Source organism: Seriola aureovittata, chromosome 22 (assembly GCF_021018895.1).
Source record: "Seriola aureovittata isolate HTS-2021-v1 ecotype China chromosome 22, ASM2101889v1, whole genome shotgun sequence".
Classification (NCBI taxonomy): Eukaryota; Metazoa; Chordata; class Actinopteri; order Carangiformes; family Carangidae; genus Seriola; species Seriola aureovittata.
The window spans coordinates 2,411,464-2,483,552 of NC_079385.1; the positions used below are offsets into that span (position 1 = coordinate 2,411,464).

At 42.9% G+C, this 72,089-nt stretch overlaps 1 protein-coding gene across 3 annotated transcripts; it reads left to right on the top strand.

Moving 5' to 3' along the window:
- The first annotated feature begins 4,586 nt into the window (after window positions 1-4,586).
- Window positions 4,587-55,194, top strand: lmo3 (LIM domain only 3). 3 transcript variants are annotated; one of them, XM_056367020.1, is made up of 4 exons: window positions 4,587-5,214; window positions 11,412-11,625; window positions 44,800-44,925; window positions 54,699-55,194. In XM_056367020.1, the coding sequence occupies exons 2-4, from the start codon at window positions 11,420-11,422 to the stop codon at window positions 54,802-54,804; spliced, it is 438 nt and encodes a 145-aa protein (XP_056222995.1). In that variant the 5' UTR covers window positions 4,587-5,214; window positions 11,412-11,419; the 3' UTR covers window positions 54,805-55,194. The 3 variants fall into 3 exon arrangements, with proteins under 3 accessions (XP_056222995.1, XP_056222993.1, XP_056222992.1); XM_056367018.1 differs by lacking the exon at window positions 4,587-5,214 and adding an exon at window positions 7,071-7,441; XM_056367017.1 differs by lacking the exon at window positions 4,587-5,214 and adding an exon at window positions 7,837-8,281.
- The last annotated feature ends 16,895 nt before the right edge of the window (window positions 55,195-72,089 follow it).

A 72,089-nucleotide genomic window follows, 5' to 3' on the forward strand; every position in this document is an offset into this window, starting at 1 on the left:
CTTCTTTCTCAACTGTCTCTGATTATATAACCACCCCACTGTATTTTCAGATGGAAATATTGGGGTTTTTTTTCTCCTCCACATTCATCAGACTGCTGTCGTTACCGTTTAGTTTTATTACAGGGAGCTTTGAGTGTTATATTGCCTAGCGTCCAGACATCTGAATATGATTTTCTGTTTTTTCTGGTTTCAGTTTTAAGGATTTTACACCTTTCAAGAGTGCAAGGCACACTAACAGGATATAGGGTGTCAAATGGAAGTAAAGCAATTTATGCTTCATTAACAGAATAACAGATCAATTGGCAGGTGATGGGAGAGTCCAGATATCCGTAGCCTGTCTCCTCCTTCTTTATGCAGTTATATGTGTGGACAAATTTAACCAAAGACTCTTTCCGGGCTTATTTCTTGTTGTCTTTCGGGGGGTGTGCATCATGGACAACAAGGTGCAGTTAAATCTACCTGCCTGATTCTCTGTGGGAACATGTCATGTTCATACCTGTCAATGTTCCTTCAGCCTAGCCTTCAGTTTGTTCTCTAACTCTTTGCCCACATGATGATGCAATTTACCTGGGAAGCTGAACTTGAGTGCAGTCTTTGCAGATTTTTTCCTCGTGGTGTAGGCCTGTGCAAATCTTGTGGAATGATCCATGACCACCAAGATTTGCTCATATCAATGCTTATTCAAAGGAATTTAGTATTTCAAGACTAAGTCAAAAGGATAAGGGGGCTAGATGTGTGTGTTTAAGGGTCTTCCTGCTTGGTTTCTTCTTTAGACATTCCTGTCCCGGTGCAGTACCTTGAAGACCAATGACAGCCAAGTGTTGGGAATCACCATCTGTTCTCATCAGGAAGTTCTGTGCCACAGGACACCATCTTCATCAACAGTGTGTGACCACTGCAGGGTGCATTGTTTTAATCGCAGTTTTACTTGGCCTACTGTTCTGGTTTGACTCTAGACAGGATTTCATTCTCCCCCCTGAACCCTGCAAACTCAGAGACAGAGATCTCGGCAGTACAACTGATCATGTAATCCTCAATGTCCACAGACCGTCAACGTCAGACTACTGACTGCCCCGCATCAGTTGTCTTTGCCTGTTTCCCGACCAAGCTCTCTGTGCTCTGCATCCACGAGAGAAGTGGCTATCTTGCCTAAATTTGAAAGAGATCATGACCTGCTGAGTGTTTAGTCTCTTTCTCTTTTACTGTTTTGACTGCAACCGTTGTGTGGGCGTCCTCTGATTTAAAGGGGACCCTGTGCTGTTGTGGAATCTGTCTGGAGTTTCTGATTGGAGCTGCTCTCTGGGCATTTAGAAAACAGTGGACAGTTCTGCAGCTCTGTGGCATGGGGGTAAGTATTTCTCATCCTTTCTCAGTCATTTCTTGTGAGTTCTTGTTTGGTTGAAGGCATCCTTCATTTTGTCTTTTGATAAATGCAAGTAGATTAGTCTTGATTTTCCTCAGTCTCATCCAATACACTCTACGGCCTCATGCATACACAGACGGCTGCAGACACCATAGACGCCTAATTGTTTTCATTTGTATTCTGCACAAAGAATTTCTTCGTCCGCTGTACTTATTCTTTTAAAGATGAATTGTAGAGGGTGTGAGGGTAGCGGCAGACCTCCTGATACGGCTTCTCTTCAAACTCAGGCTAGCTTCCATATCACTGTAGGCTGATGAAGGTTCATCTCTATATGAAAGAGGGGGTTGTGGGTGATAATTCCTCTTCTACCTCCTCCTGGCTTGCTCTTCAGAATATGTTACAGGTGTAGACCGGTGTAACAAATTTAATGACACGGGGTTCCTGTACAAAACATATTAATGACATAGGTAACAACACCATTGCGCATTGTCTGGCATTCACTCAACATGCATCAGCTCTGTTAACCCCCTGGACTTTGAAGTGGGCTATAACAACCTTAACTTATTGTTCCGATATAAACTCACTCTTAACTCACGGCATGTCTTTTTGCAATATTCCTAAAGTTTACACAATTTCAAAAACATTATTTACAAGCCACAGCAAAGCTTCAAAATAACACCAAACAGACCACTGGCGTTGGTCTACATAAACTAAACATCTTAGCAAACCTTAACTGAATTTTATTTAGCTTACCAATGACAGCCACTTCAATAACCTGTGAATTACTCATGGCAATTGCTCATGCTAATCTCTTATGCTAACTGTTACCCCTAATGCTAATTGTTAGCACTAAGAGTTCACAAACCACAGTCAATAGCCAGAGAATTCCAAAGAGACTGCCTGGGACCTTTTGGACTCATCATATTCATGTCCACCAGTGGACTCAGTGCTAATTAGCCTGTTAGCTTGTTAGCCTGTAGACATTACTCCTGATTCATGTAACCTGCAGACGTTGGAGAGGTTGCTGTTGCAGTTTAGTTAAGTTGCACAACTTTTAACTCCTGGTAAAGTTAACAATTGTTTTGCATTTTGATTTAAATAATTTATTTATCCTTCTGTCATGATACATACATATTGCTATAATTTCGTTTATCTAATAATGCATCAATGCAATTACAGCAAGTTAAATAAAAAACACATCTAAATTTCATAAATCATCAGCGATATGTAGCCTGCAGTTTTATTTTGTGTCTATTTTTGCCCAGGTGAAAATAGTCACAGGGCAGCTATTCAGCTATATTCACCTATATGGAATGCCAAATGGCTCCTTAAATCAAAATCAAAAGTTGACACATGGAGGAGGTTGTGGCGGATGAAAGGGTCGAGCATGTGACTTTTCCCCCAGGAGACTACGGTTGAACTTCTGGTGTATGAAAACTTGGTATATATTTACTTTTAGACTGAGTTGACTGATATTGTTTTTCAGTATTTTCAGGTGCAGTTTGGTTAGTTTTATGCAACAAAACTGGTTGGTTAGGTTTAGGATAAGATCATTGGTTAAAATAGAGCTTTTCACAACATTAACTTCTCCCTTGAGACTCATTGAAGTGGCCCTGGGTGTAAATCGCGTAAATAACCACATTGGCCATCATCCCGGGTGCACATAGCATTGTTGGCTACATAAACCTTGATGCAAATAGCATTGTTGACTACATATACCTTGGTGCAAGTAGCATTGTTGGCTACACATACCTGGGTGCAAATAGCATTGTTGGCTACATATACCTGGGTGCAAGCAGCATTGTTGGCTACACATACCTGGGTGCAAAAAGCATTGTTGGCTACACATACCTGGGTGCAAATAGCATTGTTGGCTACATATACTTGGTTGCGAAGGGCATTGTTGGCTATAGACAATTGAGTGCTTGTCTCTGCCATGCTATATACACCCAGGTGTAAATAGCCACATTGGCTAGCCACACTGGGTGTAAATAGCATCTGCCTTCACATTTTGGGAAGATAATGAGGTATATTGTTTTGCTTCCACTTGATACTGCATAAGATGTTAGTGTGCGCTTCACTCCCGTGACCTGAAAGGTGTGAACTATTCAAGTCATATTAAATGACAGTGTGTTTATGCTAATTATAGAACAGTGCAACCGTGTAGCTAATTGATGTAATGTTAATAGTTTTTGGACAACAATGGAACGTGTTTTGCATACAGACACAATAGGCTACTTGTTAGTAGGAGACATTCATTGCTTGTTGTTAATACAAATATATATAGAATATAATTAGACTTAACCCGTTTTAAAGTGGACCTCAAAGACTGAAGAAACCACCTCAAATAACAACCGAAATACCTGTGCTTGCTAATAGAATGGTGCATGCTGATGTACTGTCTCCATCACACACGAACAGGACTCATATTAAGTGCTACAGTTTCACATGCCAATGTGTATATTGCTGTGGAAACACGCATGTAAGGAAACATTTCAATCTGGGTCATGCATCCAGACATCCATCCAGAGAAATGATGTGCAGTGCAAATGTGACAACATAAATATGTGTGAACATCTTATCCAACACTGCTTGCTCAGGAAACACTTGATGACACCCCGCCACGAACACGTTTTTATACATCAAGTGCTTTCTGTTTTAGCAGTCTGGCTAATTAGACGGGTGATAGGAGTGGCACTGATTGGCATTATAAAAGCTGCACTATCACTCTTCACTGGTTCCAGGCACCCCCCACCCCCCCAAAACACCCCACCCCTCCCTTGCCCCTACCCGTTCAAAGTTGCCATCACAGGAATTATTTAAGATAAAAGACACTATGGAAAAAAGATTTTCCCCTGACAGATATTATCATTACAACCATTATGGAAAGTGCTAACTTATTTTTTTCCTCCCATCCCTTCCTTTCTCTTCCTCTCTCCATCTGTGCCACTCACTCTGTCTCTCTTTCTATGTCTCTGTCTCCCAAAGGGTAGGAAAAAAGGCACGGAGAGAGAAAGGAGGAATAGAGGAGTGAGTGAGCTCTGTCAGTTGGAGTCAGTGCACTGCTAAGTCTGGCTACACTACAAAGGTTAGCAGATCTGACTGTCAATAGTGTCTTGTGGGTGGGAGGGGGAGGAGACACGGAGGTGAGGTGGTGGGGGGGAGGTGTGGAGGGGGGGGCGGTCGCTTTGAGAGAAAGATACTTTGATATTTCGGAATGTTAGAAGGGTGAGTGTGGAGAGCTGGAGGTTGGGGATCTAATTACCGGGCCATAATTGGGGGCTGGGGAATAGGTTGCCGTCCTCTCAACTCGCTGCAGATCAATTATGTTAAGAGAACATCTGTAAGTAGAGCTTAATGAGGTCCATTAGAGCAACATGCGCTGCCTTCCCTAACGGTGCTTGTCAGCTTCTTGGATGAGCTGGAGTGTGCTGCTGACTGGGGACCTGGTGGAGGGGCTTAAATAGGAGAGGAGGCTCGACTCTCCGCCGCTTTTCCCCGCCAGAGAACCAGAGAGACACACGCAGACAGGCAGGGGGAGGGAGAAGGTGAGGAAGCAACAAGGGGGAGACGGAGACGCCGGGTCTGGGACGCGCAGCACCGCAGGGGGCGAACGGGAAGCCGAGTTTAATAGTTTGATCAAGACATCCCAACAACTTGAGCAGAGAAAGCTGAAACTGTTCCCAAACTCGCCAAGTTTTTTTTTTTTTCTGTAGACAATCTGGAGTTGAAGGAGCCGTGAGAAAGTTGCCGTGTGGACACTTTGATCCAAAGTCAAGAGAAGACAAACAGAAGACGCAAACCAGCTGCAGCGTTTTGTATTTTTTGGGCATCCCTGGCTGTACTTCAAGGTACGTGTCCTCTTTGTGTTTGTGGGTTGTGAGTTCAGAGCGTGTCGGGCGAGACGTAAACACCACAGACCGCATATGGCTGGTGAGGACGCAGCATCAGACCGTAGTTGGCTTCTCCTCGAACAGGCTCCATCCTCTGTTCAGCATCAGAGATGCCGGTGCTGAGGATGAACGGAGTCGGGGTGTCGGTGCAAGCTCCGCGCTGTCATTATATTTCTTCATTTTAAACAGAAGCAGGGAAGGGGGGAGGGGGGTTTGGGGTCAGGCACAGACATATCCAGCCTCTCCTCTCTCCGTTTGCTCAGATACGAGGGGCGCATGGATGTGCGCGTTTCCGCTGGATGAAGAGACCTGATCCGCGCCATGTGACGGCCGGTCTCGCTCCAATCCTCCACTTTCACCGCTGCCCTCCGTCTCCATCTTCCATCCACACGGAGGGTGAATAATCCGCGGAACGCAGCGAGTGAAAGGAGAGCGGAAGGGCACCGGGGGGGGGGGGGGGGAGAGAGAGAGAGAGAGAGAGAGAGAGAGAGAGAGAGAAGTGGCAGCCTCACACACTATACACACACTCTGCAGCAAATTGCATGATTACCAAGATAGGCCGCCTTGAAATAATTCAATCCATGACAAAACCTAATTACTGGCAGGTAATACCCTGTCAACTTTAATGCATCTCATCACTCATAATGGCGCGGAGAGCATTTTATGACCCATCTCATTATCGCTGCATTTTAGGCTGGAGCCGCATGCCAACTATTAACTTGTCAGGCTGTGGACTGGAACACTGCGAGGTGTGTGTGTGTGTGTGTGTGTGTGTGTTTGTGTGCGCGCGCGCGCGCGCGCCCGTATGCAAGTCGTGAGGTAGTGGTGGAAAAAGGGTGGTGGGGAGGTGTCGGGGGGGGGGTGGGGGTACCGTACCCTAACATGTGGGCCTCATCACGGCCTCATCCACTCAGACCTGTGCGGATAAACTGGTGCGGATTGGCGCAATAACAGGGCGAAGAATAATTCCGTCCCTTTAATTACGGGAATGATTTAAATAAAGACTCGTGGAGGGGAGATAATCAGTCCGGGCAGCCACACTGGAGCCCGGGACCTCACATGACGCGTGCGTGTGTGTGTGTGTGTGTGTGTGTGCGCGCGCGCGCCTCTTTGGTGGGGGAGAAAAGAATGCCAGAGGAACAGGAATCAATGTCCTCAGCAAAGATTGATTTAGTTGTCCACATTAGATCTGCTTCCTGTTTGCACTCTGAACTTTTTTATTTTCTCAGATTAATCTCTCATCGATCTTAATGGGAGAAAAAAAAAAAACACCATGGAAACCAAAACACACGTGAAATGAGGTGACACTCTTAAGGTGCAGAAGAAGAAGAAGGGCTCCTAATAAAGAGTGAGCGAGCGGCCTGGTTAAATCTAACTCTTACACCATCAGTCTGACTGCATGACTGGGAGAAATCAATGGTTGAAGTCATGCCATGATGTGGGTGCTTGCTTCTCATGTAGCTTTTGGAGAACATGGAATCACCTCTCCGTATTCACGGACCTGACTGCGCCTCATGCTGAACACTCCCCAAATAATCTCTGGTGTCATTTGTGAGGGAGAGGTGTCAGAAGGGAAAGCTGCTTTTTCCGAGCCCCTGAAAGCACCACCTTTAAATGTAAAGTCATTCCGATAACAACTTGTTCTGACGCTCTCCACAAACCTACCTGCGTCTCTGCCTCTATATCATGTAATGAACGGCGCGCCTCAAAGATTGAAGGACGTTGGAAAAAAAAAAAAAAAAAAGTGGGCGTTCCGGGGGCGCGCACGCCATGCATGCTCTCAGTTATAGTGGAGCGCGTCTTGTAATAAATGAATGACCTTATCGTGGCGGTGTAATGGCTCACCGGTGAGGGATTGTGGGTTTTTTTTTGGAGATAATAAAGCTTGACTTTCCCGCGGTATCTCGCCACTCAGTCGCTGATGCGTGCACGGGGACGCCGGCCTGAGCCTGAGCCTCCTTGCACACTCCCTGCGTGCTCCACGGCGGGCGGATGAACACCTGTGGCTGGGTAGTATCCTACAAACTGCTCGCTCCTGATCCATGTGGAGCTCATTATTTCCCATCCTGAAGATCGTTGCGGTGCAACGCGCCGCGTCAGTCTGCTAAACTTTTTCTCCTCGTAGGGGATCAGTAGCTGGAACCCGCGGCTTGAGTTGAGGCTTCTGCTTAACTTGTTGAGAAAGGTGAGCGAGTCGGAGACAAGCGGTGTTATTATTATTATTATTATTATTATTATTATTATTATTATTATTATTATTATTATTGCATATTTGCATTATGAAACAACAGTCTGCTGTAGTGCTGGCGCTACTTAATTAGGCCTAATGTCCCTAATTATTCAAACAAGGGTGGAATTGATTCACATTTCATTAATACAAGGCTGTAAATGTAAATATGTGTGAGTGAGAACTGGGAGTTTTGAAGGAGCGGGTTCGGTGTTCCGGTGCTGATGCTGGGAGAACAGATTGAGGGAACCGTCCCTCCTGTCGCTCTGTGGCGCACGGTGGCCGGTGGCACGTCAAAGCGCTAATTAGGGAAGCAGCATGCAGCAGGAGCCTGCGTGATTAAGGTGGGCCAGTAGGATTAGATGGTGGCTGCGCCGCGGAGGAGAATCATCTCTTTGTCGTCCTGTCATTCGCTGCCTGAGTCTCCCCCGGCTCCGGACGGTGATAAACGCTCCCCTCAAACGCCGTGTGACGCCCGACGGCGAGGAAGCAGCTCGCTCTAGCTCCCCCTCCGCCTGCGTTTTGTTGGCCGGTGCTTCCCCCCTTCTTTTCATTCCTCTCTGGTCGCCGTGCTGGATTGTTCCCTCTCTCTCTCTCTCTCTCTGTCTCTCTCTCTCTCTGTCTCTCTCTCTCTCTCTCTCTCCTCTCTCTCTCGCTCGCTCTTAACAAAGCCTGATCCCAGTCTGCCTGCGCATATATATATAAGCTGCTCTCCGGACCTAGGCGGCTTCGGGTTGCATGGTGGTGCTTCGGCTGCTTCAGCGGCTCAACAAATGCAGAAAAGGGAGAAAAGTTTCGGTAAGACGCCTTCTTTGCGCTTCGGCTTGTGTGAACGTGCACGTTTCGTGTGTGTTTCGTGTGCTCTGCGACGACAAGTTGAGGCTACAACATCTCTCTGTGTCCACATCTGACCCGCTGCTGATCCCGGCCGTTATCTCTGTTATTGTTACTGATAACCTGCCATTAAAACACGAAGCAGATACGCTCCGGTGTTGTGTTAGTGATCATACAGCTGATATGTGCCCGCGCTTCACAGCGGCTCCGGTCTCTTGTTATGTGCTCGTGGAAGCTGCATGGCAAATTGAATCTCTGTGTTAAATCCGTTACTGGCCTTTACCAGCACTCCGCTGCCATGGCAACAGTAATTAAACTGATAGGGTGAAATGTCAGCATCTCGGCAGCCGAACAGCTGGGGCTGAAATAGCAGGCTTGTTCTCCCGCTCCATCCCTCCGTCACCCTTCCATCCATCCCTCCATCCGCTCAGATGATGATACATGTGGCTGAGAGGACGCGCAGCGGCGGCGGCGGCAGCAGCAGCAGCAGCAGCAGCAGCAGCCTGGAAGCCCACAATGAGAGAGCGGAGAGGAGGGAAGGGAGGGTACGAGCACATAAAACAGAAATCATTAGGGCTCCGAGCAGCTGTGATTTCCCTTTCTTTATGGAAAATGAAGCTTTTGTTCCGCGCTGCTCCCACCTCCCCCTCACCCCCGGCAATCGGAAGAGTGCAAGCGGCCGAATTCCTGCCATGCTTGTCTCCTGCTCCCCCGAGTTGATTGCATTAGTAAAAAAAAAAAAAAGAAAAAAGAAAAAGGGGAGTCGAAACTCTTCCTTTCCCTTTGGTTTGGTAATGAGTATAGCGGGGGGACTTTGTGGTGGTAACGAGGCTTGGACGGATCAGTGCCGCTGAACAGGCGCGGCGGAGAGCAGCCGGCCGGAGCAGTCGTGCGCGCCGCTCTCTAAATCCAGCCAATTAACAGATCAACAGCCCCCAACGCACTGGAACAAATGAGCCGAGCTGCTCGCCGCGCTGCAACCTGTTTGATATTGTCTTTGTAAATGATTTCTCTGTAAAAAAAAAAAAATATATATATATATATTTAGTTTTAATCGAGTGTGTATGAGGTGAGGAAAAACTATTTATATGTACAGTGGCAGAATTTTCCTTTAAAGGACCAGATCCTCCATTTAATAGATAGTTTCCATCAGTAGTTTAAAAAGTCTTTTTTTTTTATCTATGTGTTTAATTTCTACTAGTTTATTTGACAACATGAAGTTACAATGAGCAGAAACTTGAAACCTGATAGTTGTTTCCAGGTTTCATTAGTGTCCTGTGGTCAGTACCCTACAACTACAGTCACACACGCGAGGCTACAATATAAAATAATAACAGACTTTCACTCAAGTTCCTGTGAGTTCACTGTAGTGAAATCACTGTAAACAACCGGTGTCAAGGAAACATCCAGGAAGTAAAAAACCCCCACAGCTTCAGCTCAGCAGGAAGGATTTTATTTTTTTTTCTTGGAGATCTGTCACTAAATGAATTGGTCTGCTGACACGTTCAAACTGAACTGATAAATAGAAAGTTTCAGTAGATAATTAAAGGTGAAACTCAACTTCAGATGAAACTAAATATTGAGCATGTGTGTGTCGCGAAAGGAGGACAAAGGGGAGTGGGGGGTGTGCCTGTCCTCGGGGGAATAGTAGGAGAATACTAATTCCAGCCTGGTGTGAAGCCACATTGCCCCCCCTGCTCCTCCTCCTCCTCCTCCTCCTCCTCCTCCTCCTCCTCACCCCCAGTGGGCCTACAAAGGCTCTCCACAGTCAGCTCAGGCCAAACAATACAGGCCTGCTGCAAAAGCTCCTCGCCTGTAGCCACGCCCCTTTAAATACAGAGAAGGTCAACATAAGAAAAAAAAAAAAAAAGTGTCCAGGAGAAAATGTGAAACTGTGGCTTTGTGTCTGTGTGGGCTGCTTGTTGGTCTCATAACACTTCAGCAGTGCTACTGTGTCGTGAGCGTAAAACCAGTCAGAGACCAGTCTGACCACTGGCCAGCCTGTTTCCACTTCGTCTTCTTTGTCAGTCCACTGCTGTGATTTTTTTTTTTTTTGCAGAGACCAGTCACGGGCCATTTACACACAGCTGTTAGAACAGGTCTTTGTTCAGTTCACTTCACTATTGTTTAACACTTACTGTTAAGTTTATTATTTATTTGGTTGTGTTTTACTCTGAATGTCTGTTTTCTTCCTCAGACCTGTTTTAAAAGCTGAAGGTAAAATAACTTCAATACTATAAAACATAGGTCAGAAATTTTAATTAAGGCCAGATCGATACAGAGTCTGCTCAGACTGTTCTCCTCGCTAAGCGGCGTGCAATGAAACGCGTCTTCCTCCTTCACTTCCTCCTCTCTGAGCTATGTGCTAATGAGTCACATCACCTGCTTCAGTCTTTGCGTTTTCCGTGAGCGTTAAAACACACGACACGGTTTATCTCCAGCACAACGTTACTTCACCGGAGGAGACATTTTTTAATTCTGACGCTAACGTTGGTGTTAGTTCTCAAAGTTGTGGTGAACAGGCCCGGACACAGTCATGGCCGACAAGAAGTCAACACCAGATGATACATGAAGTGGAGCGTTTGCAACCTATTTACATCTTACATCTCTTCTATTTCCTTAATGCAATGCATTGTGGGACAATATTTTGCTTCAGCAGCACTAGTGATTTTTATTATGCAGTATGACTTTTTTTTTTCTTACCGTGCAAACTTACTGTAAGTTTCACGCTGTGTTATCGCGCAGTATTCGAAAACATTTTTCACTTTTAACATGTTGAAAATGTCAGTCGCCTACATACAGTTTCTGATATGTAATTTCCTGCCAGGTTCGTTTTTCTTTTTATTTAGAAAAATATAGGGATGTTACAGCGCGTGAAGGCTCATTTTCACTTTAATTGTAATTTAAATTGTGGTTAAATGCATGGATGTCGCACAACTGCTGCTTAAAGATCAAGAGACTGTATTTTGCCTTCAATGTCAGACACGATAAATGTCGGAGTTAGAACTTTTTTGGAGCGTGCAGGTGTTGGATGAGTGTTTGAATTCTCTCCCTGTGCTTTTTTTTTTTTTTTTTTTTTTTTTCTTTCTCCCAGGTATACAAATGCTCTCCGTCCAGCCGGACACCAAGCCAAAAGGCTGTGCCGGCTGCAACCGGAAGATCAAGGACCGCTACCTGCTGAAGGCCCTCGACAAGTACTGGCACGAGGACTGCCTCAAGTGCGCCTGCTGTGACTGCAGGCTGGGCGAGGTGGGCTCCACGCTCTACACCAAAGCCAACCTCATCCTGTGCCGGAGAGACTACCTACGGTAAGAGAGACAGCTGACTTTTTTTTTTTATTTATTTTTTTAACAGTGCCTGTGTGATGTTCAACAAACACCGCGTCTGGTCACAGTGTGTGCAGCGGTGTTAACTCACTGAAATCCACTTTACACACATTTAAAACTCCAGTTCAGCTTCTTTTTTTTTTTTTATTTTGTGATGTGGAACACAGCCTGATTTTTATTTCAGAAAAAGGCATTGTATGGGTTTGAGCCTGTGACCTTGTTTTAAGGCCTCAGAATTTGCCAGAACTCAGCAATTATGTGCTAGATTATCGAATGGAATTTGTTTCCTACTTCCAAATTTTTTAATTAGTTAATTTTGCGTGTGTTTTCTTATTATCTTTTAAATGTGTTATTTTCATTATTAGCAAATATCAAAGGACTCTTATGTGACCTCATTTCCATAAATTGCATTTTTGTACTATCTCCATTTATCTGCCTGGCAAAGTCTAATTAGCTTCAAATATGGTCGTTTTTTTTTTTTTTTTTCCCCAGGATAAACCAAGGTTGTTTTCAAATTAAGAAATGGTTGTGAATAGTCACGATAGAATTTAAGTGTATTTTTAAAATATGACAGCTCATTACAGAAGAGTAATCCAACTAATCAGGGAGATCTGGGAGGTTTTTAGCGGAAGTGACAGCGACTTAACACAAGTCTGAACGTTTCATTGTCATTTTCATATATATTGTTGTTATAGTTTTTCTTTTTTCATTCATTATTGGCATTCAGTGACCCCGTGTACTCATGAAGCAACACGACACGTATGTTCTGACCCGAACGTGACCTTTCTGTCTGTTTCTTGGGAGTGCGGTTGGTTTTTATTTGCCTCTTCGCTTTGCTTTATCTGCACTGAAACTCTTACTTGGTATACATTCGGTTTATACGGTGAAAAATATTACCAATTGAGTCTTTTTTAGAAACAATCTGAGGACTCATCTCTCCCCAGTCAGTATTTCTTCTTATCGTGACTCATAAAATGGACGTTTATTTCGGTTTAACTATAAGATCTTTCTGCGTTGAGGTGGTGGTTTGAGGCCTGCTGAGGGGAGGAATTTGTAGTTCAGAGAGGCCTGATACATGTAAAGCTAATTTGATTATAATAGACAAGATAGTAGGTGAAGTTGTCTTCCTCGTTGGTTTTCAGCATCACATACAGCATATTGCACTTTCTAAATTTACATTTAAGTACATGGTCTTAAAACTTAAAGGGATGGATCGGATCATTTTAGATATTTCCTGCAGACGTATTAATATACCAAAAAAACACAGGATCAAACTGAACTGATCAGAATGAAATCTACAGGCCTCTCACTGGTGTAGAAGTATTGTATCAGAAAAAGTGAAAATAATCACATTTACAATTTCATGTTGCATCTTTGTTTTGTTTAGTTTTTGTTTAATCGACGCCAGCTGCTGCACGTCGCTGACTTCCCTCTGACTCGGTGCAACACATCACTCTGGGAGCACGTACAGTACACTGTAGATAATGTATGTCAGTCTGTGTGTGTGTGTGTGTGTGTGTGTGTGTGTGTGTGTGTGTGTACCTGATGGCCCAGAGAGTCACTGTTAGGTGCTGGAGACTAACAGGCTTTGAGGAGAAACTGCTGTGTCACACCAGCTCAGTTTTACCATTTCACACACTTTTTTATTATTATGGGAAAGTTTGTTTCCATCTACCTGTTTTTTTTTTTTTTTTTTTTTACATTTTCACATAGAAAAAGATGAGTGCTACAATCAGTGAGCATGATGTGGCGAAGGTTGATGGTCCCCCTCCCCCTGTCCACACGCTGACGTGTCCTTGGGCAACCCCCAAATTCGCTCGATGTGTGTGTGTGTGTGTGTGTATGAGGGTTTAAAAGTAAGCTGCTTCCCAAAAAAACCATGTAAGGTGGAGAAGAGAAAAGAAAAGCCATGATGTGGCGCTCACTTTATGATGCATGTTTAGACCAATCAGAGAGAGGTGGGGGCTCAAGAGGTCAAAGGTGACCCTCTGTTTGAAGTGACAAGATCTATACAGTGGAATAATCAGTCAAAAGTACAGATGATCCAATCACAACAATCTGAGTGGTTTAACGCTCACTATCTGCCCAGTCATCTAATATCTATATATGCAGTATATTACATTTCAGACAGCTGCTCTGTGCATACTTTAGACTTTAGACTGTAATGTAATGTTTGTGTATAATATAATTTTGTGAATCTGCCGGGGCAGGAAGTTCTGGAAAGCAGTCAGACCACCTCTCTCTCTTTCAACCAGCAGCAGCAGCTTTACAGGGTTATGAGATGAAAAGCGAATGTTTAATGTGTTCAGTTTAACTGCTTTTTAAAGGCTCTGAAATCTTACTGACACGAAACATCCAAGTTAACAGTGAAGGAGGGAAGCACAGTACTGCATGTTTCTGCTCTAATCCTAATCCAAAGTATTCATATAGAAAGTCCCTCTCTATTTCTCTCTCTCTTTCTTGCTCTGTTTTTGTTCTTCACACACTTACACAGACCCGAAAGTTAACTTCCTCCCAGTGACAGAGCTCACCCTAAAACAGGCACTGAGTGACGTGCTCCTCCGCTGCATGAAGACACACACTGTAGTTTATTTTGACTCGATCCCACATACACAATAGACCACCAGAATACGTATTAATCTGCCGCTGAAAATAGTCCCAAACACTCTCTCTCTCTTTCCTCTTGTTTGAGTAAAGTTTAAATTTAGGAATTCATTGAGTCTCTACAGAATGGTGTCGTACATGATTGTGTGTTAGTGTGTCAGTGTGATGTAAATATATCAACACCTGATGAGCAGCAGGCCCACAGGTCTTTCTTACTGTCACGGTCGTCAGTGAATCAGCTGATGTGGACACTCTTTTCCCAGAATGCAATACATACAGTAGCAGTGAGGCCAGGGCTGCAGGAGAGACCAATCCCAACGTCGTTATTCTATCATCTTCAAAGTTCAAGGTGATTGAACTGAATTGAATTGATGCCCCGCGATCACACGTGCGGCCCCCGCAACGTGAATGCGCCCTGACACCTCCTCACTGCCGGCTAATGAACGGCAAACGTAGCAAACCGCAGCAATCCACATCTGATCTGCAGAGCGACAAAGAAAGCCTGGCTCCATCACTCCGGCAATCGATTGCTGCAACATCACAAAGCGATGCAGTTTTACACACGCACGCACACACACACACACACATACACACATTCATACACACTCCCTTACTAGAAAGGCGACCTGGAATATATTATTTCTACTCATGTTTATCTCAGTCTGTCAGCCCAGGTTAGTGACAGAAGGAGAAGGAAATGATGACTTTACATTTAGTCCGTTTTTTTTTTTTTTTACATTGCATTGGCTTAAAAGTGAATTATTCGGCGCTTCATTATACACCCCCACATCCTTCTCCAAGTCAATCCTGCTCTGCTTAGCAGGGTGGCATGTTATTAGGCCTGGCATAATCAGGGCTAACAGAATTCTTCAGGGGTCTACAGCCATGAGCGATGTGATCCCACCAGCAGAAAAATAATAATCCTCACAACACATGGAAGGGAAAAAAAAAACAAAAACAAATACAGGGAGAAAAAAACTTAAAGCTTCAGCAGTCCCTCTGTGATCAAATATGATGTACAGAGAGAGTTTGTGTGTGTGTGTGTGTGTGTGTGTGTGTAACCAAGCCATCCCCTCGTAAACCTGCGACCACAAACATAATTACAGGTATTATCTACTAGAGCTTGATTTGTGCTTTGCTCTCTCTCTCTCTCTCTCTCTCTATCTCTCTCTCCCCCTCTCTCTCTCTCTGAATGTGGAGAAATTCGGCGAGAACATTTTATCAACAAATGATCCCTTTGAAACCAAAGCTCTCCCGTTGATGATACTGGTAATGGCGCGACGACACTGTTTATGCTGATGTGTGATTTTCACAGTACAGAGCGATAAATGTTTGAAAGCCCAGAGGAGGGAGGGGAGCAGACAGACTGACACATTTAAGTTAAAAAACGCTGAGAAAATGAAGACTGCGGCACAGTGGCCTGCTGAGTGCCGCTACACACACACACACACACACACACACACACACACAACAACCAGCGCTGGCTCCAAGGCCGGGTTAAAAAAAGCTGTTGGGCATCAGTTAATGAAAAACTGTAAATTCCAGACATCCATTTTAAAGACAGCACCAGGAGAACACTTATTTATTTATCTATCTATTCATTCATTTTTTTTTTAATCCAACTTCAATTTTCCTCTACAGTGGTTTTACTAAGATTGTAAATGCAAGCAAACTCACAGAGCTGTCAACATGGCTGGATTTATTAACGGAAAGCTGGCTATCAGTGAGAGATAACCAACATGTAGAGCATGGTTCACTGTAATAACTTACATTTCTCTCCCTTCTTCAGAATCAACTTTGTAGTCCACAGCCACCTTGTGTCACCATATATGTAAATGTAAATGAAAAATGTATCTTTTTTTTTCATCTCGCGCGGCGCTTATGAAGCATTGTCGGTTTGTGTGTCGGCATCGGGCGCGAATGTGACATCAAGTCAAGCTTTTATCTCCAAGGACGGGCTGAGGCTGTCTGAAGCTCATCTTTTCTTTCCACAAATCTCATTTAGATAAGTTTCTTCCTTATGAACATGTGTCACACCTTTAATATGCAGAAACTGTTCAGCGTGTGATTACTCACAAGGTTGTAGTATATAGTTTATCTACCTTATTTGTTTAATTTGTTTTGTTTTTTTTGCATTAATATCTGCCACAGCTGTTGATTTCCTCAATCAATCATTTAATGAATTATAAATTTATTTATTTTTTCAATACCTTGGCTCATACAGCTTCACTATGTTAATGCCACTTAATATTTTCCTCCTTTAAATATCACATTTTCCTACTATGTGGACCTTTAATATTTTCCAACACTCATGTTAAACTGTGCCGTTTATCTTTAATAACCTGCAAACAGCCAGTAGACTGAATGTATAGCTATAGCTGTGTAGCTAGCTAGCAACACACACCAACTGTGTGTGTGTGTTTGTGAATTTTTAAACACTTAGCCTCTGCCTGACACCCCCCCCCCCCCCGCCTTGTTGATTTGGTGTCAAAAAGAGTCAAAAAGCCTCAAGATAAGTGCACTTTTTTTTTAAAAACTTATTTTTTTTATTGCTATCGTTGTAACACTTTAGATGCACAGAGATCTGCTGCATCTTTTCCTTGTTGTGTGCTGCCCAGAGTGAATTCACAACATTGGCTTGACATGCACCATCGCTAAAATTAGTTTCACATTCAGTCTCAATGCTCTTTTACAGTGATACAGCCAAAATTTGTTTGTTTTTTTTTTCTCACTCCCTGCAGACTTTAAAGATGGCGGCAAGTTTTCACAGCAGAAGTGTGTGTGAATAAGTATGAAAATATCCATAGAAACTTCTCCTCTGTGTCACTGTGCTCATTATATTTCACGACATGCCGAAACACTCCCAGCTGTGGAGTTTCAAGGACAGTAATAATGCAGAGGCAACATATACATACAGTAGTTTCTTGAACACTGAGCGTAAAGAAAGACAGTGTATATGTGTCATTACTGGAGACACTTATAACTGACATGAATCCCAACTGAACACAAGCACACTATATGTAGGACAAAACTTTTTACAGCCGACAGGAAGTGGTGGAGTGTCGCTAATTCTTCGGCTAAGTTAGCTTTACTGATAATGATGTCAGAGCATCTCAATATATCACTCAATAGTGGTTATAAAAATGAAAATCTCACGCCACAACAGAGATAGAAAAAGCTGCGAAAGAGTGGTCGGCGGCAGACTGAATAATGAAGTGGTAATTAAATGGCCATTCAGTGTGAATATGAGGCTAAAGAAACAGCTTAGTTCTACCCGAATAAAACTGCCTTATTCGACAGAGCGGAGCGGACTGGACTCCCAGCTCGATCAGTTATTATTAAAGCAGTGATGGATGGCAAACACCTCACAAAAAGCTGAAATCCAGTGATTTCCACTGCAAAAAAAATAAAAAAAATAAAATCCAGCTCACTTGATGATAGCCGCGCTCCTGGGAGATTTGCAGGGAAGTTGGGTATAGTTTGTCATAGTCCTCTCCTCCCTGATTCTCTGCAGGCTGAAAGATTCAGGGCATCTTCTGTTTCTCTAATGACCACCACAGATGTTCAGCTCTTCTCCCGACTAACACTGAAGGGCACAAGGACGTCCTCAGCCGGGCTGCTGTTCAGTGACACCAGAGCTTGCTTACGTACTTACAGAGCTGTGCTGCTCCAGCTGTAGAGTAGAGTCTGCGTAGAGAGTAGAACCTCTTTACCTAAAGCCTTTTCTCCCTATATATATTGGATGGTCATGCAGTGAGGGAAGTAGATGGGCGGCGAGTTCACGTACTGTCACCTGTTACTATAGGCTGTAAATAAAGATGGATGTAGCCTCCGTGACATCACCCACAGGTTTCTGTAGAGTGATTTCGAAGCTCAGAGTGGGCTGCCCCACCGTCGCCATCTTGGCAGTGCCTGACTCCGCCCCTTACTCCCAGCTAATCCAAAAATGGGCAAAGAGGAGGGGCATGTGCGGAGCCTGTGCATGTGCACACCCGACCTATCACTCAAAGAGGCCACTCCCTCAATTATGCAGAACCTAAACGTGGGAGTTATATAAAAATTCAGTAAAATACAATAGTCTGTACCAGGCTGTAAACATGTTTATTTCTGCTGTAAAGTTGGACATGTCAACATGGGAGTCTATGGGGATTGACTCACTGTTAGAGTCCGACTCTAGTGGTCATTAGAGGAACTGCAGTATTTGGTACTTCAGCGCTTCATTTGTCAGTCTCAGATGTCGCCGCTTGCATGTAACAAAGTGTTTTCTTGCCTAACCTTAACCGTACCTTAACTACATCCTAATTGCCGTGATCAGCATCTTTCCCTCTCATGTATTAGCATACATTCAGGTCACAGTTTCTCCAAAAGATAATTAAAAGACAATATTTGAAAAACCCAGAAGGTCATTTAAAAACACTTACCACCTCCAGAAACCTCAAAGACTCCTCTCACTCATCTGGATGAAAAAATATTCCATCGGCTGTCATCCATTTCCCAAGTGGCGCTTCTGTTCTCTAAATCAAAACAAAGATGGCAGACCGCCAGCTACCCGGGTAGGAAACAGAGTCGCAACTTTGGAAACACATTAATGGACAGAACATTTTCTTTTCCAGATGGTAATAACAGTCTTTGATGATTTTTTTTTATTTAAAAAGCAACATTAAGTGGTAAGCATTTTTAAATGGCTCTCTGGGTTTTTTAAATATCGCCAGTTAATTATCTCACAGAAACCACTTAAAGATAATAATGGCAATAACAGTAGGTAGTAGGAGCTTACCAGCTGCAGGCATACCAGACCTTTCGTCGCCATCGTAACAATAATAAAGATACAGCTAAGGTTGTGGAACAGTTTGGTTAGGTGTATGCACAAAAACTACTTTGATTCCAGGAAAAGATTGTGGTTTGAGTTAAAACAAGTACTTCCTTAAGGTAAGAAGACCTTCGTTGTCATGGTTACAATGATAAAAAATGGTTAAGGCTGTCAAACAATCATAGATAAAAGAAAGATGTTAGCTTTTGGTTGAAACCATAGACTATAAATAAAGATTGCTGTAGCCTCGGTGACGTCACCCACAGGTTTCTGAAGAAGCTCAGAGTGGGTTGCCCTGCCGTTGCCATCTTGGCATCATCTCCTAACTAATCCAAAAATGGGCAAAGAGGCAGAGCTGAGACTTTGGTGATTGTCCTGTCACTCGAAGAGGCCACGCCCTCAATTCTAGAAACAGTTGTCATGAAGGAGGAAATTAGCTGTAGAAGTCAAAACTGTTTTTTTTGTACCAGGCTGTGAACATGTTTATTTCTGCTGTAAAGTTGGACATTTTAACATGGGAGTCTATGGGGATCGACTCATTCCTCATTAGAGGAACTGCTGTTATTGTCACATCCATGTTGCCTTCATATTTCAGCCTCAGAGGTTGGTGCTTGGTTGAAACAAGACACTATTGAACATAAGCATTACCTGAGAAACCAAGAATGGACCAGCAGCAGGAGAAGTGTTATGAAAATCGCTGCGTAACTCAAGGATAATTTTTATTTTGTTGTCTGAAGGACCTGTTTAGCTCAGTGCGCGCTTGTCACTCCTCTGTTGAACGGATGTAAGGTCAACTTCAGCGAGTGTGTGTGTGTTTTTTTTTCTTTTTGGAGGAGGAAGAGGAGGACTTTGTGTTCTTGAAGGATGCGGTTCTGTAAAAGGTTACAGTGCCAACTGTGCCAGTGAATGCCACCATCATTACTTACTCTGTCCTTGTGCCTTACTGTGTTTTTTTTTGTTTTTTTTCTTCTTCTTCTTCTTTGGCGTGACAGCAGCACAACTACGTTCTGCTAATGGCTCCAGTTTAAATCTAAAAGCCAGTCACATACTGATAGAATAACAGGCTTTAGGTCATCCACTTATTTGATTTCTCAGATTGAGTTTAAATCAGTATCTTTAATTATGTTAAACGGCAAAATACGTACCTGAAGGTTAAGTTGGCGTGTTGAGATTCCTCTGTGAACAAAATGTTTTCTGAGGCCTCAAAAAGAATCAGCCTTTATTTTATTTTTTTTATTTTATTTTTTTGAATCCCTTGAGCACTTGAGGGGAAGAGAATTGAAGAATTTGCCTGGATGGCGTCGGTTCATTCAGGCGCCAGATTGAATCCTGTCTCCACTGCTTGTTATTACAATAGAGCACTCAGCATGCACAAAGGGCCTCTCCTGCTCAAGCTTTTAATGGGACCTCTAGGTGGAGAATGCAGCGGCGAGTTTGTCAGCCTTGCCACTTTACCTTCTTATTCCTTCATCTTTGCAGACACACACACACACACACTGCACCTCTCCATCTCCCTCTTATGTCTCAGCCCTATTGGCCTTCTTTGATGCTGCTAATCAGACTCTCCATCACTTTAGAGGAGATAGATGATTACCTGATTCTAATTACATACAAGGGGGGGGAAAGTTTGTTTGATGTCTTTTGTGTGTTCGCTCTCCGGCTTCCTATAGCTTTCACCCTGCAGCACACACATCCTTCTCCTCTACCCGCCTCACCCCTGTTCCCTATCCCCCCGGAGACTCCTCTGTATGAGGCTAGATATACACACAGTGGCGAGGCGGCCTCAGCGCTACAAGGTGAACTATTCCCCGGCACATGTTATTATTAATAACTGCCAGCGAGAGGGGTCACCTAAGACTACTCCTTGAAAAGAACCCCGGGCAAGGCAAGTAGGCCGCAACTGGCTGTGTTGTAAAACAATACCCCCCCCCCCCCCCCCCCCCCTTGAGGAGACATGCTGCTTAAAGCAAGAATAATGCATGGGGAAGAGAGGGAGGGAGCCGCGCAGCCACATTTTTCAGACATGAAAAATTAAGATGTCACCACCTGGTGCTTTTAAGCATACCTTTACCACTGAGCTAGGAAGGTATTAGAGTATGAGCAGGTTGGGCTATCATTTTCACCCTCACCCTCACCCCACCCCCACCCACCACTCCCCCCACCCCCACCACTCTTTCTCTGCACCCCTGCATTGTCGTTAAACTTCTGATGGCAGCATTAAATTCAAATGGCTGGTGAGTACAGAGCCACCGGGAGGGGCGAGATGAAAATGGGAGAAATGCTAATCACCAGCCAAATTATGGGACATCTCTAGTTAGTGGGTTTCATGGGGGGGTGAGGGGGGTGGGGGGGTTTATAGGCATTTTAGCTGTGCAGCACAGCAGTGTAGTTTCAGTGAAAATACACTCGGTGGCATGGACAACAATGTTTGGTTAGTTTTTTTGTTCAAAGTGGGAAAGTTTATCTGAATCCCACCTCTTTTAGATATTTTGTTTGACAGTAAAATACAGTCTAGTTCCACTTTTTTTTTCTTCATCCTCTGTGCTTCAGTACATTTAATTTGAAATAAAATAATGGATACTACATTAACGTACCAAGTCTCAGCTTTTATTTGAGTAGGTTTACATCAGTGTAGAAAGATCTGTGAGGGAGATATAGAAGAGTAATTGGACTGAAAAACATGAATGTCAAAATCATCATATTTAAAGTTTTGTGGAAAATTCTTGGCAGACAATAACTTGCCCTGAAGTCTTCAACACATGGAGGTTAACACCAGGTGTGAACAGGGCCTGCCTCAGGTGATCCGATCACAAGCGGTCAGCTCTAAGTTCAGGTGTGAACGCACCCAAGACGCATCGAGGACTCATTTGAGATCCGATCACTCAGACCACATTCAGAGGAGGTCTGGAAACACATGAGGCCACATCCTTTCAGCAGAGTGAACGTGAATGTGTCCTGGACCACACTGAAGGACCGACTACTCCACTGACGTCCTCTGACACAGTCTGATTAGTCCCAACACAGTTCATAATGAACCCAAAATATTTTACTACTGGCTCAACCCCTCGCTCTCTCACTCATTCACACACACACACACACACATACACGAAAGCACATTAACAACGCACCCTTGTGTCTGACAGGTGTGAACTGACGAAACTCTATTTGCTGTAATATGCGCGATGACTGAAACTACTACTTCTGCTACTTGGGATCGGATCAACTGAAAATGCAACAGGTGTGAACAGGGCCGTAGACACCACCAGGCCTTCAGCTCCTGCTTGTTGTGGTGGTCTCTCTGCCTTTACTCTGGTCTTCAGCAGGTGGAATGTAGCTCAGTCTGATCGAGTGAATGATTAAATGTCGACCGGTGAGCTTTGATACATTTGTATGAATCTGAGCACAGGATGCTCCTGCATACCTCTGCATTCATCCTGTTGCTTCTGTCACCAAAACCATGTTTGACGGATGAGTCGGTGGCTTCCTGAGCTGTTCTGTTTTTTTCCTCCACTCTTTCCTCTGTTCCATAGTGGTTAGATTTTTTTTTTTGGTTTTCGGTGGGTTGTTTTGGGTTGTTTCGGTGGGTTCAGGGTTCACAGAGTGGCATGTGTTATGATTTGATCTAATCTGTGCTGAGAATGAGAATGTTGTGATCCTCCCCATGCAGCTATCACACCTATAGTTTTCTATTTTCATGCCTCGATGCAAAGGCCTAAAATTACTGCACGACTCTCCACTGTTTGTTTTGGGGGATTTGAAGGGAACCGGGATGTGTTCTGCTACAGTGATTCCTCCCACACGGTCAGTGAGGGGAGAGTCTGATGGTTCAGGCTGTTACATGAGAGGGATGATCTCAAAGATTGTCTGAGGAGGAAAACTCCTACATTTCTTTTATTCTGTTAACTCTTAGATCCCCGAGAAAGGTAGTTGATCCTCTCTAAGACAGGTATTTGGACTTGTATTTTTGGAACTACATACTGCAGGTCATGAATGAACTGTGTACAGAAGATGCTTGTTTTTAAAGTTTAGGACAGCGTAAGATAAAGAATACAAAGGCTTTACCTCCGTCAGTTCTGTACTGTGTATGTCATGAATTCCAGAAAGGTTTGGCTGGCTACTAGTTTGCAAAAGTGTCATGACTGCATTTCCATATATGGTGCATATGGTTTGGTCTAAAATAGACCAAATCTTGAAATTAGCTCATATAAAGACTACACTCTCTTGAAGAGATAAGGATGCTGATTGGGGACAAAGAAGGCTAAATTTGACCAAGGAAAAGAGGATGGATATACATAATGATTAATACGTGTTATAACCCATAATATACCCACAGAATGCATACATGTAGGCAAACAGTGCAGTTTTCTTGTTATAGAAAGTGAATGTTTTGTCATTTTGCGCGACTCACCGACACTATATTACAGGGATCGAAAAAACGGCAAAGTAGAATTTGAGAATTTATAGTAATTTGAATTTGAATTGATTTCAGTTGAGTTATGTCACTGTGTCATGTTGTATGATGCGTCCAGCAGCATCAAGGACTGGCTCGATAATATCACATATGGTAAAAGTTTTAGACGTAGCATTTAGCAACCATCTGTGAATCGAAACAGCGGCGCCACCTCTTTTTGTTTCCCATTATTTAATCAGACAAACATTTGTTGAAGCTGGGATTTAGTGTTCTACTGTATGTGAAGTCCACTGGATGATCTGTGTGGATAAAAAAATATATTCATGTAAATATTATGATGATCAGTCAGCGGTGAACAGGCAGCTCACACCGAGCTGAGCCTGGTGTTTGCTGTAATGCTTCAGCGGTAGAGTGGGCTTGCGTATGTGCTTGTGCTTTCAATCTGTGGCTGTGGCTTCATTTCTTCTACACGTTCCCGGTAGATTTATTCAATTCTCCGAGGTTTGAGATCCCACAGCTTCACCAGCGGTGTCAGCGGGTTCACAGCCCCTCACTCACTCACCATCCAGCCACAGCAATTACAGACATCTGTGTAAGAAAAAACGACAAATACACAGGGTAAACTTCAGGGCAAATCTTACCCTTACTGTGATGCCGCATGCAGATTAGGTAAATTTAAAAAGTTCAGGTTTGGGGGGAAAGAGGTGGCTAAGATGAGTCACTTGTTATTAGTGCAATTGTGAAAGTCAATGCAAAGGGGAAAGAAGAAAAGATGGACGGTGCAAATTCAGGTGGAGAGCTGAAAATGTTTGGGTCAAAAACTAAAACGTATGCCGCAGTGGAAATGTGGCGCAAACACATTCTTGTCTTTAAATACTTCCCCCTGGATCAGAATGCTGACTTCCAAACAAAAATACATAAATAAATAAATAAAAGAGTGCAGCAAAGAGGAAACTGGAATGAAGATACAGCCTCTTAAATGCAGATATGCTTTCCCTCTGTGTGTCTCAGGTTAGCAGTAACCGAGCCGCCAGGTGATTCATGTCATATCTCAATAAGATCCGAATCCCTCTGTATTTCTATTTCATGTCACATTTCCTAGTCGACAGTCACATAATGTGATAATGCGAATTCATTTTTTATTCTATTTCATAGCTGACACTCATTCTGATGATGTGCAGTTGTACAGTTCCGTGTGGAGGGGATCTTGATCAAGTGTCAGACACAAAGACATGAAAGGCTCTTGTCATGTTAATTCGTGGTCACATGAATTGACACAGGTTGTTCATTGTCGATGCATGTGAGGTGGTTCAACTTGAAAAACACAGGCTCATCTGACTCTGCTCCCTAACACTGATGATGTATCCTTCTTTAAATCCAACACAAATATCTGTATTTACAGTTGATTCATGTTTCAGACAGCTTGAGTTGTAACTGTGCAATCAGTTCGGGACTCTTTACAGACCCGCCTCCTGCTCCAGCCTTGACCGACTGCACTTCATGTAGTGGTGTGCTCGCAGCTTTCCTGCAAAATGAGAACGTTTTAGTGACATTTCAGCTTCGCTCACTTTCGGTTTGCCCTCCAGTTGAGTGCTTTTATAAACTGTTGGCTCGTTTCCTGATCATCTGATTTACGTTTGTTGACCGGTGATTTCACTGCGTTCCCAGACATCAGAGTACAACGTTATCATTACCAAAGCAACGAAAACAAATATCCTTTGAGCGTTCAATTCTCCAGCGTCTTTACTTACTGTAGAATTAGGAAAAATATTCTCTTTGTTTGCCTAATGTACAACGAGCTAATGAACCACTATTTCTCAAAATAGCCTATGCATCAGTGTTACCATGGAGCCGTCTATGAGTAATCATGGTATAGGTGGTGCTTACCTGTACACATGAACACTATAGTGTACCATCAACCCAAACCTCCCCATAATTCTCAATCCTCCGAGATGCTGCGAGTCTGTTGGCTTTTATACGGCCCTGAGGGTCAGCTGATACACATCCTCAGCTCGGTGTTTCATCAGCGGCCTTATCTAATGCAGTGTCCCAAACATATCAACCAAGGTAATGAAAAATTCATTGTGTCAGTTACTTTGTACAATTGAACACATCCATCATCTCCTGATACTTTGTAATATTGTAAATCATGTGACCGTCCCATCCGCGACCCCCCCCCCCAACCCCCCCCCCCCCCCCCCCCCCTCCGTCTGACCAGGCGGACCTCTTTGTAATGAATATTGACTCGTATTGCGTTAAATTCATTCAAGCAAATCAAGCCTTTTAAATGTATGAAGCCCGCGGTGCCCTACTCTGGTCACAGGCTCCCAAGTGTCAGCATTAAATTTCTTTCAAGGTTTTCATTTAATTTTCAAACAGTGTAGAACCTGATGTTGGGAACTCCATTACCTGCTGACTGGACTCCGGCTAAATTTAACTTCCCTCCACAGTGATAGCTCATGTGGATTTCTTTCCTCATCCCAACTATTTGATATCCTCTCTCCTTCCGGATTAACCTTTATGGCCCTAATAAATGGTCTATATTGACATCAAAGGGATGGGAAGATGGCGCTATGCCTTATGGGAAAGGGAACACGGGGCCTGCTGAAAGAGCCTGAGCCCGGCTCCCCCTTCTCACCTAACAGTAATCGTGGCTGTCCACTTCGAAATTATGCTCTTCTTTGTCTTTTTAATTAAACTCCAGTGCAGTTTGGAGGCTATTTGACCTTTGCTGCCCCCTCTTCATGGGGAGTGCCGCAGGTCATTTCCATGCATATATTAATGGCCCTTTTCCTCTTAGGCAATGATCCTTAAGGCTTTACAGATTAAGGAGAGGTTTTGGTCTCGAGTATTACCCGTTTTTAATCTGTTATGTGGGAAGTTCTTTAATAGAGAAAAAGCAAAATGTTTGAGGCTTTAGTGAAAATGGTTGAGGGGAAGTGTATTTTAAGTGATTGTGTTTTGTCTGTAGCCACGATTAACCTCCTGAAGCAGCTTTAAAATTGAGAAAAAAAACCCAAAACATTTCCCATAATTTCATGTCTGTGCCCTGAATCTGCTTGTTACAGTCTCATTAAAGGTGCACTGTGTGACGCCTATATTAAGTAAAATATTGAAATCCAAATAATGGTTTTAGTTTTCAATCAAAATGAAGTATTGTAGATGTTTTGTGAATCATATATCTGATGAACAATCCCTCAAACCTGAATGAAGATTAGCTGAAGTCCAGGTGGATTGAGGTTATGGAAAGATCGTTGTGATTCTGAAAGGTTTTTTTTATAATGTATAATTATATTATATCAAGTGACGCTGCCACTAAACAGCAGTTCAAAGTTTGATTTGCACATGCTGAGGTATGAGGTATAGTGTACAGTAAGCAAAGCAGACAAATGAGGGTCGGACTCTGGATCAGGATCAGGATCAGCCTCTGCAAAACTCAATGAATTTTTTTTTTTATTCTGTTTTGCGTATTTGCCTTACGTTGAATAACATTAAATAATATTAAATAATATGAAATATTACAATTTTTCCCGCCACAGAAAGAGAATGAGTGAGTTTATAAGTTCAGAGATGGAGGTAATGGGATAAATGTGTGCACAGTTTGCAACGACACCAGGAATGTTGAGAGATTACTGCAGTAGCACCGGTGCTTTGGATGATTATAAAGATTGATTGAGGTTGATTATAAAGCAGGTCTAGGTTCTATATTAATACTGTGAAAGTATCAAAGCCTCAGTCCACAGAGAAATGCACACAGCCTGTATTCAGAAACTGAGCCTTAAAACCAGCCGTCAGGACTTCTGTGACTTTGTGATGTCACAACAAAGAAGTCAGCGCTCTTAAGCAATATGGCCCAAGCTCCGCCCACCTGGACCCACCACCCAGCCTTGCAGGATTTGGTTTCTCTGAGTGTTTACCTGAAATCTGCTATATTTTTATTGGATCACTCAGAAAACAGTCAGCCAATCAGAAGAGAGACTCAGAGCCTCCTCTCTTCTGATTGGCTCCCCGACTTGTTGTTACTAGAACTCCAGAGAGAAGCCTGAGAGAGGAGATATAAAACTACATTGAGATGGTTTTTGGTTCTTAAAACCACAAATATATCTTCTTATGGATCAACACTTCAAATAAAGCTACATATTGAATAAAGATATAGGACCTTTAAGGAAAGTCACAAAAGGACATAGGTGCCATTAGCTGCCAGAGGGCTGTGTGCACGTGATCTGATCATGTAGAAGAAAATGAAGGAATTGTTAGTTTTAGTTGTATCACAGCTGAACCCTGCAGCAGCAGCAGCAGCAGCAGCAGCAGCAGCGTCAGCCCCTGTGATCTGTGATCTGTTGTCATGTTTAATGCTGTGTGTGGGTAAAGGGCTCTCTGCAGTTACTGCCCCATGCCTCGCCTGGAACACACCACTGGCTGCAGCGCCACCACATATTTGGCTGCCACCTCTCCTCTGCAGGCATGTGAGCGCATGATAACGGCCCTGTTGTTTGACACACAGTGATCTGCAGCACCCCCCCACCCCACCCCTCCCTGCTCTCTCCTCAGCCCCCACAGGCTTTGGCACACATCCTTTTTGTTTTGTTTCGGGGGGCTATGTGTTTGGGAATCATCCACAGTTTTCAGCCCGTATACAATCGCACACTCATAGTCAGTCCAAAAAAAAAAAATAAATTAAATAAATCCTCCTCACCTCTGGAAAGTTGAGTGTGGTGGAGGGCAAGGTGGAACCTGTCTGATGCCTGGGAGGAAGACAGCCCTCTCCCCTGTGAACCCACACTTCTCTCTCTTTTTAACCATTGATGCTAAATAGCTCCAAGTGACAAAAGCAGGTGTGTTCCGGCAGGCGGGATGCATGCATGATTAATGCAGCCTGGCGGAGCAGATGAAGACAGACAAGGGTCTGGCTTTGTGCCTGCCAGTGAGCGGGTGGAGAGAGAGGATGGTGCAGAGGAGCGAGAGGAACAGAGAGGTGGAGGACAAAGAGAAAAGAGCACCTGTTAGTTAAACACTCCCGTTTTAGAAAGACCTTTGACCTCTGTGTGTGTGTGTGTGTGTGTAAACTTAGTGAAGATCCAAGCAGATGTAGCTGTAGGGCTGAGAGCAGCTCAGAGACCGGGGCTCTGGTCTGGGATCAGCTGAGGCCGATGAGGCTCAGAGCGAGGAGCAGATTCAGAGAAGCAGTGACTGTGACCTGAGAACTCCATCCACTCTGCTCGCGGCTCAGCCTCCTCACACTCGCTGCGAGTGCTCCAGCGATGAGGCCTCAACAGGACCGGGATTAGTTTGAACTCTGAACAATGTTCAGAGGCTTAGAAAAAGAGAGCGCATGTCAATTTGCAGCAGTGAATCCTCGCCTGCAGCATTGTGGGTGAATCTGCAACTGCTGTTTATGTGTGGAATCGGGCTAAAAGTGTCACCGTCAACACTGTCGACGCTGAAATGTCACAACAAAGCAAAACTGAACATTCCCTGCATCACGCAGCAGCTTGAGTTCATCGGCTCTTGACAAATCCTTTTTTTTTTTTTTAAACTGTAAAACTTGAATATGAAATTAAAAACAGGAGCAGAGAAACAGAGATATCACCTGGGAACATGTGACATCGCTAAAAAGTTACGTAACGGGTCAAGAAACAGGACGGACGATCAGATCCGTCAGTTTACACGACGACTTCCTGCCTCTTCTTTGACCTACTGTCCTCTTCTGTACGAGGTTCACATCAGACGCTGGGGACGCTGTCCGGCGTAGCGGTCGTCCCGCAGCCTCCCTCTGTCAGAGGTGGCGTCTCACATTAGGGAGGTCGCCTCATACTGTTAATGGAAGTGAGGGAGATGGAGTCAAGCTCTATTATGGAAGCATGAAAGCAGCACGTCTGCATGTGTTACACTGAATCTGAGCTGCAGTCAGTCAGCTCAGCTGACAGGTGGTGGTGGTGCGTGTGTGTGTGTGTGTGTGTGTGTGTGTGTGTGTGGAACTGGTGGTGTGTGTGCATGTGGTGGGCTTCAGCCAGGCCTTCTGTGCCACCCCTGGTTAATGAGGCCTTTATGGAGATGAAGTGGGGGTGCAGGAGAGCAGGATGTGGAGACTGGAGCTGGCTGCAGCTGTTAGAACAGTGAGGGGTGGAGTGGGGCAGTGCTGTGGAAAACAGGATTTCAAAATGCTGATTGGTTGGTGTCAGCCCCACTTACAGGCGTTATTTGGATGGTATAGGCAGAGCTGTGAGGCCTGCGCTGAACCCCTGAGCGACTTCTCAATTAGTGGGCGGCCTAGCGGAACTGCCAGACACTATTGTGCGCCCCAACACCCCCCCCCCCCCCCCCCCCTTCCCCTCATCCAGCCCTGATCCAGAGGCTGCCTCCCAGGCTCCACGGCAGCCAGATCTCTCCAGTGATCAACGTCGGTTAAGTTATTCAAGTTACTGAAAAGCACTTTGCAGTCTCTTGTTTTTATAGCGCAGAAGCTTTGGGAACGTAACACGACGGTTTAGATGTTGTCCGCTCCTTCATGATAACCACAGCGCTCAGAATGGAAGCGTTTGATGCTCTGCGATGGGTCAAACCTGAATCTCTGTGATAACACACACACCGCAGTGAGGGAGGAAAAGAGCCCGGCTTGTGTAACCAAGCTGAGCCGGTCGTAGTTGCTGCGCTGTGCTTGTGTAAAAATGAGATGTAAATGCGGCAATTTTAACAGCCTGATTTATTCATTGGGAAGCCAAAAGAAAGAGAAGAATGCTAATTCCACACACTCCTTTGCCCTTGGCCAGGGCACATCGACAAACAAGTCACTCAGCAAAGGAATTAACAACTTCATTAAGTTACCTGACAGCGCTGGCACATCCTGCCCTGCATCACTTTGTCACTTTGGCGGCTGATGCAAGAGCTATCTGCCGCTACAGAAGGTGCAGGAGATACATTCTCATCCTCTTAATATAACCCAAGAACCGTGTTTGTTTAAAAGTGTTTTAAAGACGTTGTCTCGCGATGTTTGTCCGAGTGACGACCACGCAGGAAATCAGTGGCCAAATCCATACAAAGATTCATTATGGAGAAAACACTTGATTGGTTTTGGGGGTATAAAAAAAAATAAAAAATCAATGTGTCGCTGAGGTCACGTCTGTCTCTTGTATATCTGTTAATATCTGAGCACATGGCAGTGAGAGACTGGAGAACGCAGCAGTGACTGCACAGAAGCTGCTGCTGATGCATTGATTGCACCTTCCGCTAGTTTTCCATATGCTTTTAATCTGCGAAATGCTAAAGAGGCAATCAAAAGCCGCGCTGTCAAAGCAGTGTCCAGGTGATTTCTCAGCCACCTACACTGCATTAAGGAAGTCTGATCAACGGGTGGGAGAGCCGGGTCCTTCTGCTACTCACAAGGCAGAGGTGGTGGGCTGCAGAAATCATCCTGCCAGCTGGCTCCGCAGCACATCACGCAGGCCCAAAATAACAACCCGGCTTTATTCTCTCGGCGGAGCGAGGATCTGACGTGATGCTGCGCATTTTTTTCTCTAAACTGATCATCATTTATGTGTGGCTGTTTCTGTTTGATTTCTTGGATTCAGAAGCCCCTTTAAAAGATGAAGAATACCATTAAAGCGTGTGGGGAAAAAAAAAATAGATAACAAGGTAGATAATTAGAGTAAGTATATTAAGAAAACCCATCACCACTGAACACTTGAAAAGCTGACGGGAAGCCCAAAGAAATGTTGCGTAAAACTTTATTTGGATTGTCAACCAACAGAGAGTTTTAGAGTGGTTTCCTAATTGTTGGTTGAATTATGTTCAACACAGATTAATGAAATGTTTTGAACATTTTATTTATGGTGGTTTTTTACAAAGTTAATATGTTCAGACAAAGCATACTCAAATAATAGAGACGGATTCAGGAAAATAATCAAGTAAATGAATAAATCTCAGATATGAAAATAACAAAGTGGAATCAAATATTGATCAGCCTATAAAAACTCAATGGGTGTCAATGTGTAATAGTAACTTTATACTTAAGTCTGTGCAACTGCATCTATCATAATTAAATAATAAATCATTTCTAATGTTTTGTTAGATGCATTTTGCAAATTAATCCACAGCAATTTTTGCTAATTCATTAACAGCGAACATCCTGTGGTTCTCGGATTCAAGGCTTTGACGCTTTTCTCTGTTTTATATCATAAGAAACGAACTGAATGTGTTCGGGTTTCGGACGGTTGGTCTGTTTGAAAGCATCACCTTGGCTTCGCGGGAACTTGTGATGAGTGTTTACACAGTTTGAGTTTTCTGACACAACAATTCAACAAATCACAGATTAATTTGAAAAACTCATCAGAGATCAACAGTCCAGGTTTTTTTTTAATTATTATTATTTATTAAGTTTTTTGGTATTTGAAGTTCTTTTTAGAATCAGAAACAAAAAACCAAAAAAAGGAAGTGTAATTTGAGTTTTATTCTCTCAATCCAAAGGCAAAAAATACTGTAAGACATTATTTATTCCTATAGTCCAACGTAGCAGACGGAAACTTAAAGTTAGACTTGTGAGAAAGATGAAGTGTGGATGTGTGAGTTGTAAGGTTGGTTCCTTTGTGCGAGTGATTATCTGAAAGAAAGAAAGAAAGGGAAAGTGGCTGACAGTATTTAAATGCTGCATATTTTTGTTTCCGCTTCCAGACACTGTGGGGGGGGGGGGTCGGGGGTCACAATTTCTGATGACCTGTGTCAGAAATTATTATTTGCATTGTGCTGTGCCTCAGTTGACCTGTACTTAAAAAAAAAGAAAAAGGCTTCACCCAGTAATCATCAGGTACTTGGATTTTAACTCACCTTTGTAACGACTGAATGACACTAATATACATGAGGGGTCAGCAGGAGCACATGAATGAATTGGGACCCAACTGCACCTGGAGGCTGAAGCAAAATATGCTTCATCTAAATATCGCCAGACCCTTTATCTTTCTTTCACCCATTTCAAAAAATGAATAATAATAATAATAACATTATAATAATAAACTTTATTTGTATGGAACAAGAAATGCAGCACAAAGTGTGGGGGGGGGGGGGGGGGGGCACCTGGTAGAGCGCATACCACCTAGATTCAGTCCTAACTGCAGCGGCCCAGGTTCGAATCCGGCCTGGGCCCTTTGCTGGATGTCATCCTCTTTCTCCCCAACTTTCCTGTCTCTCTCTCTCTCTCACTGTCCCTTCAAAATAAATGCAAAAAAATAATAAACAAAAAAGTAACTAACTAATAATGCTAATTGTTACAACCACTTGTACAAAGTAACATCCAAGGAACTGACGTGATGTGAAACCCTACGTCAGATCTTTAGGGGTGGTTGTGATAAATGGCTGCCATGTAAACTTGGTGGCACTGTTATCTGCCTCCGACCAGAACAGCTTCCACGTTCAGATAGATAACGTAACAGTTGTTTTCCTGTTTTGTTTTCTTGCAGTTTTTTATTTTCTGGTTTAGAAAAATAAAAGAGAACAAGTTTTGTTTCAATTTAAAATCAAATAACCATCTTTTTAATTTTTGTTTTCTTCAAATATCAAAAAAGTACACGGACCATCGAGAACGATAAATTATGAAAGATTATATGTTTATAAATGCAGGACATATCATTAATTCAGTCACTGAGTTGGAGCTGGATACAGGCTGCTGTCTCTCTCTCTCTCTCTCTCTCTCTCTCTCTCTCTTAACACACTTGGTTATGTAAAAACTGAGGAAATGAATCAACAGACTGCTGAAGTGTTCCTGAGAATGAGAGACGGTAGTTCCCACCAATTCCCTTGAACGACAGAACGAGCCGCGGGATTTATCAAAGAATAACCGTCGGGAGAAAGTGTTGACCTTTTTTGATGGCGGACGGGTTTAGGTGTTTTCCTCTGATGTGTTGCAGATAGAATAACAGGAGAACGGGATGAATGTGAAGAGATGCTGCCGCTGACAGCTTGTGACAGTTGGCTTGGAGGCAGCGGCGGGAATATTTATAATATTCCCGTCCATGTCAGTGTTTCAACAACGTGTCAATCAAGCGGATTTCACCTGATGGGCCGTGTGTCATGCCGGCATCCTCCTCGCGCTGATTTGGAGGTGTAATAACACGGTTCGGGGTTCGGGTGTTTAGGAGAGGGATTGTCAGCTGCGCTGCATTTCTTTTTTTTCCTGTCAAAGGAAAACACAATTTAATTTGAATTGATTTGACCATCACAAACCACAGCAGGAAGTTGCTGTGCGTGTTTGGTTTTTTTTTTTTTTTTTTGCATGTTTTTCCACTAAAGTGTGATGTTTGTGAACACATCACTCATTTCTCAATTCTCAGTCATTTGTCATATTTTTCTGTCTCTCTTAAAGGTTGTAATAAGACAAAGAAATGTGTGTGTGTGTGTGTGTGTGTGTGTGCACCTCTGCAGCTTCCACCTCAGCTTGCAGTTTAATGAGATGGCACATAGATGTTAAAAGCTCTGAAAGCACACTATAATTGTTATGTTGTGCTTGGGAAAGCTTGGCTGCCATTAACCTCCCAACACCACAATTCTCTTCACACATCCAGCAATTACCTCACCAATAATGCCCACGCTCGCAAATGCGTGTGTTCTGAAGTTCTGTAATTAAATTGGGCTTTTCACATGTAATCTGAAAATGCTAAAGGGTCAAACCGGGTGCCGGTAATCGCGAGTGATTGAGTCTGAAGGAGGGTCACACGTACTGGAGGGTCTGTTTCCATCCAGCACTTAATTGTCCTGATGAGAGGGGTCACGTTTCCTTAAGGAGAGGTTAAGAGCGGGGCGACTTTGTTTTGCCTCCCAAAAGCACAGAAGGAATGTCATTTGATGGGAAAAAATGATGGGCCTTCAATAACAATATCATTTAGCCTGCATTTGAAGTACAACCTTTATGATTTGGGGAGAAAGCTATTAACCAAAGCTCAGCGGTCTTTTGTCATTTCCAATATCTAAGTGAAGAGGCTCCGCCATTTATGAATAACTGAAGCCCTCTCAAGGCGATAACCACGGTTGAATAATCCCCAAAAATATGCAAACGTCTGCATGTTTGGATTAAAAATAATTAAGGTTTTGTTACTGAAATCTAAATCTAAAAATCGAATTACTATCAAGTTTCTTTTGTCTGTCTTTCAGTTCTTAGATGGAAAAATCATGGTAAATGCAACTGCAAATGAGGGAAATGTCAATTCGCGTTCGTATTATTTCAAACTGATAAAAGTTCTCGTTCATTTAAAGTGGACAAAGTGACATGCCTGTACTAAACACAGCATCCTGATATATTTAATATAATACAATATAACATATGAAGCACCATTGAAAATAGACCTCACCAAATTTTCACATTTTTGCGTAACATTTGCTATAAGCTGTTTTAAGAAATGACTGAGCCTTTAAAGGTCCGTATTTTACACTTTTCCAGTGTTAATTTGAAGAGTTGATCCGTAAGAAGATATATTTTGTTGTTTTAAGAACCAAAAATCATCTCAGTGTAGTTTTACATCTTCTCTCTCAGCCAGTCAGAAGAGAGGCTCTGATCCTCGGTGACTGCTTTGTTGTGACATCACAAAGTTACAGAAGTCCTGACGGCACATTTCAAGACTTAGTTTCTGAATACAGGCTGTGTGCATTTCTCTGCGGACTGAGCGCTCTGATACTTTCACAGTATTAATATAGAAGCTAGACCTGTTTTGTAATCCAACAACACATGGACATCTACTTTTATACTATATGAGACCTTTAAAAAATGAAACTATGTGTGTGTGTGCAGGGAAGGGAAGTCAGAAGTGAATTAAAATGTTGTTGGTTTTTGTCTTTTCATTGGATTTGTTGTCTATAGAATAATCCTTCCATCCATCCATTAGCCATACTGCTTATCTTTTGAGGGTCACTGGATAAAGAATAATGCCTCCTCTAATGTTTTATGTTCTTAAAGCTGCCATATACTGCACTGCTTTTATTTCACCTGCATAATTCTTTCTTGTTTCAAAATACACATGTATATATACTTAGTATATATACTTAATCTCTAAAGGATCTCTTCTTTTGTCTCACTGTCCTGGAATAACAAAGCCACCATTTTGTCTCCGTGCGGGACACAACACTGGTACTTTCACTTTAACTGAAATGCCTCAGTTCAGTCGCCTGGACACATTATTTTTTTGGACCGTCCCCTCCAGTTGAGATTAGCTAAATTAGCTGTGAAGAGCAATGACTCGTGGGACTGTGCATGTTTGGTGCAGATAATTGCAGGGCTAGTGTGCTACAGCCTGGCACCCAGCTTGGGATTGCAGGTGGGTTGGCGTGGGGAAGTGCCTATCGAACTGCACATCTGGCCCCTGCGGGGGTCAAAATCTTTCATTACACCCTTTCCAAAATGGACCCAAACACAGCACTGCCAAATAAACTGTGCTGAAAGCCTTTTTCCTGGTGACTTTGTTTTGAATACACAAAGAGTTGTTTCTCATTTAAGGACAGAAAACTTGTACTTGTGTAAATTTTGACCATGAATTATGAGATGCTTGGGAGCGGAGGTGAAAGGTTAAAGATAAGGGATAATCTCTTAATGGGTTAGGGTGGGATTTGCGTAAATTTCAAAAAGATTCGTCGATGCACTCACTTTGGATAAAGCTAATGTTTGATTATAGTAACACAGGACATGGCTGCCACCAGTAGCTTATCTCCTCTCCTCACTGTGCCAGAGATGCGTGATGTGTAATGTTTTTCAACCTTTTTCAAGGAGGTTTCTATAGGAGCTAATTAGGCAGCTCTCTACGGCTGCACTTCAGCTTGACAGTTCAGGGGAATGTTCCCGGGTATGGTCGGCAGTCTCTCAAAAAGCAGGCCATAATTCATCATTAGGATATCAGAGTCCAGGTGCAGATGAGAACTGATAGAGCCGGCAGCCAGGCAAGTCGGGGCACTCAAGGAGGAAAATCTTATCCCAGGGACAATTCCCAGGTCATGCCCGCGGTAATTGAAATAATTTTGCCCCTAGAGTTGTTTAATCACTGACAATCACACATGCAGGGAGGACTAAATTGAGCAACGCATGAGTCTGATTACATCTGCCACCCTTAACTGTCTCCTCTCTCTCCTCCCCCCCCACCCCCACCGACCACCACAGTTCCCATCAGCACCTCGGATTTCTGCAGCCCCACCTTTCAGTTCGTGTTCTCCTGCTCTCGTCAGGATTTTCCTGTAACGAAGCATCGACGGGGCAAATCAAATCAATTATTTCTTGCCTCTCTCTCTCTCGCCCCCCTTTTGTGGACAGACTGTTGAAACTTTAGCTCCTCCTCTCGCTGTGATTAAATTCCAAGCGGGGGGACGCCGGCGTAGCTCCAGCCAGTGTGGATCATCAAATGGACAAAGCACAATCCCATTAAAAAAAAAAAAAAAAAAAAAAGCCTACGTTGAGATGCAGCAAATCATTTGTCCGTTATTAACCCTGAGCCTGTAATTATGCAGATTGCCATAGATTTTCCCTGGGTGCCTGGAAGTGAGATCCAGGTGTTGTTCTCAGCGTGGCAGGCAGATGAGGGAACGGCCGTGCATTACTGAACTTGCCACATTCATCATGTTGACTGATGGCACAGGGAGTCGGTCCCCAGGTCCCGGTGGTTAATGTAGTGGGTAATTAACTGTCATTTGCCTAGTAATAGGCCGATGATCAATGGTTTATGAGGAAACAAATTCTAATCCAGCGGCTGATAAATGCACGCCAAGGCTGGAGCAATTGAAGTGGTGGGAGAGATGGAGGAGATGGGGGGGGGGGGGGGGGAGGGGAAGAGGAGGGGAGGGGAGAGCGAAGCGCTGCTGTAAATAGGTTCACACTGGTTTCAAAGTTTGACCAAAGTTTGTTCAATAGGCAGGTTTGACGATTTAGTTTCAAAAAGGGTCAGTTCACACCAATTACAGGAAAAAAAAAAAAAAAAGAAAGATATTTTCTCTCTTTCCATCCAGTGGTGTCTATCCATGCAGGTAGTTTAGGTTTTATCTCCACGATTCCAGCTTCCATCTCAATACAATGCAGCTATTTAGTTTAGTTTATGGTGCTTGCAGGATTGAAAATCGTGTCCCCCCCCGTCACACCGAATAACCCGCAGAGCACACTGAACAACTTTCATTGGGATTATTTCTTTGTTCCCATGAAAACACGCTAATGATTTTTGCACCCGGGTCTTTTTCAGTAACATTCGCTTCAGGTTTGAGTTTTGCTTCGTGGAGTCCTTTGATAATGTCGTCAGGCACAGTAACAACGCGTCACCTCCTCTTAAGTGTGTCGGCTTCAGTGGTAAAACTGCAAACTGCGTTTTTCACACTCATACGTCGTAATTTAGAAAGGTTTTAACGCAGTTTGCAGAGTTGTAAAGTTTGTGTTTGTGTTTGACAGAGTCGGTTTGAATGTGGGATATCTTTCCCGTGGAATGATGAATGAACTGGATTCGACCCCAGCAGCAGTTTGAGTTTCCCGTGAACCTTCTTCCTGTGTTTTACTTCCCTGCTCCAGCCGGACGATCTGACCAATCAGAAGGGGTGAACGCCGTCACGTGGTTTTGTAATGATGCACTTTTTGGTTCACTTGAAATATTTCTCTGCGTGAAAGTGAAGCGAAACCAACAAGTTTACGAACTCGTCAGCTGAATCGCACGTCATTGGTGTGTTTTTCTATCAGGTGTCAAAGAGCAGATGTCTGTTTTACTTTCAGCTTTTCTTTGAGCTCTGATCGGTCCGATTGTGATTCAGCGCTGACGGCGTCTTTAAAGCCGCTGGAGTTTCAGTTGCTGTATTTTGTCAGACATGTGAAATATCGACATAAAATAAAATAGCATATATAAATATGTATATATATTCTGAGAGGAGGCTCTGGAAAAATTATTCCACTATCAGACGCGTTTGCCTTGTGCTGTATCTGCGGCTCCATGTATAAAGTCAAGGATAATTCACTTTATTCCCTACACCCCAGTAATCACCAGGGTGGGGGCGATGGGGGTAGGGGGGGTGGGGGTGGGGGGGTCATTGTATTTTTGAATTAGCTTGACAAAGATGAGAAAAAGCTTTGGCATGACACCACTGCATCGGAGGGTGGGGGTGGTGGGGGGTGGGATGCTTGGGTTTGGGGGGGGGGGGGGGGGGGGCACTGCACACTCAGACTGGGTTTTGGGGTCCACTGGGCTAAAGCCTTGTGGAATAATTTAATTGGTGTCTGTTTTCCTCTCATCAGATAGGTACCACTGAGCTGTACCAGGCTGTAATGCTCAGTCAATGCCTTTTGACTGAGACAAGGTATCGGGCAGCCACTGCCTCTATTCTCTTTCAAATTCAGATTTGAGCAAAGCATGAATTTAAATTTCATGTTGTATCTTCAGCCTCTTTAAATATACATGCTGTCTTGTCAGCGATGGATATGAAGTGTATGTCAAGCCCGCTATTCTACATATGTTATTCTGTTTTGGGGTTTTTTCCAGCAGACCCACAGTTTTAGCTTCCTGCTGGATGTGGCAGACAGCTGCTCCTGTGTCAGCCACAGAGAGACGCGTTGGAAGTTTATATATTTATCACAAATTATTATCCAGGGCTAAAAGCATGGAGTGCCGTGCCCCGGGTTCTTCCACACAAGGCCTCTAAAACCATCATCCTTGAATGGGGCTTTTGCCTGTGCCTTTGAATTCATTACAACCAAACCGTGCTTAATTTTCCTCCTCCCTTGAGAGCCATTAGCGTCTGTAGCATCAAACCGGCGGAACGATGAAAGACGAGTGGCAGGTACGCTCCATCTATCTTCCCTTCCCCACAGGGTGAGCAGGGGCTTCCTGCGTGCAGTCGGTTTGAAGAGCGTTCGCCACACAAGAGCCCAGCAAGCCGGGGGACCGGCTGGGTGCAGACGCGGGGTTGGGTAAACCTCCGAAGACCGTTATCAGCACTTCCTTTCAGCGCAGCTTGTCAGAGACACTAGAAAAATTGTTTGATTTTGAGGAGGCGATGTAAGTATTCCCATAAGTCAGCGCAGGTTAGGAGGTTTAATCATTTAAAGCAGTGGTTAAAGTAGCACAGGAAGGTACGGGATGAATTATGCAGCAAAACAAGTGGATGAGAAGCAGACAGAAGTTTGGAAGTTCTGTTTTTTTTTTTCTTCAGTTTTATCTTATTGACTGGGCCTTTCACATGGATTCCCTTTCCTTAGAAATGCGTGCACTGGCTGTACACACACACACACACACACACACATATATATTTATATAAATCTTCCCTCATGAAGGTTATAATGTACAGCTTATATTGAAATTTTTTGAGAGGTGTATGATAATTAGTTTGTGGTGCTGTTGAACTGTTCTGCATTATACAAAGAGGTGTGTCTGATATTTAAACCCTCACTGATATAAATGTGGTGGATAAAACACCTGCCTGTTTAATGCAGTAAAGTTCAACAGCACCACAAATTACAGTCTCCAAAGTGACCATAAAGTTGAACATGTATATTCAGTCGTTTATTTATTTGTTCAATAGTAGTTTAACATAGTTCCAATACAAAAAGCTTGAAATAAGATTAAAATAGTTATTTTTAATTATCATAAAACTACAATTACAGATATGAAAGTGGAGTAAAGTTCGGCATTGAAATGCATTGTGATGCGCAGTCTGAGAGGAGACGACGACAACACAAAACAAGCAGACGACACACTTCATATCATACATTTAGTTACAGTCTAAACACGTCACGTTCCTACGGCGACGACCTCTGTCAGAAATCCTGTTGAGCTGCTGTGCTGACTTCCATAGCTTTCACTGAGACTCACACTCTGAACGCAGAGGCGCTGTTACAGGCAAACATATGCTGACAGTGGATAAACCTGTTGTCACAGCTGTGCTAACCGTGGCATTTTTCCTTAATGACTTCAAATTGTCGCCATGATGATAAACCGTACGATGTTGGAGTGATGTCTTCTTCCTCTCACGTTGTCATTAATGTGCTGAGTTGTCCACGTGGCCCAGCTTCTTCCTGATCGTCACGTGGGCCTGAACAGCAGAGCGTAGGAGAGCATGTAAATGGAATGGCGGGAACACACTGTGTTGCTCTCTCTACATAGAGTTTGCAGGTAGCTGGAGTGTTGGATTTCATTTCTGATTTCTTTTTGACACAAAACGTCACTAAACGGTTCAAAAATCTGTTTCTATTTTTTCATGTCTGTGTCATATTCAGATTCAGCCTCAACATAGAAACTATAGTGGAAGGTGTCAGTTTTATGTGATGTTGCTCATATGATGTCACTATGACATCAACGGGTCTTTCCTCTGCCTGTTTTCGCCGGGAGACGCGTCACATGTGAAAAAATAAGTGAAATTTGCATTTATTTCCACTGTTCTGCGTCCACGTTAGCCATGAGTTCCTAAGTTTGGACTCTCGAGGGTTGGCGGCAGTGTTGGTCACACAGAGGTGTCGACTGGGAGAACTGGGGACACAGTCAAACAAAGGACCTGGGGCTGGTTGCACAAAACACCTTAGGTTAAGATTTTCCTTAAAGTCTGAGTTAAGAGCGTTCTGTGCAATTGTTTTTATTTTAAGGAAACCTTAAGTCTTTTTTTTTTTTTTAAATGTTCACTTAACTATTTAAGGTTTTCTCCTCATCTTGGTCTTATACTTAAGGAATCACTTAAAGTCAGTTAAACTGTTGCACAAAAGACCTTAGCGACCTTAACTAAGGAAACCTTTTAAGAGATTCTGTGCGACGCCCTTAAGTAACTCCCTCAGGTCAGGAGAAATTAAACCTTCAGTGTAATACTTAAGTAGAAAACTTCTTTTCTACTTTAACTTTTGTGCAACCGGCCCCAGGAATCTTAGTATATGAACTTGCATCTCCTGTTTCTGTTTGTAAAAATCAAACGAACCTACAACCATTTAACTGACGGCTCATGAGAACGATCCAGTCAGTCCCACCGTCGCTTCTTCAACAGTGTAGATTTGACGCGGGGAACAAACTCACACCAGAAACTCTGAATGTCTGAACAGCTGAAGGTCATAAGAAGAAGCAGGTCACTGGTTTTTAAGGTCCTGTAGTGGAGAAGGACTAACACACTGCTACTGAAGTCACCGCTGTAGAGGAAGTGGATTTTACAGGAACAAAATACCTCATAACTTAAAGAGTTGTGACCTTGACTTCTGTCCATGTATTACTTGTATATTTTTAATTGATATTATGTTTTGCTGCTGGTGGAACTGGTTAGATAGATGTCAGTATGGCTTCCAAAAACTGTCTGGCTGTATATAATGTAAAGAAAAAGATACCAGTGCGAAACACACCATATGTGAGATGTTCAGAGGCTTATTTACGGATTCAAGAGCTCACCGAACGGGAGACACACACTAAGACACACGAAAACGCTTGGGTGTTCACATATACGAAGACTTTTCGCCCGGAATGCTTTCGGAGCAGAGTGGTGTGACAGTCCCTTCTCCGCGGCGCAGGCCGGCTTAAATTTGCAAGAGATGAGAGAGAAGAGCACGGACGGACACGACGAACAGTGAAACAGAACACCGTTTTGATTCGAGCTGACAGGCAGAAAGCTTAAAACGTTTGCTTTTTTACACAAATGCCCTCCATCATTTATAAGCCGGAGCCTTGAGTGTATGCTATCTGAGAATGATTCAGGTTACTGGAAGACAAGGACGCTCGCCCCCCTGCTCAGCGAGAGGTGGCTGCATTATGACTCTTTGTGTCGTAAGCTGCCATATAAAGTGCTGCTGTTACGCTCACACGCTGAAGCTCATTATCTCACACTAAATCTATCATTTCTTGTTCTTTTTATAAGAGACTTTTTTCTCCTTTTTTTTTATTTATTTATTTTTTTTTTTTTTAGATCAATTACTCGGCTTTGTAAGGAGAGAAATCATCATTTCATCTTTTTCATGTGAAGCGCTTCCGGCAACGCACGTTTGTGCAGAAAAAGAGAAAGGACAAGCAGCACCACAAATGTATCTAAATTTAAAATTGCTCAAAGGAAAAGGCATAATTCTTTTAATTAAGTCAGCGCTAATCCATTGAATCGGCCTTCTGTGTTTACACCCACCTACCATGTTACAAGAGATATCCTTCATTGTCTCGCGGTGTGTTGACAGTGGTCCTTAATTCTGTAGGTATTTATGAGGGCACAATCTATCTGCTTCCTTTGCCTCTGGGAAACATACTTTCTGAAGGTTAATAAACAACCCTGCATATCCCAAGCCCTGAGATCATTTATCAGATTGCGATCTCTTACAGACTCTGAGAGTGGCATGCCGTTTTATCATTTTAACAACGACGGCTAAAAGTGCCTCAAGAAGTCCGCCTAATAGGTTATTTTGTTATATGATTTCGTTATCAGATTTTTTTTTTTTTTTTTTTTTCCCCTCATTGCTGGCCTGGTCTAGGTCGCTGTGTAGTAACAGACCTGAATCCCTAATGAATACTCACATTAATGTCCCCGGAGCAGGCGAAGAAATAATAGGGTCCTCCCAGGGCAGCAGTGCTGGCCATGTCGCATCTATTTCTATGGCACAAGCTGTGGCCCTGCTATTTTTTACTGTGGCTGCTGCAGCCCGGACTCTCTCCTGCCTATTTCTGTAACTGATTAAGAGCCACTCTCTCTCTCTCTCTCTCTCTCTCTCTCTCTCTCCGTCTCAGCAGTGCATGTTAGTTTGTTTATCACAATCTCTTTGACAGCTGTCACTCTCGTGCTCAGAGAAGGAGCAGCAGAAGCAGTCGTACTCCTGCTGTTCTGTCTGGTGTGTATCCGGGGAATTATGGGATGTAAAGGTGGGGACATAGTGGTGGGTGGAGTCGGATTTCTTCAAGATTCTTCAAATGTGCTGTGTTTATGTTCACAAAGTCTGGACTATATATTAATAATAATAATAAATGCATTCCATCCACTAGGATATGTGTTCTTGGAAAATAATAATAATAATAATAATAATAAATAAAGCACTTTTCCAAACCCACGTTACAAAGTGCATTAAAACATGCAGGACATAATTAAAACAAGCAATCAATTTTAGTGCAAATAGACCAAAGGCAGTGTCACCAGAGAGAGGGTGATCAGTAAAAATCAATACAACCAAAAAGAATTCAAATGAAGTCAAATGAAATAAAATCAGGCAAAGCTCTACGATAACAGTACGTTTTAAGAAGAGAAGAGAAACATTTAGGATAAAAGAGTCTGACCTGAAAAAGTGACATCTTGTCATTTTTATTGCTTTTATTAAAAATTAATGGACTGAAAAATCTCCTAATGTGTTTTAGTTTGAGGCTTTCTTCAGAGTAGATATTAGAGCTGCACAATTAATCAAAATATAATCAAAATCACAAAATGGCCAAGAGCAATATCCAAGTCTCTGAGCTGCAATTTTTTTTTTTGATAAAAGGTAAAATGTGTCACAACATTGTTGTGCATTGTTTGCACCATAAGCGTTGTGGTGCTGCAGAGACGCCCCGGCCTACAAATCATATTCTCCAGATGTAAAGGAACATGCTTGTTTGGTACAAGAACAAAAATCACATCATCATTTTTTTTTTTTTTTTCAGTGAGAACGAAATAAAAAAAAAAGACCATTCCAACTGAAATTGCATTTTTTTTTTTTGCTTATCCTGCAGCCGGTAGATATGACAGCTGTGAACTTATTCCTGTGAAATGACATATAATGAAATCAAAAGTCAATGGCAAAACACTTGCACTTGTTTATCTAGGAGATGATCTAAGAGCAACACCTTGTGTTCTACGGTCGTTTTATGTGGCCGATATGTCAGATTAAAGGAACAGTCCTTCATTTCACACATGATTTATGGAAACTCTGCGTACGCTTGATTGTTTTTCATAGACAAGAGTCAGATGAGAAATTCACCACTGGACACAAGTAAAGGCTCATTTACACTCCCTTCAACTGATGTAACTGTTACTGGACACGTGGTGTTTATGTTGGCATGGAGGTTGAGCAAAAGTAAAGTCAGCGTTGTAACCTCTCCTCCTGTGTGGTCGTGTCTGGCCTGAATTATTGGCGACACTGCCCCCCCGCGATTCCCGGTGGAACTGCAGCTGTTTCATATTTCAGCTTAAAGAAAACAGAAGGCTACGTATCTAACGTTAGCACAAATGAGCTTCAAGTCTGGGCGGTGTTTAGCCTAGCTTAGCACAAAGGCTGAAAGCAGCGGTTGTTTTAATTTCACACTTACGGTTCTCGGTTGTTACAAGGTTCAACAACAATATAGAACATATAAAATAACAACCTCGCAGACTGACGGTTTTTCCAGGGAATAACTTACATCATATATCTTCTTTGTGTTTGTGTGTGGTTCAGGTTGTTTGGTGTAACAGGGAACTGCGCGGCCTGCAGCAAGCTCATTCCAGCCTTCGAGATGGTCATGAGGGCCAAGGAGAACGTCTACCACCTGGACTGCTTCGCATGCCAGCTCTGCAATCAGAGGTGAGCGATTAGACCACACCCCTGCTTCCTCTCCCGTACCTGCGCACAGGCCAGATGGCCGGTCAGGGAAGCGCAATGGCGGCACAGTGAATCCCAAGTGCGGCTCGTAGTTGAGGAAGAATCCCACAGCTGAGATTCATCACTCTAACCAGTGACCAAACAGACACATCCGACGCCTTAAGGACACCTGCTGCTCCCAGCGCAGTGATTACCGTCCCCGCAAACGCTACTGTACAGTGTCAGCCTAGAGCTACGGGCGCAGTTACATTGTGCCTACATATGTTTCCCATCAGTCTTCATTACTGGGCCTCTACCTGCATCAGGAGGTGGTCAGAGATTTCAGGACACTGTTTCTTACCACAGCACCAAAGAGGGAGCAGTTTGGAATCCCTACCCTGCAACACATCCGGCCTCGGTGCTGATAATATTCAGGATTGTTTTAAAACGCTGTTGCATTCATAGTTAAATTTTAATTTAATTAAATTCAGATAGTTTTAAGTGCTTTTATTGTTTTGTCCACCCCATTTCCATACATATTTTAATTTTATTTAGTATTTAATTTCTTAATTAAACTTATTTTTACTGTGAGAACTGACTCTTAAAGTGCCACAAGATGCTAACGCAACAAAAAAGACACAATCCCTCACAGACTCCCCACCCACAAACACTGATGGGCCCAGTCCCAGTGTCCACCCTCACAGACTCACAGACTTTGAGGTGCTGTCAAATTATCAAGTGCAGGAAGTCTCTGTTGCAGACGTTTTGAGGCCTTTATGCACACTTTCCACAAGTCCGCTTTTCTGCAGACTTTGGCCTGGGGAAATTACCCATAGTTCATAGCGCTGTGAGGTTAAACACGGGGTTACCAGGGGACGCCCAGAAGCATTAGAAAAACCTGTAAACAACTGCCATGAACGGAAAAAAGACAAAGATAGAAGAAGAACGGTTAATAAACAAGCATGAAAGGAAGGAACCAAAATATTAATGTTAGAGGGAAAAAAAGACGTTTACATTTAAATAGAAACACATTCAAAGCTGTGTGGAGTTATTTGTCCTGTGATGAAGACAAAGACAGTTGTAGTGTTAAAATACAGAATTTAACTCCTTATCCATGTTGCATTCACCGCTGGTAGTCGAGGCTGATGAGACCCAATCAGGGAGCGACCGTGGGAGTCTACGTCCACTCTCGCCCGTCCAGACTAAAACACAAAGTTGGAGTTCTCGAACTAAAATGGGTCCAGCAGCGTTTCCAAAAGTATCGCGTGGACGGGAGGAGACGCCTGGCTGCATCCTACTGCCTCTCAGTCTCTATCCAAGACCAGTAGTCACATTGCTGTCATGGAAGACTGTCTGGGAACTAATGACCAAACCGGAATGTTATCAAAGGTTTTATGAAGGTTACAGGAAACACTATCCAGCAGAGAACCTTAGGGGAACGTCAGGAAGGTTACGCGTTGGCTTGGTTCCTGTGTTTCTCTCATCTTTTTTCCCCAAACTCCACTTTGTTGCAGACTACACACACACACACACACACACACACAAAGCAGACACATTGTGCATGCTAAAGGCAAAGGACCCGGTTACGCACAATTAGCACTCGGTTATTGTCTTGCCACTTCAGCCGGCTGCACCAGACAGCCTCTCCTAATGGAAGCAGTCAGCTAATCTTCATCAGCCAGGCCCAGGCAGGCCAACTCTGCTCTCCCACATTAAAACCCATTTAAGCGCGAGCAAATCTTTCTTTTTACATTAGGGCAGTTGCTGAACTGTTGAATAAAATCGACGTCAGTGTGTTTCACGTGGTCCGCTGCGGCTCTGCGAGCGCCGTTCAGATGCCCATCACAATTTCACCGGGACGAGGCCGAGATTTATCGCGTGGCACCGGCTTTAATTGAAGCTGTTCCTCGCCTCTGACTTTTGTTTTCCATTTTAGTTCTTTACATTAGTGGAGCTGGGGGGAGGGGGGGGGTTACCTGTGCAGAAATATGACTTTAAGGCCAAAAAAATAAATGAAATAAGATGATGTGATGATGAAGATTATTTTGTACCACTTTAAAATAAAACAACCTTAATAAAGGATTTATAAATGGTTTATAATGAGGTTATTAATTTGGTTGTTAACACTTTATAAATAATAAGCAAACAATGATAAACAAGTAATAACAGTTTTCATACATTGATGCAGGCTCACTATTTGGCAAACTCAAGCTGATGCTTACTACTCAGTAATCTTACTAATGAGTTACTACCATTTATAACTGGTAACAGGAACCTTATAGTAACTCATTAATAAATGATGATGTGTCTTATGTGTCTCACTAATGAGATATGAGGCTGAACAGTACAGATACATGTGGGCTCACTATTTGGCAAGAAACAGGTCACTGTTACCCTTTTTATCTGAGGTGTTATAACAGCCTATAAATGATTTATAAAGTGTTAAGAAGCTGATAAAGGATTTATGAATGGTTCATGACTAGTTCATTAATAAGGGGAATCTTATTGCAAAGTGGTAGCGATTCTTTTTATTCCCTCTGTCTGTAAATGAGACAACAGGGAAGTCAGCCGACTGGCAGGAAGTTTTATGCCACAGTAAAGATGTCACCTCTGAAGTAACGAATCCAACATTTATGACAGCATAAACAGATGCAGTTGTGATGCGTTCTCTGCGATGACCACGTCACTAAATAAGTTGAGTCTAAGTGGGTTTCTCAACATTTGTGTCCCGATTAATAGAATGACCTTTAGACACTTGCTCAGCCTCAGCCTGCGATCTATCAGGAGATCTCACTTAAGATTCCCTGAATAGTTTCTCAGCATCTTGTTGTAGCCGTCCTGGAAATGGGCTTCTAGTTCTTTGTCTGGCATACCGATCTGCCGCCTTGTTCATCTACACCAGCTCACCCCTAACCCCCCCACCACCTCACCCAACCCCTCCCCTCTTGTTTCCCAGCCTCAAACAAACATGAAACGCCACCCCCCCCACCCCACCCCACCCCACCCCACGGGCCCTTCGATAAAGCAATCTAATCCATCTCACAAATGGCCCAGAGATTTCTCTGCGGAAAACATTGTCATAAAATGTGAAATCTGATAAACAGAGCAGGCAATCACGAGGTCACCGGGGGTCACGCCGTGTAATTATCCACCGCTCCTGCAGGTCAGCCGCAGCCCATGTTGGCGTTTGAAGGTTGAATTGCTACAATCAGAAGTATGAACACACACACCATAAACACACACACACACACACACTTACTCGCTCATGCATCCATCCAGCTTTGTGGGTACTTCCGTGCTACTGTATCCCACAGAGCAAGAGCAAGGAACCCAGACCCAGTGATTATTCAGATTTCATCAGGGACAGGGTTCAGCTCTTATTAAGGGGCCTTGCTTAAATGGTGACTAATTAGTGCAGGGCTGCGGTGGACAGACCGTCCTGGTAGCTGGGATCATGACCTGCAGCTGCTTTCTTGTTCTCTTCCATCATCACCATCAAATTGTCACCGATCTCTTTTTTCTTGCCACGACAGAAGGCTTCAGAATGAGATAAATGGAACGGAGCCTAAACAGTTATCTTACTTGTGTATCTGCCAGAGCACAAAAGAACCCCCCCCCCCCCTCTTTCTTCACTCTGTGCATGACTTTGAAATGGTATCAAGCTGAGAGGAGTGAATAGCTCCTGTCCCTGGTCTATCAGTGAAAATATAGGATCCTACATTGGCTCTGATTGCTCATGTCTGCACCCACTGTGGCCTTACTCTGTTAAACTGGACATAAATCTACCGTCGTGACCTTCCCACCAGTCAGACCTGTTATTTTCCCCACCTGAGCTGGGGAACGGAAGCAACGGCGTGGTCTTAGAGCCAAAGGGGCGGGGAGCTGGTTCTGAGGAATGGGGGGTGTCGGTGAGGGGTGGGGGGGGGGGGTGTTGGGGGAATAAGGAAAGTGATATGAGACTCCATCCAGCAAGCAGTTAGCCACAGATCAGCCCTGGGGGACAGCTAATCGATGGGGCTGTCGTCCAGCCTCATCATCTAGCCAGTGCTGGCCCAATTTCCCCCTGATGAGCTGGAGGCCACAGTCTAGGGAGGCTGGAGGAAGGTTAGAGTAGAGGGGAGCAGGATGGGTGACAGTGCAGGGGAAGGTCAGTGCTGATATAGGGAGGAGGCTCCATGCTGGAGCTTTGAAAGGAGAAACTGACACCAATTGGGTTCAGCACAGCTAAGCTCAACCACTGGTGCCTTGTATGTCACGAGTTAGGCTTGTTAGACAGGGGCCTAATAGGCAATAAGGGACACAGTTGTCACTTTGTGTATGATTGGTGTTGAGGACTCAGAGCCTGTGCAGCCAGCCTACTAGAGAACACAATTCAACGATGTAATCCTGCACTGTGGAGAAAAATCACAAAGTAAAAATGACAAAATTTATACAAATAAATGTCAATTTTTCTCTAGAATACTGTTTCAACCGATAACTAGTGCATACATTTTTAGCTTTCTGAATCAGTGGCCACATCCTTCAATGCCTGCATTTTATATCTGACCTCATCAAAATGGAGTAGAGTGCATGTTATTAGTTTATAATTAAAGGTCCCATATTGTATAAAATGAAATGTCCATGTCTTTTTTATTATAAAGCAGGTCTAGGTTCTATAGTAATACTGTGAAAGTATCAAAGCGCTCAGTCCACAGAGAAATGCACACAGCTGGTTTTAAGGCTCAGTGTCTGAATACAGGCGGAGATGTAAAACTACATTGAGATGATTTTTGATTCTTAAAACCACAAATATATCTGTCTTATGGATTAACACTTTAAATAAAACACAGGAGAAATAAAATATTTAAAAAAAACAAAAAAAGTCAAATATTGGACCTTTAAGTTAGATTTCTTTATGGGCTGCTCCTACATTTTGAATAGCCCAGCCAAATTAAATGTGGATGTGAAATATGAGGCAGCGTTTAAAATGGGATAGAAAAATTTTTCTGAATTCTTGGACTATTCTATGATTTATGCTTGTAACTACAGTGATTGTGTATTGGGCTCTGTGCCACTATCTCACAACTGACTCTTTTGAGTTTATACTCTGACACAGCAGGGTCATATTAAAGAGGAAGGTGCAAGAGGCTAACACATCTGTGGGTACTGAGCATCTTAGATGGAAACAGTAATAACAAAACACAACAGCAGTGGATGTTTAGCCCCAAAGATGGAGATAAAATAAATAAAAGCATGTCAATCTCCTCCATTTCAAATGTGAAATCATATTCTCTACGTTACATTCCCCTGAAGAAAACCCATCTTCAACATGTCCTTGTGCTGCTGCCGTTTGGTTGCCCAGCAGCGATCTGCCAGAGAAGATTTACAACATACTGTTACAATTAAGCATCAGTGTCATAGGGCCAAGTGTTTCTGAACCTGTATGCATACTATCAGTAATTAGATTTGGTGCAGTTGAGACTATTTTCTCTCTTTGACAATCTCCCTGTTTTCTTCATTTGAGTGGAAAGTGAATACTCTAGTTAACACGAGCCCCCGAGGCAACTCGCTGGCATCGCAATACATCTTTTAAGTGTGTGCCTGTGGAAGCCATTCTTTCACTTCCTCCTACAACAATAGGTCTCTAAAGACTCATTAGTCACAGTCACCTCTAAGTAAAGGAAGATGGAGGGAAGAGAGTGAAGGCAGCGCAGGTAGAGGGGAAGAGAGCACCAGCAGAAGCCAACTGACTGTAAAAGTGGAAACCATGATACGACTGCACACCATATTATTATATATACTATATTTGTAATGATAAGGGAGACCGTTAATGAAGGCTGGGTCATAGCCTATGCTGCTATGCTATGATGAGTGCTGAGCATGTATGATTTGCGAAAATGTAAAAACAATGAGAACTACATGCTGAGGTGGGGGACAGTCTCCAGATTTCAACCTAAGGTCGCACCAATTTGAGATTCTGAAACAGCATGTGCAGCATGAGTAAATCCCGCAAATGAACTAGTTCAGAAGATACTGTATGTCTTTCAGAAACATATAAAAAGGGCCTAAAGGGAACAACTGTTTGTAATGTATCTGTTTTCAATGGCCACACTGGAAGAGAGTGGGTTAAAAAAAAAGCCTGGCATCATAAACTGAGACATACAAGCGCTGAGATGTGTTTACAATTTGGAATAATGGTCCACACTTTCAGTAGCGAGCCTGATTCCAAACCTCTGAATCAGCCCATAGCAAAGTTCCTTTTGAACATTTACATAGATCTGGTATTGTGCTCATTAACTACCTTCTCCCCCAGTGGGATTAAAAACAGGTATGTCACTCTCTGTTGCCTGAAATCTGAATAGCAAGTTTGGCAGCTGTGCATTATTAAGAGGAGCTGAATTCTCCACAGAGGTGTCCACCTCTCCAAAAACAAACAGACCTGGAGATTAAAACCAGTACAAACATTGATTAAAGCAGTTTCTCACTTAAAGTGTTTCGCCGATGCTATATGGGGGACACAGGACGTCAGGGAAGAGCTGGAGCTGAGATTGATGCTACCCTTTGTGTAGATTGTTTCTCTGATAACTTATGAACCAGATGTTCAGGAGGTTTTTACCAGCAGCTGAATTATCCACAGAGGTGTCCTCCTCTCCATAATAAACAGACCAGGGGATTAAAACCAGTAGAAATACTGAATAAAGCAGTTTCACTTTAAAAATCAGAGATTTACTGGCGCTCTTCAGTGACACAGACAGCTCAGCTCCCAGCTGCTGGAGACGTCCTCTCCTAACATTTCCTCAGCTTGTTTTTCTGATAACTTCAGATCCAGACGTCCGATGACTAAAGTCCTTTATCAGGTTCAAATGTATAGTTGAACCACAACACTGACATATGGTCAGAGAGGACATGATGTCATTGACAGGCGACCAAATGAAACAGACCGTTACCATGATTAAAATCACAGATTTCTCTGGTTTGAGAATTGATAGAAACATTTGGGATAATGTAAGAACACAACTCAAAACATATAGAACATAGGTCCAGTCATTTTTAGATGTTTTAATGTGGAAAAGTTACAGATTATTACTTTAAAACAACATATTTGTCAAAAAAATATGACATTTTCAAGGTTGGCAGGATGCGAATTACACTTCATTCACTCAGTTAGAGCGAAGAGTCTGACTAAGTAAACATATATATGTAATATATATATATACATATGTGTGTGTGTGTGTGTGTATTCACATGAAATAAAATAAAAAAAGTGCTAGAGCAAATCTAAAATAAGATAGGACCTTAGAAATGACTGGGTAAAGCAAATACTTTAATTAAACTTTGTCTGATGATTTGATATCCTGTGTAAATGCTAAGCTTTGCTATGCCTTTCCTTTTTAATCTGAATATTTCTATTTATTCAGTGGAACTCGATAACTCTCCACTGAAAACTGCACTAAAGTTTAAAGTGGACAAGTCAGACTTCATTGCAGTTTTTATAGGCTAATGCTGCTGAATCTAATATAGTATCATTATGTCCTTATTTTTTATATCAGCAGTGAGCAATACAAACTAGCTGATATTCCATTTTCTATTAAAAGTCTATAGCAGCTGCAAACCAATACATCAGCATACTCTAATAGAGAGCTATATAGAAGATGTACCCTGCAAATGTTTTTAAGAAAGTGGAAATACTAGGGCATCACAAGGTCTTTCATTAGACATGCCTGTGATGGGCCCGGTGTAATATCCTCATCATAATTGGTGCACATATGTCACATATGCTGTTGACATTTCACCGAGCAGAAACAATTTGGCTGTGTGAAATAAGTGCAGGGCAGGGATACGAGCTGTGAGAAGAACAGGGAAGGAGGAAGAGAATGACAAAGAGAGAGAGAGAGAGAGAAAGAGAGAGACAGTGCTGCTAGTGGAGAGAAGGTTTAAAAAATAAAAGGGAGATAAAGCTAAAATGGGAGTGGACACGGTGTCAGTAAAGACGGACACTAATAGATTCTGGGAGAGAACATGTCATTTAAACAGGACGTTTTTATTAGAGTGAGTGACACCATTCTGTGAGACATGGCTTTGCCTCTGCTGGCTGTGTCAGACAGCTCAGATGAATGGATATCAGTTGTCTATGTTTAGTTTGCTAATAAAGGCTTGAAAGCGTCCTGGCGTTCAAAAAAATTATGCAGTGCAGGCTAAATCTTAGCTAATGCAAGCTAACCGTGAGTTGAGTTGCCGGGTTATACAGTTTTATAATTCATCAGGATTTAGAGAAAAAGCATCTGCTCATTATGCTGCTATTCGCCTGTGTTATATCGTCGGGCAATAAAAGAAATACCTTCATTTAAATTAAATGCGCTGACTTTAATAAAGAGGTTTTGGCATTTCTTCTAGGCTTTAAATAATCATTTAAGAACATAAAGATTTACAAAAAAATATATTGGAGCTCTTACATGTCATTAAAAACGTACTTATTTTTAGGTGGACACAGGATTTAGGCTTTAAACCCAGCTTCCCTTGTTCTGTAAGCAGAAATATTGATAAAGAAAACTGTCAGTTTGACTGAGATAATTCACTTCAAAATTCAGCTTTAAAACACCAGCAGGGCAAAGCTGCCAAGCCTCTCACTGGCCCAGGCATTAGTGGGTGTAGGTTTAAAAAGTTCTTCCTAATGGGATGATCACGAGTTTCCCTGGACACAGCTTCCAAGAGTGAGTCCAAAAGGTCCACTTCATCCTGCCAACCTTCCCAGCACTACTGGAAATGAATGGTCTCCCAGCCTCCTACCTTTATGTACTTTATCCTCATTTCATCCTTTAGATTCCATCCGTTCGTGAATTCAAAAAAAAAAAAAAAAGAAAACTTAAGCGCTGCAGCTTTACATCAGATTTCTTTCAAAATAAATGTCATCTCTTCCCTCAGAACGTTTGGCTTTATTTCAAGAAACACACCATTCTCACACTTTTCAGTATTTTGTGCCAATACCTACGGTGCATTTGAATCCTGCTAATTGGTCCCAGGTGGATGTAACAAATCATGCTCTCAATCTGCCCTGCAGCCCTGAATAAATGCTACAAACAGCCCGGGCTTGTCAGGTAGCAGAGCTGCATCCATTGTGTGCAGCTCCCAGCACTGAACTCAGCAGTCTTGACATCCAGGGAAGTCAAACGGAGGCGAGACTCACTGTCCCCGCTCTCATCCCCCACCCCAGCTCCCCCCTGGTAAACACTGGCACTGCTGCTTTTCCGACCTTGTCCAACCTGCACATTGAGGGAGATAAGCAGCCCTCAGGACAATACAGCGAGAGTTACCACTCTTACGTGTTCAACATAATCTCCACTTGGTGCTGTGCTAAAAGGTCAAGCGTAACTGTGGGCCCCCCTGGCTGGAGCAGGACAGGATTGCCGTGGTCGGTGGGGGTTTCTGTAGTAGCTGCAGGTGGAAAGGAACCCTGGCCCGAAACAGAGATAATTCCATTCGTATACACCGGAGCCCCCCCCCCCCTGCCCCTCCACTCAAACTAACAACCGCCCCCCAAGCCCCCATCTCCCCCCTTGTAATTGAGTTGACTCTTTCCTAGAGGAAACTCCTTGTCTGCACCGTTGCAGCTGAAGGGGGGGTTACGCCATCTATGGTAGAGATTTTGCACTATAGCCAGAAAGCTACCGCTGCAGCCGGCTGGGCCTGCTAGCCTACAGCTCAGTACTAATGATGAGATTCTAGCTTTGATGCTTATGTAAACCCCCCCCCCCCCCCCCCTTCTCTCTCTCTCTCTCCTGTCTCTTTGTGTGGTGCAGGTTTTGTGTGGGAGACAAGTTTTTCCTGAAGAACAACATGATCCTGTGCCAGACAGACTACGAGGAGGGGCTGATGAAGGAGGGCTACGCTCCCCAGGTCCGCTGACCCTCGTAGGCCAACACGGAGGGAGAGGAGGAGGAAGAGGAGGAGGAGTGGGAGAAAGAGAGATACCGAAGGAGAGCTTGCAATCACACAACAAAAAGCACTATTGCCTCCTGTCCATCTCCTGTCCCCCACATGTACATAACTAAGCAAGCCTCCCTGGGCGGGGACACGTTCTGCTGTACAAAATAGCCATAGAGACGCCAGTGTGGCAGGGGAAGGCCCTGGAAGCAACAACAAACTACGACTATGAAAAAAAATAGTTTGTCCATTTCTTTGTTTGTGACTGACGGATGCTGCCTCGTTCCTTCTGGCCAACAAACACCGGCTTCAGAGCAATTTCTAACCAACAGGTGTTCCCGGTTGTTGGAAAATAAAACAAAAAAAAAAAAAAAAAAAGAAAACTTAAGCGCTGCAGCTTTACATCAGATTTCTTTCAAAATAAATGTCATCTCTTCCCTCAGAACGTTTGGCTTTATTTCAAGAAACACACCATTCTCACACTTTTCAGTATTTTGTGCCAATACCTACGGTGCATTTGAATCCTGCTAATTGGTCCCAGGTGGATGTAACAAATCATGCTCTCAATCTGCCCTGCAGCCCTGAATAAATGCTACAAACAGCCCGGGCTTGTCAGGTAGCAGAGCTGCATCCATTGTGTGCAGCTCCCAGCACTGAACTCAGCAGTCTTGACATCCAGGGAAGTCAAACGGAGGCGAGACTCACTGTCCCCGCTCTCATCCCCCACCCCAGCTCCCCCCTGGTAAACACTGGCACTGCTGCTTTTCCGACCTTGTCCAACCTGCACATTGAGGGAGATAAGCAGCCCTCAGGACAATACAGCGAGAGTTACCACTCTTACGTGTTCAACATAATCTCCACTTGGTGCTGTGCTAAAAGGTCAAGCGTAACTGTGGGCCCCCCTGGCTGGAGCAGGACAGGATTGCCGTGGTCGGTGGGGGTTTCTGTAGTAGCTGCAGGTGGAAAGGAACCCTGGCCCGAAACAGAGATAATTCCATTCGTATACACCGGAGCCCCCCCCCCCCCCTGCCCCTCCACTCAAACTAACAACCGCCCCCCAAGCCCCCATCTCCCCCCTTGTAATTGAGTTGACTCTTTCCTAGAGGAAACTCCTTGTCTGCACCGTTGCAGCTGAAGGGGGGGTTACGCCATCTATGGTAGAGATTTTGCACTATAGCCAGAAAGCTACCGCTGCAGCCGGCTGGGCCTGCTAGCCTACAGCTCAGTACTAATGATGAGATTCTAGCTTTGATGCTTATGTAAACCCCCCCCCCCCTTCTCTCTCTCTCTCTCCTGTCTCTTTGTGTGGTGCAGGTTTTGTGTGGGAGACAAGTTTTTCCTGAAGAACAACATGATCCTGTGCCAGACAGACTACGAGGAGGGGCTGATGAAGGAGGGCTACGCTCCCCAGGTCCGCTGACCCTCGTAGGCCAACACGGAGGGAGAGGAGGAGGAAGAGGAGGAGGAGTGGGAGAAAGAGAGATACCGAAGGAGAGCTTGCAATCACACAACAAAAAGCACTATTGCCTCCTGTCCATCTCCTGTCCCCCACATGTACATAACTAAGCAAGCCTCCCTGGGCGGGGACACGTTCTGCTGTACAAAATAGCCATAGAGACGCCAGTGTGGCAGGGGAAGGCCCTGGAAGCAACAACAAACTACGACTATGAAAAAAAATAGTTTGTCCATTTCTTTGTTTGTGACTGACGGATGCTGCCTCGTTCCTTCTGGCCAACAAACACCGGCTTCAGAGCAATTTCTAACCAACAGGTGTTCCCGGTTGTTGGAAAATAAAACAAAAAAAAACAAAAAAAAACACACACCCAAAACCAGACTTGTCTCATTTTACCTGACAAGGACAGACAGTGTCCCACCTGACTGCACAGTCCAACAGCTTCTACTTGAATCTAAAATACACTGAGGTATTGTCAATCAATGTAATTTTGCGATGAAGACCTTTTTACTGTATGATATCAGATTAAAAACACAGTGAATGTAAAACTGAAGAGCGGCAAAAATTAACGCCTTTGGATGACTGATTTGTTGCTGTGTGTGTGCGCGCGTGCGTGTGTGTGTGTGTTTGTGGATCCCTCTTCAGGATGAGGACTTACCTGCGTTGCAGTCTCACAAGGCTTGGTCTGGTCCATATAGTCCTTTCAGAACCTTAGGATTCCAAAGCTGATCACAAGGGTGTCGACATTGCAACACGAGTCACAAAGCTGCGTTCGCCAACGGGCAAACAGTCAGACTTTGTGACATAATCAGTGCTTTTCTATGGATGGATGAAATCTCTCACCGCTGCGTCACTCAAACACCATTGAGCCGTTGTACTGTTGACCCTTGAGGTTTGTTTTTATGGTTGCATCACTCCATAATCGTCACGTAAAAGTATGATTGGCTGTTTCGAATGTGTAAATAGGAAACTGTGTTGATAGTACACTACGTCAGATGTTATGTTTTCAGCTTGCTTTGCAGCCCCCAAGTGGCCCAAAAAAAAAAAAAGAAATCAATTAAAGCAGCTTTAAACGTTATGGACCAGACTGCGGCTGTGTGAGACTTCTTCAATGGGGTGACGAGAGTCAGTTCCATTCCTAAAATGCATTCCGTCAGAGCTACTTTCAGCAGTATTTGGGCAACCTGGGTTTGGACTACGACTCCAGACTCTGTTCTTGTGAAGGAAGGCTGTGTATTTTTTGCTGGAAACAGTCTTTCTATTTATTAAAACCTTGCTTTCACACTGGTCTGAACTGAAATACGGGGAGGTTCTCACGGAGACAGGTTGTTGTAGCGATTGTAGGGGTGTAGGGATCGGTCTGGGATGGTGGGGGGTTGGTTACTTTTTTGTACACTATTTATTTGATAAGCATTCAGTGTATCACCTGTTGTCCAAAGTTTGGCATTGTTTGACATGCTGGTACTTGAATCCAATTGTTGATTTTCTCAATCACTGGTTTATGACGGCTCTGTAATTTTCAGCACAGCTCTGGGTTCAGTTAACTGCTCTCTCCAACAGGTCCGTCACATTAAGACGCGGTCACCTCGACCACGACGCCGCCCTGCTGCAGAGCAGTTACATCCTTTTCAAAAACAAACAAACCATTGATATTTCTATATTAAATTATCAGCATCTGAGCGTGTGCGACAGCGCTCAGCACCATTTCTTAGCTGGAAAAGAAAAAGATCCTTCTCTAATTTGTAAATTATGGGTGTACATAAAAGAAATATTCATTTTTGCTTGCTATTGTACAATGATTTCTTTTTATGTGTCATCCAGCATGAGATGTTTATTTTTAGGACAACGCTTGTAAATACTGTAATTGTAATAATTTTAAGCACAAATGTAATACAGTTTTATTGTGTTACCAGTTTGTGTGGTGTCTCTTTTCTCTCATTCTTATGTTTTTCTTTCAATAGTTGTATAAGGCTGAGATTTACATCTGGAGAAAGTTTGCGCTTTCATATTTTATATATCCATTTATAAGTCACTATGTTTACTGAAGCAGCTAAGGTTAAGCATCGAGCTCAGGAGCACAGCTTTGCATGCGAGCCAGCCGCCTGAAAGAGCCTGTTCCCCGTTCATTACCCTAACCAGCAAAGCATGTTGCAGCCTATGATATATGATTGATCTAAAGTGCAATCATTTCCTCGGCTTATTGTCTCTCTGCTGCTTGTAAAATGCCCCTTTTTTTTGGGCTTTTTGGTTTCGTTAAAATGAGAGGGAGCTCACAAAACATCAGAGTGAAGAGCCTTGGTTCCAGGGTTGAAATTTCCCATTCAAATGAGATCTTCACGCATTTTTCAAATCCATCTTTTGTTCGGCTCTAAAAACACAATAGGCTTTCATCTTGTCAGAGTAAAAAGTGGATTTTCTATTTTGGTACTGTCATGTGTCACACATGGAACAAGAGAAAAAAAAAAAAAAAAACCAACACTTCATTTATACTTTGCCATTAGCCGACTTCAAGAAGGGGTGCCATCTATCTCCTCATGGGTTATTTCAACTAATTACCTGGATTTCAATTTAGAATCATCTGGAATGTCGAGGTAAAACATTTGGATTAAAGTTATTGCTCTCATTAGTGAGGTGCTTCTAAAGTGCCCTGTGAAGTTTGTCGACACCACATTACAGAGCATAATATCCAGGCCAATTAAGCTAATTGAATTTCCTTATCCACAGACACAAAGAAGAGAGAGAAACTCTTTGATTAGGCTCAAGCTGTTGAAAGTCCTTTAGTAGATGAAAACACTCTGAGTAGATGGAGATTACAGCCTAGTCAAATTAAAAGAAAGTGTGGCAACCATATGAAGAATTCCACTAACGGCAGACATGTGTCATGTGCTATTATGGCTGAACAACCCCAGACTCAGATGTTAACTCCTGAGTCCTGCTGCTGATAATGTGACATCATTACTGCCATGTTGTCCGTGGTCACAGGGATGATGCAACGCAATGTGATGGCCGTCTGCACCATTAGAACACACATACGCAGCTAAATAGGTAGTGTTTCTGTGAATCCTGAGAAAACATGTCTTTTGTTGGCTTAAGAGAAGTTCACTATAAGCATTTACCAATATATAATAGATGGTGTAATGAACATTATGAGAGAAGCAATGTTTTCATGACTTAATAAATTACCCAAATCTGCTCTATTTTCCTTTAAAAAAAATGTCTTCTACCTAACCTTAAATGCTATGTTCATCCAAAATCTAACTTCCTTCAAGTGGTACATCCAAATATTTTAGAGAGGGAGATATTCACCTCTGAGCGTCAACAATACAGGGGAGGTAAAAAAAAGAAATTTGGTCCAAAGTATCGAGAAATTCCATTTAAAATATTCACAGCAACATCTTTTTTTCTGGGATAATCTGGATACACTGGATAGAACACACCGCCCGATACAATAATACAGCTGCCTCTGATACAGTGATTAATCAATAAATCACTTTCAGTTATAGGTCTTCAATTCTTTTACTGAACAACTGCACATTATTGCATCCCCAACATTTTTTACATCTGTCTCTGCTGGTTACTTCCCAGATTGCACTTCTACGTTAAGCTAATTAATCACTCTGGCTTTACTGCCACCTTGTGACCTCTATTATTAACTGTATCTAATTTTGTAATTTACAATACAAACAAATGAAATATTTAACTGTTTTAAATTGTATGAATTACTGTATCAATGACCTAAAAGGTACAACCCCCACCCCCTCTCCCATGAAGACACTTTGTAAAGGATGTAGGACTTGATATAGTGCCATCTGATGTGCAGTACAGGATCTCAAGTCCATCGCTTTGAGAGAACTGTTCCTTTATTATCCCAGTTTTCCAAATCCGGCTTGTTGTCTCTAACAAGTACCAGATGTCCCTATTTTAGGAAAGTCGAGCTTGGTGTCTCTCCGGTATCTCAGCTCCAGTAAATACTCCCTCTTCCACTGATTCCAGAAGTTGTTGAGGAGACCCTGCTGATATCTCTATCTACAGGTCAGCTCCTTTTCGTTGGAGTTGGAGGCTTGACTGGCAGCATGAAACGGTTTAGGTAGCAAGGAGGAAAGTTGCCCATCAGAAGTGAAGCTGGTGTCTGAGGCGGGGGTTCTTCCTGCTCATTATAGACAAAGGTGAGCAATCTTGAATTGATTGTTGCCTCTGTCTCCACCAATACGAAAGCTCCTCAAAGCTCAGGGAAGCGTTTCTCGAACTCCTTCACTGATTGGACCAGTCTTTCCCAAAATCCTCCTCTCCAAGTGTTTTGTAGAGCAATGTACTTTGATGAGATGCCTCTTTGAGAAAAACCTTTGAGGTGAGGTCTTGATCAACTCGTTTGAAGCCTTGTGCCTTGTAAGAATAGACAATGACGCCTTGTCTGGTATATCTTGAATGCTAGGAGGATTTTCGTTGTTGACTGGTCCCACACCAATTCCAGGTGCACTGGGTCACAGCACAGGTGAACAATGCTATGTGCTCTTGGTTGACATAAAGTGAAGTCCACTCCAATAATTCCAATGGGAGGTGATTCTGTAATCCAGACTCTTGGTAGGGGTGAACTTACTCTGAATCTCTTAGGAGGTCCTTTTTAACGTTTATCAGACTCGAGGGTTACAATACTTGTCTCTTAAGAGTTGCGCTATAAGTGTCTCTCATACCTGAACACATCACCTGGTCATGACTGTGTTTGAGCAGTATTTTGGATAGTCTGTGATTGGAAGGCAGGTTCCATGGATGCTTCTCACTGAGGCTGAACAGAGACTAAACCATAATTTTTCATCAATAGACGGTTTCTGGTGTCTGTCTTTGTGGATGTTTTGTACGGCTTGCATTGCACTCATTTTTCTTTGAAAACCTTGATTTTGTGTTTACAAAAACTGCTGTCTGTCAGCTTCTGACAGATCCTCAGCTGTCAGCTCTCCTCGCCTCTTTTCTTCTTCCTTTGAGCAAGAGTTGTTGATAAATTGTTTGATCCAGGCTGTGACTCTGAATACAGCTTTCAGTTTACTGTAATTCTCCAGCTTGAATAAGGGAATGTTGTGATGTCTCTTCTGTGTTATTCAGCTGGACTGTGACATTGCTTGACCCAAGCTCAGCCTTTATCTCCTCCTTATAGAGCTCTTCATCAGATGGCTCTGGCTGCACTGTTTTTCAGTTTTGAGACTGTCTGACCTCTTGTGATGAGATCAGCTGGGTAAAACCTTCCACTAAAATGTAACCAGGTTTCTCGTGCAATCTATGAATTAATCTCCACCACATGAACAACAAACTGTTTTCAAGGTGAGTTACTTAATGGGTGCTGCTCTTCACTTGGACATGACTAGTCTTGTCACAGTTTTTCCTCAAGCTCTCTTTCCTTTGAGATATGCTACTGCACTACATGCATGTCACTTTTATTAGTAAACATGAGGAACTTGACCTTGTCCATTTTGCACTTTATCAGTTCCATGCCACCTTGGGTTGACTATCAGATTCAGCTGAAGCAGTTCTGTACACTATTGCTGCGATTATTGAGGGAGGTCCTTGGGAAACTCTTAGTGTATATGGCACCAGTGATCCCATGGGGGTCAAATCTTTTGGTTGATGACCACAGGACTTTCCTTGTGTTCTAAAGCCATGTGCTTCAGGTTCCAGGGTGTCAAAATCATCTTGCAGCCACTTGACCTTCACTTCAAAAGGGAAGTTCCAGCAGTGGACAAGATCTACTTTGCACTCGTGGTCAGTGAATATGTGTCTTCAGTATCACTTGGCAATGACGTCATCAACATACAGAATCTCTCAGAATGTTGAATGATCTCTCTGGTACTCTTCCAGTGTGTTTCCTGAATCTAACCTCAAGCAAGTACAGGTTCCTATGAACCACAGGAACCTCAAGGTATCTCTGTCCTTTAGATACCTGTAGGAAAGCTTTTGTGATGTCTGCCATGAATGCAAATGGATGCAGCGTTAATCCCGCTGAGGTGATTAGGGAGTCTGGGTTTGGATTTGTTATGGTGGGCCACCAGTTGTGAAGATTCAGACAGCTGTCTTCATGACAAGAAGCATGGGAAAAACCAAACTTGAATTCCCTGATTATATAGTCAAGTATGTACACATTCCTGCTCTCAGTTTTATAGTGTGTGTTCACTTTCTGTGATCGCTACACATTATTCCTTGCTGAAGACAGTCTTCTATCACATCGTTTTATCTCTTGAACAATGTTCAACAGCTCTTCCAATCTTTTCTGTCAACTCTCAGATTGTCTTGGAGTTCAGGTGTATCTTAATGGTGCAGGTAATTCTGCTTCATATCACCTTTATTGTACCTGACTGACCTGTCAATGTCCTCAACCTGTTCCTCACCTTTGCTGGGACTCCATTTCCCAGATTGCATGTAGGCGGGAGGTTTCCTCAATATCAGTCTTCACTCATGCTTTTCATGTATACCACACTGCCCAGCCTAATATGGTTTCTATGGTGACCAAGGATTCCGACAGTCTCTGTATTTTCCGATGTTAGTAAGGACCTGTCAATACTGACAGCTCTAGTTCTTCAGCACTGCTGCCTAAGCTTCTGCTGAAGGTAGCCACAGCTGCTGCTGGATTTGTTCTCCGGGAACCTGCATGATAGCAGATCAAATTGTCAACAGAACCTTTCAACAGAAAACAATTTACTCTTTATTGCCACTATTCTTGAGGATTCATTTTACATTGTTGCATTCAGTTGCTACTGGAGTTTCATTGGTTAAGTGCCTGGCATGTTCTCTGTTTTCAACTTCCTGTTGTAGGAAGGGATAAGCTTAAGAATCTTCAACTCATGCCTCAAACGTGTTTGCTATGGTCATTTGGGATCATCTGGAGGAATATGTGGCACACCAATCTTGATATGTTTCTGAAACCATTCCTATGGCTTCCTATGTACTACCTTAAGGCTACAATGTGAAAATGGATGGATGACCCGAAAACATAATGCTTCCAGCCCTGGCTATGGATAGGCATAAGGCATTATGTGTTCAGGTCGTCCATAGGTCTGCATATACCATTCTCTTGAACTCAGTGACAATGGAATCCCTTCAAATTTGCCACAAATGTCAATGTGGACTCAGGGATGAACTGATTAGATTTTTGTGGTCAAAAGGTTAAAGTTCAAGGTCACTATGAGCTCACGAAACATGTTTTCGGCGTCTTGAAAATAATATCTCAAGACGACCTTGAGGGAATTTCTTGAGATTTGGTACAAACATTAACTTGGATTCAGAATTTTTTCAACAATTCATACACTAATTATCACAGAATTTATCACAAATGTCTAATAGCATAAAATGATGACGTGAAGACATTTTATATCCAAAAGGTCAAAGGTTGGCTTCATTGTGAGACCATAATGTTCAGCAAAAACACTTTTCTGTCCATTATTCAATGCTGTAACTCAGGAACAGAAGGAGAGATTGTGACCATAGTTCACATTGGGTCGGATACTGAATTGATTCACAAATCTTGAGTGCCCAGCTTGTAAAGATCTTCTGTGTTGCCAGGTTTAAGATGTGCATGAAGCAGCCATGTTTTAGAAACATTCATATTTGAAGCATTCCCTATTGTCATGCCCACAACTTTGTTTTCCATCACAATTAGCTTTATTGGCCAAATATGTGAACAGATACAAAGAGTTGACTGTTTTTTTTTCTTTCAGTGAACTTGCACACTAATACAGTAGACACACAGAAGAACATGAACAACAAAAGGTTAAAGAAGTCAAGTTAAATCCATTTTATTTATATATTCATGTATCACATCTTCACAATCCTCTATCCTTAGACCATTGTCTCAAATGAGGAAGAATTCCCATGAATCCACACAATGGAAAAAACCCGGTAAATGTTTTATCTGATCTTTTCATTGTGTTTATGAAGTGTATCCATTAATGTTATTTATAAATTCTATTCTATATTGCATTTAGATTGTATTTGTTTGTATGTTACTGTGTTTTATTTACAACAAACTGCCCCTTGTTGGGTTAATAAGGTTGTTTGTATTGTTTTGTAGAAACCTCTGGAAGAGCAACAGAGGCGGGAATCCCACTCCAGGGCCAGACCTAGCACATCCAGTGCCCTGGGCAAGCTTCCCCTGGTCCCCTCTGTCAAGCACACACAGGATGTGGACCCACAAAGCAGACTCAGAAGAGGATCAGGTTCAAGGTTTAATCAGTCCAAAAATCGGTACACAGGTGATCAATCAATATGGCAAAGATATCCAAATCGGAAACAAGAGGGACAAACAAACGAGGGACTACACGAGAAAATGCTGGAACATTCACACGGGGGTAAAGACGATCTGGCAACACATGAGGGGAAGACAAGGACTTAAATACTCTAAGGCAGGGGAGTCAGTGAGACACAGGTGAAACACATTAGGGTGGGGCAGGTAGTCACACAGGATGTGGGATCTGAAACAAGACCAGACAATGGTACCAAAATAAAACAGGGAACATAAAAGACAAAGAACCATGAACTCAAGTAACTTGACAGGTCATGACACCCTCAACCCAATCACAAGTCAGTCGCAGCTGTCAATCATGATGTCACACTCCCATTTTACAGCATCAAATAACGAATTAAGACCAAACTTATTAGACAAATGACCATTGGAACATACATCAGTGTGAAGAACTACCTAAAATGACAGAAACCATCTTTGAGGGAAATTTATTTGACGTGTACTTTGGTTTTTTAGTCTGGCCCATGGCCCACTAACATGGAGCGGAAAGGTTCATGTATATCATGTACTATATACCATACATCAGCTGACGGGCAATGTTTTGGCTTCAAACTTTTGGGGAGCTGTGATGTCGCCCATCATTATGTTATAGTAATTGAAATTGCCCCATAGGAAATACTGGTAATGCTTTGTTTAGAATCTAGAAAACTGCAAATCTATAGTCAACTAAAAATACACTTTCTTTTTTTTCTTTCACATCACCACATGAGGTGAACCACATTGAACATTTTCTCTGTCTACAAGTTACAAGTTACTTGTGCCTGAGCTAAAGCCAGCTTCTTCTTGCTCCCCTGCATCGGTCTGAAATTTGGGCTATTCCTTCACATAAACACTCAACTTTACCAAAGGGAAGGCTGAACTGGGAGGCACAACACTGCAAAACTGTGTTTTATTTAAGATTCTTTATTACAATATAAACCACTCACAGCTCAGTGGGGCCATGAGCTGTAAGGGGCTGTAAGATGTGTACTCCCCTCCCTCCAGAAGAAAAAAAATATACATCAAAGTAGAAGAAAGCCTGCGAAAAGTAAAGAAAATGAAAACGAAACAACTCGGCTATGTCCCTGGCAGCTACAGTGAACTGACAAAGCACAAAGAAAAACAGAGAGCCCAAACTCTCCCACATTAAGATCTATAGTCATTAAGACCATTTAGAAAAGGCATTAACTGCCAGGCTGTGTATCGTTAGCGTCTTCATTCCTGTGTCACAGCTGACCCTGGAGTAAGCGTTGGGTGTGCAGTTAGCCCTGCTCTCCTATGCCAAACGGCTCCAGGGGCAAAAATAATGATCTTCACAGACATGCCAATGCTATCTGGACCAGATAACACTGCTTTAATGACTCCTTATCCTTTGGCCCTTTCAAGGAGATGGGCGCCCTGGCAAATATATTCCCGTTGTTGGGTCATTAACTCTTTATTGCAGGGATAATAGACTTTTGTATTTTTGGTCTGATTTGAGTGTACTACTCAACTGAGTACAACCCTCTGAGAGATTAGTCAGCCCTCAGTAACAATGCACAACACTCAGGTCACCATTACTGATTCACCAGTCAAAACAAATGATGACTTTTGTTCTATAAAAAGAAAAGACAAACATCAAATGAATGTATTATTGTTTGGATAATGATTGTGTGTCGCAAAATTATGGCTCTCTGAAGTTGTTGTTAAAGAGCTATCTCATCACGAATTATGTAGATGTTCCATCTGTGCTAGTAATCTGTGTAGTGCATTAAAACTAGACCCACTTTGGCACTGTTCAGGGCCAGTCGAAACCACTGTGGGGCCTTAATCTCAGTCACAATAGATAAAAAGAGTCATGGAGCAGTGAACTAATTCCATATAATGTTCTTTAATTTTATAAGCAACACTCAAACATAACAGCTGTGGTATTAGGAATGCAGCTGCTGCTACACCTCAGTCATGCCTGTCAAAGCTGCTTTTCCATCAACTGTCAAAACAGCTGTTTTGACATCCCTGATGAGGTGTAGAGAGATTCCATGCTGAATTTAATCCGGATATTTGTGGTCCCCACAGAATGTGTCCTACTAAATCTGGTGTACTCTTGACCCTTGTTCCACCACCACATGGCAAAGTCCATGACAAGGTATGTTCAAAACTAAGGGCTGTATTTATGTGACCTTTTCTGAGAATATTCATTGTCTCAAGAAGATAAAAAAATTAAAAAGTACCCACTTATTTATGATATATATAAGATTGAATTATATACACCAGAGGATAAACCCTATTGATCTTTCATTACTGCTAACAGTCGACCATTTGACCTATACACAACAAATATTACAACACACTTCCCTTCATTTTTTTTCATTTTCGTCACCATCACACACAATTTGTATACAGGATGTCTCATTAATCAATTGGCAGGTTGTCTTCAAAGTTGTTAAGTAGGTTCACACTTACAAGAAGATGAAACCTTTTAACATTTTGAGTTTAAAGAAGCTATATGTAAGTTTTCATATTGCTACATAGCCAATGTTAGCATATAAATTGTTTACTTAGCAGTCTTACCAAGAGCTTCAGTCATTGTTGTTTTTCCAAGACAAGAGGTTATAATATGTCGTCTGAGTAGCTACTGCTTCAGGACAGCCTGGATGCTACAGTGACTCGCTATTGGAAAGTGATGAGACGGTCCAGCCAGGCTGGAGCTAGCAGGTTATCATGCTAACTTCAGTAGTAGAAAAGAAGTGATAGAAATAGAAGCAAAATAAAAGAGTTTCTTTCCAGTTGCAGTAAGAGCGGAGTATCCTCAGACACTGCTCCAGTCTCATAAAACCCAACAATCTGTTTTCTTTTCTGCCACCAGGTGGCGCAGAGTCACTCCCTCATCATTATTCTTATCATTAACCTTTATTTATGTTTTTCTATATCGGACGATGTTGCGGTCATAAGTCTATAGCTGTACATTTCATCAGCAGCCAGCTTACACTTACTTCTGTTGAGATCAAATCTATTTCTATGTACATCTCATCTGCTCCGATGTTTGACACCCAAAAAAGAAAAACATGTAAATGAGAACAATTACACTGTCAATTGGGCTGAATTAAAACACAATACGGATGACCACAAGGAGGGGAGGATGAAGGCGGGAAAGGAAAGACTGCGTCTTTATACATTACAGAGTTATTGATGCTTTAACACTATCTAGAAAGTAGTTCTTGACTACATGAGCTCTTGGTTTAGCCAGGCACCTACACACCCATTTGCGAATCTGGAACCTCTCAGTTCATTTTTTTATTTTTCCAGGGGCGTTATCAACGGTCGCAGATCAAAACTGGACACAGTTGGGTAGACCTACAACCAATCATAGCAGTGAAACATGATGTAGCTCAGAGCAGGGCCAGTCGACACATTAAACTTTCACCAAATCCTGTCGGTAGTATGGCGAGCACATCTTCCTTATCAACAAACACTCTAAGTGCTGTTGTTTGTTCTTCCTTTAGAGAAAATAGTCCATTCAGTTCATTTAATACTGTCGCAATTGGGATTCAACAGACCTCTCCACTTCAGCCATCTTGGTTGTTAACGAAAATGCTTTAACAGCATTCCTCTGTCAGTCATCGTGTCTACCTGCCCCATTTTAGATAAATGATTATAATTGGTCTGACTTGTCTCAGGACAGATGGAAAGCTGTCTGAGCAGGAAGGGAGGAATAAACATGAGCTTGCTGATTGGTCTGTGTGAGGGAGCTGGCAAGCATCCCCCCTCACTAAGGTGAAAAAACTATGCACATTGGCTAAGACAGGAAGTTTATTTTTTGTTGTGCTTTTATTTTGGGAACCCCTACTAACCACTCTCTCTGTTTGAGGTCTACTTCCGGGGGGCGTGTTTTCATGGAGTGCACACATGGGAATGCTGCCAGACTCAGCAGGTGTCAATTACCTCATCAGGTTGTACCAAGTGGGCAGGAAGGAGAGAGGGGAGTGGGTAGAGGGGTTTTACTTAAGTTTGGCTTTTGTTGGGTATTTCTTTAGTTTATTATGTATTCTATTTGGATCTGTGTTAGGCCAAAGGTTAGTTTATGTAAATATCAGTGTGGTTAAATTGTAAAGGTATTCAATATGTGTGGTGCTAGTGTCTAGGGTCCCTGCACTAGGTGATGTTTGGTAGAGGCTATGGGTACTTATACCAGGTGGGAAAGCAGGGTAGGGTGTCAGAGAATGGGGGTCAGGTTGGACATCACCGCCGCCGCTGCTATCCAATGTAACCTGCTACACCAGTCAGACTGCTTTGGTTGTCCAGCCATCCTGTGACCTCTATATAAGAACTGTTGGATGTTGTTTGTGTCATTTGCCTCAGCTCACCAGTAAACTAAGAGCTCTGCAACCAACTTTTGTGTGCCTGATTCTGTCCTCTCTCATGCTTGTACTCCAATCCTGCTGGCCTTCATCCTGATTGTAAGGGTTCACCATCATCCAAACCTTACAGTCTGGTTTAAAGGCTACTCTTGGTTTTTAACTGGAACAATAAGTTAATATATTTGTACTACCCACTATGTCAGGGAAAGGTTATATAAAACTGCATGGTACAATACAGCTAATATGATATCTTTCTCCACTCTGGACCCTCCACTTCTCAGACTGCAATTGCACAATGATGCAAATGTGCATCTCAAGAGTTCATCAGAGTTGAGCTCTGCAGAAGCACGAGGCGAATGTTGGCATGACTGAGCTCTAAGAATAGCAAAATCAGTATGTTGTTCACTCTGTCAAACATGTATGTCTAGTAGGCTGTAATGAACAATGAACAAAGCCTTCCAGGGCTGCCAGAGGAGCCTTAGAATTTTAATTTTCTTCAAATAGCCTACCTGTGGCACACAGCATATACTTGAAAATGTTTTAAATATATTCCTCACTTGTTTAGCAGTAGATTAAATTTGTCATTTTTGTGTAATTATCTGGCTAATCTTTATTGTTGTGCTTTACGGTATCATGCTGTCTCTTCACAAAAAGCAACCCAGCTGATTATTGACAGTCTAGATAGCAAAAGATGTCGATGTCTCTGAGACAAACAATTAGCGCCCCATTGATTGTGTAGCTGCATCTCAAACACATGTTCGAGTGCTAATCTGACCCCAGTCAACTGATCTTCTATTCAGAGAGCGCATTAGGCAAGTTATCACCAGCGAGGAATCTGCCTGCCATTAGCCTGGGTGCAGTCAGGGGTTCTGCAGGCATTCAGCTTCCCGGGTCTCAGAAATCTTTCTTTTGATGTAGCAGGTTAACCTCTAGCAGATGCCCTTTTAGGCCTCAGTCTACCATTTCAGCCATGCAAGGAAAATTACTGCAATTCACCTCCCACACACACACACACACACACACACCGCAGCTGACCAACAGAAGCCATTCACTGCAATGCTATTTTAAGTGTCTTAGTGATAAAAGTCAGCCTCTAGTAGTGCTAAGAGAAATATTAATGTTCTTTTCAGATGGCACCACTGATGTCAATACTGTCGTATCTCAAACACTGAGAACTCGTTTGTTTGTTCAGATATGATTTATGTTGAATCAAAAGAAGCAGCTGAAGCCGTAGTGTGTTTACTGATCCAGCCACAAATCAAACATCCAATCTGGTCATGCTGCTTCGGGAGGAGGGTGGGGGTTCGTCTTCTCTCTTTCTCCCAGTTAGTAACAGAGATCTGTGGATTTCTGTTTGTTTGTTGCCCTGGTTTCTCCCACTGCCAGTGTCATGGCAATCAAAGCTGGATGCACCCAGAACAGGGGGAAACGGTGCCACCCTCTCCATTCTCCATCACTGGCATACAGACACTGTGTGTTTACGATGTGCTGTTTCCATATGACCTAATCTCAAACAAATTGGAAAGATGATTGTCATCTGCAGGGGGGCAGGAGCTGCATTATTCTCAACAATAACCTTCAGAAAACCTTTCAGGAGGAAAAAAGGAAAAAAAAAAAAAATCAAGAAGCGGATTATTCAAAAGGCAATTTTCACCCAGCTCATTTGGTGGAGAAGCATTGTGTGATGAAACGTCTTATTTTGTTGTGTGAAATGGCGGAGGAGACTCAAAGGCACTGCTCCCTCTCTCTCTCTCCTCCCCTCTCTCTAGAGGATGAGTGTAATCAAACAGGGCAGATGGGGGATCTGAGGAGAAATGTGTGTATCAGCGATAAACAGAGGTGCAGTTTTAGAAAATACAGAAAGCAATAGGCCTCCTACATACACGCTACACACACCCACTAACTTTCAAGTTACATGTAAAAGCAGGCGATGGAAATCAAACGGTATATACACAATAAACCGCCGGTCAAAAGGTTTAGAGCACCTCCATTATTTCATGAAATCTTATATCCTACATTTTTTCGACTCATTCAGCAGCTGAACACACTCAATCCATTCTTCCTACAACGGGAATGGAACATTTGGTGCTTTCATACATGCAGTGTAACCCAGAAATGATCCAAATCAGTCGGACTCGACATTGAATGGATTGTACCCTGCCAGCTCCCTTTATTAAGTCTGTGTAATGTCCGATTGAGCCCATGTGTGAATAGAGTAGCTCATTGTCCAGATAATTCACAGCGAGCGAGTGGACATTTCTTTCGTGTCTCCCGCGTGCTCTATTGAGGCGCCATCCCTCGCCGAAAACCAATCGGAGTCTGAGAACGCGTCTGAAGCGTCTCCCGTTGTGTGCTACATGTATGAAAGGGCAACAGGAGTTCATACGAGGAAACTGTTTATTCGTTGCAGAGGTTCACACAGATGTGTTGCACTTGTAGGTTTGCTTTCACCTTCTTTTCAGTTCATCTGAAACCAGCTCCATGGGGTTTAGGTCTGACTGAGCTGGTCTTCCATCACCCTAATGTTTTGGGTCATTATCTTGCTGTAGGATGAACCTCTGACCAACCAGTCTGTCTTCCTTTGTAAGTTGCCTTTTTCTCACCATTCTGATAGCAATACAAAGTCCTACTTCCTGCAGTGCAGTATTGTCCAAGTAATGCGTAAATAATAAGAATAAAGATTGATTTTTTTTTACCTTTCTGTTACTAAAAAGAAGACAGTCTTTCTTGAACTTCCTTAATGTTGTTTTCACTCTCAACAAACTCTTGGTATCAGAACCATGTAAGGGAAAAAAAACAAGCAGCCAATCAAAGTTTGGTATCTCGCCCAGATGTAAAGCAAAATGTGCAATATTTTTCTCTGAAATGTGGTGCAGGAGAAGCACAAAGAATCTCAGTGTATTTAAGTGCAGTTGAGTAGGGAGCAAAGCCCTGCAGTTAGGTTTTGAGATCCTGTGTTCAGTTCAGTGCACCTTGATTACTGGATAGGAAATAACAACTAACTTCATAACCTTCTCTTTCCCCAAAAAAATAAATTTTTTGTTCTACTTGAGTCCCTTGGCTCAGTATTATCTAAAGATTTCCCCTTTTTCACATGGAATAATACCAAAGAACGACCTCGACTCTAGGGTTATGGGTAGATAACAAGAACCTTCCTAGTGTAAAAGGGATTATTCTGCCCTTAAAACATCACATCCAAGTCTATAGCCTATAA

Excerpts from the sequence above, each read along its gene's own strand:
- lmo3 (XM_056367017.1), top strand. The coding sequence starts at position 8,257 with ATGCAGAAAAGGGAGAAAAGTTTCG. Across the intron at positions 11,626-44,799 it reads TGCCGGAGAGACTACCTACG|GTTGTTTGGTGTAACAGGGA; the intron begins GTAAGAGAGACA and ends TGTGTGGTTCAG. Across the intron at positions 44,926-54,698 it reads TGCCAGCTCTGCAATCAGAG|GTTTTGTGTGGGAGACAAGT; the intron begins GTGAGCGATTAG and ends TGTGTGGTGCAG.